General features: G+C 33.3%; 1 protein-coding gene and 1 long non-coding RNA gene across 12 annotated transcripts; one reads left to right on the plus strand and one right to left on the minus strand.

Annotated features, from left to right (window-relative positions):
* The first annotated feature begins 11,075 nt into the window (after positions 1–11,075).
* Positions 11,076–46,241, plus strand: LOC143247068 (carboxypeptidase A2-like). Of its 4 annotated transcripts, XR_013026339.1 has the most exons (8): positions 11,076–11,378; positions 13,444–13,630; positions 19,318–19,417; positions 20,406–20,602; positions 22,337–22,441; positions 23,570–23,680; positions 29,626–41,526; positions 43,860–46,241. XR_013026339.1 is itself a non-coding variant. In XM_076494465.1 (7 exons), exons 4-7 carry the CDS (start codon positions 20,546–20,548, stop codon positions 43,929–43,931), a joined length of 345 nt encoding a protein of 114 aa, XP_076350580.1. In that variant the 5' UTR covers positions 11,076–11,378; positions 13,444–13,630; positions 19,318–19,417; positions 20,406–20,545; the 3' UTR covers positions 43,932–46,241. The 4 variants fall into 4 exon arrangements, 2 of the variants coding, with proteins under 2 accessions (XP_076350580.1, XP_076350581.1); XR_013026340.1 differs by lacking the exon at positions 13,444–13,630; XM_076494465.1 differs by lacking the exon at positions 29,626–41,526.
* On the minus strand, positions 22,192–60,678 carry LOC143247069 (uncharacterized). 8 transcript variants are annotated; one of them, XR_013026347.1, is made up of 5 exons: positions 60,535–60,653; positions 59,772–59,816; positions 49,279–49,332; positions 41,661–41,716; positions 22,192–22,462 (listed from the first exon to the last, which is right to left on the minus strand). It is a non-coding gene; the product is annotated as an uncharacterized LOC143247069 (long non-coding RNA). The 8 variants fall into 8 exon arrangements; XR_013026344.1 differs by having other exon boundaries at positions 41,661–41,732; XR_013026346.1 differs by lacking the exon at positions 59,772–59,816.
* Between the last annotated feature and the right edge of the window lie 270 nt (positions 60,679–60,948).

The raw sequence follows: 60,948 nt of genomic DNA on the forward strand, positions 1-60,948 counted from the left end.
CAGTGTAAGATTAGAGGTAAGACACTTACCGTCAACTCTTGGGCTACTTTTCTGCCAACGAATAGTGGGATTGACCGTCACATTATAACGCCTCTAAGGCTGAAAGGGTTTGGAGCATGTTTGGTGCGACAGAGATTCGAACCCGCGATCCTCGAATTACGAGTCGAACGCCCTAACCCACCTGGCTATGCCGCGCCTCTAAACAGAGATGTTCCAAAGTTTGGTTTTAAGAGAAAGACTCCAAACACTATGAAGAAAACGTTTACTCAGAAATTCTATGTTTACATAATTGTATTAAGGTATACGACTGAATATTTCTTAGCGCCACTATTTTCATATTAAGATACCATTGAAATTTCAAATATATCTTAAAATGTCCACTTGGTGATTCTAGTATATAGTGAGGTATTAATCAATAGTTTGTTTAGCACTATCTTATAAATAATAATTTTATACAAATCGTTCTTTACTGGTAGAACGCTCGACTCCTAATCTGCAGGTCACGGGATCGAGCCCCGTCACACGAAACATGCTCGCTCTTTCAGTGATAGCGTTATAAAGTAACAGTCAATCCCTCTACTTCTTTGTAAAAGAGTATCCCAAATGTTGGCCTTTGGCGGTCATAACTAGTTGCATTCTCTCTGGTTTTACACTGCTAAATTAGGGATGGCTAGCGCATTTTGTCCTCGTGTAGCTTTCCTTTAAATTGAAAAACAAAGAAACAAACAAAGTTTACTAGTAGTGTTTTATGGGTTTCTCGTAAGAAGAAAAATAGTGGTACAAGTTAGGGATTTTATATACCGGTCAATCCCCTTACACGGGTTTAAGATGGGCTCAAACATTCAGACAAATAGTATTGAATAACTATGTTTCCTCAAGTATATGATTTCAAAATTAGGAACAGCAAGCGCTAAAAGCCATCTCGTAGCTTTCCGCGAAATTAAATAACAAACAAACATACTGGTATCTCTACCACACACCTGTGTGCTTCACGTCATTACTAAGAAGACCTAAAGATATTTAATTAAAACGCTCTGTCTATGAAAACAGCTTTCTGCGAGTACAGCTACACGAGGGCTATCTGCACTAGCCGGCCCTAATTTAGCAGTGTAAGACTATAGGGAAGGTAGCTAGTCATCACCATCCACCGCATTATTTGACCGTCAAATAATAGTGCTCCCTCAGCTGAAAGAGCAAGCATGTTTGGTGCGACGGAGATACGAACCCGCGACCCTCGCATTACGAGTCGTATGCATTAACCTTCCTGGCCATTCCGGACGCTGTTTAATATGAAAATACATTATAAATGCAAGAAATATTGTATTTCTATCTCACAACGACTGGTACGTGTATTAACGTTTTAAAACGTTATTTTCTGCTTATCAATAAAAGTGTTAATACCCATACCAGCCGTTCTGAGATACATTTTTATTTCAAGTGGATTTCTCGTCATGAAGAAATATCGTATTTATTGAATTAAAATTTTAAATATGTTAAATTAAGAATATTGTTGGGATTAAAGAATTATACGCATTACTATTATTGTTAACTAACATTTGAAGTTTTTTCTCTGTTTTACGAAATCGGTAAAGTAAACTGATTTTAGATACGACTCTCTGTCTTAAGATCCAACTGAAGTGGTTCCGAAGGCTACGCTCCCCTCGGTTTCAAAACCTACAGTTACAAGATACGCTTGGTGGACAGCACTCATTTCGATATGTCTTATTGCTTTGTGGTAAGTTACATGTTATCTTCAATTTCTTTATAATTAAAGTATGTGGAACTCAAGGAGTAATCATTTGAAGATATTGATTTCTGTACTCACACTGCTGTTAGAAACATCTACTTTCACGTGAGGTACTATATTTATGTATGTCTTCTTACGAGATACCATGTTGATAGATCTAATTTCAAGCAAGGTATTAATTTGTGATCTCCTCCTTTATATGACGTATTATTTTGGTTCATGTGGCTTCATGTGAAGTACTACGTTCCATGGGTCGAAACATTATAACTGAATACACTTGTCAAAGAATCCATACAATTATTTGTTGGTTAAGCATGAAACACATTTATAGTTATAACTGCAACGCATTATCCACAGCTTATTTAATAATATGTATTTTCATAGTCTTGAAACACATGATTCTTATTTATTTACTTTTTGTAATGATCGTGCAGCGTTCTTTGTTGTTTCTACAACTGGAAAGAAAAAAACTTGGGAAGAACGGAATGTTTTGAAAAACCGTGTTTTACACAAACAACTTGGTGCTGAAAAGATAACTACTGATGAATTGGATATATTAGAGGCTATGCCACTGATCCCTGAAAGTGAGAAGAAGGTAGCTACAAAGAACGTCAAGAAGACAAAAACTAATACACTAAGAAAGCAAAAAGTGACCAAACGAACAACACTGGAGACGATATATGAAAACGACCTAGAAGAAAGGAATACTTTGGTTCGAAATTCAATTAACTTCTCATTCATCTTACGTTATAGTTAATATTTGGTACAAGTAAATTTACATATTTACAGTTAGAAACAATCTATTTTAATACAATGTATACTACGTCAAACTACGTGTACAATATCAAACAGATGTTGCATGTTTAAAATCAATGTTGTTAATACCTTGGGTTATCCCCAGCTACTGAAAAAGATGCGTTCAGAGAATCTTTAATGTTCAGAGTCGTTTGAATGTGTGCGATTATTTTTTTCAAAATAGACCTACCTACACGTGTTCGATTCCACTGAGGTCTGATAAATCTGATTACCTTGTCCATAGCATTAATAACATGTGGAAAACATAAAGATCAGAATGCCCTTTCGTGATTTTTCATTCACATACGTATGTGAATACTACTACTGATAATGAATTATTGAATATTTTAAAGCACCATAGGGTGCGTGATTTACTCCAAAGTTGCAAAAAAAAAGACAGTTTGAATACTATTTCTCTCTGTAACATAAAGTAAATAACCAGTCATTTGTAGTTCAGATCACATAACTTTTCATGCTTAATTTATATAACAATAAATTGAGTAGAACACTTGATATTTAATTATAACCGTACTTTCATCTTGTCAAAGTACGTGTTATGTCTAGTTACATAACAATAAATTGAGTAGAACACTTAACATTTAATTATAACCGCACTTTCATCTTGTCTAGTTATATAACAATAAATTGAGTACAACACTTTACATTTAATTATAACCGTACATTCATCTTGTCTAGACAATAATATAAACAATCTAATTATCCTTTGTGAACGTGTAAAATATTTGTTTGTTTTGGAATTTCGCACAAAGCTACTCGAAGGCTGTCTGTGCTAGCCGTCCCTAATTTAGCAGTGTAAGACTAGACGGAAGGCAGCTAGTCATCACCACCCACCGCCAACTCTTGGGCTACTCTTTTACCAACGAATAGTGGGATTGACCGTCACATTATACGCCCCCACGGCTGGGAGGGCGAGCATGTTTAGCGCGACGCGGGCAGTGTAAAATATAAATGGAAAACAGTATTTAAGTTATTGTCTGCTGTATATCATTCTTTATTCACTACGTGAAACAATGTTTGAGTTAGTTTTCCTAGTTTCCAGAAAACATTTATGAGATAACTGAAACCAATTTCATAACTTATAATTTTCATAGAAACATTTATTTGGTTTTATGCATGTTATAGTAAAATTATTACTCAAATTTTGAGTGTTGCGCCACTAAACATAATTATATTCTACATCTTCAGAGAGGAACACCAACGTCAAAACAAACAAAAGTTATCGAAGAATATATCCAGCGACCTCTGTCTCATAGACTTGTGAACAATTATGATGAACTTATTATCGTTAAACCAAACACTAAACAAGGACATCACAAGGAAAACGTTGTTATTCTCATTGAAAATTCTGACAGCCAAAACACGTTTATCATTGGAAAAGCTCGGAAACCAACCTGATTTTTCTTCAAAACAGCGAAATAGAATTAATAAACGAATTTTTAAAAAAGGCCAATGTTAATAAGTTCTCTCCAGAGTTAAGAGAAATCAAGATGGTCTTAATCTCCATACCATACAGTTACACGAATGTGAGGGCCTGGCATGGCCAAGCGCGTAAGTGGCCCAGCAAACTGTCTGCGTGCTTCCAATGCTAGAAACCGGGTTTCGATATCCGTGATGGGCAGAGCATAGGGCCCGGCATGGCCAAGCGCGTAAGGCGCGCGACTCGTAATCCGAGGGTCGCGGGTTCGCGCCCGCGTCGCGCTAAACATACTCGCCCTCCCAGCCGTGGGGGCATTATAATGTTACGGTCAATCCCACTTTTCGTTGGTAAAAGAGTAGCCCAAGAGTTGGCGGTGGGTGGTGATGACTAGCTGCCTTCCCTCTAGTCTTACACTGCTAAATTAGGGACGGCTAGCACAGATAGCCCTCGAGTAGCTTTGTGCGAAATTCCAAAACAAACAAATACACGATTGTGATTGATATTTACAAAATTGCACAAAATTTTAAAATTCAGTATCACTGATATTATTGGTTTAGCAGAAACTTACGTAGTAATTTAGCTATTTACGTTTATGTACAAGTATATTAAATATAAACTTTGAAAACTTAAAGTTTTTATATTTTATCGGAACATTCACAACTATTATTTAAATTTAAGAGACAGTCGCTTTAGTTCAACAATTCACAAGCGTTTTTTTCATATTTTTTGTGATTTCCTTTTTTGCAGTATTTACTTATTACGTCATATAATGTTAAAACTTGTGTAAAATATTAAACCAAAAGTAATGAAATGTTTGTTTACATATTTTTCGCCCATTTAAATGTAACAGTTATTATACATTAAATGTTTATTTCGGTGATAATTAAGTGTCTGTTTATATTGTTTGTAATATAGCTCTAAGTATATTGACTGCCACAATATACGTCCAACAATTCACAGCTGCTATACTTCACAGTTGTTACACAAAGATTTGCATGCAACATTTTTTACTGAAATGCAGGATATACACGAACTTCTTCAATTTCTACGTTTAATGTGTTTCACATCGTTCATTACTACGTTTAAGTCACGTATTGGTTCTTCAATTATAACATTGTTATCAGCTTGTGACATTTATCATTTTCTCGTGCTTTGTCTACATGTTGAACTACGAATAAATTATACAACATTTTCAGTAGAATTGTTGTGATATGACTACAGTTTATTTTTATTGTTTTGAAATGGTACTCAGTGATTAAAATGTAGCACTGTTGAGAAATAATTGACATGCACCATTTTCGGTTATTAAAGTATTATTGACATGTGTCATCTTTCAGAGTGATGTGTAGCTGTTAGAGGTTGCGTCACACTGATTGTTACAGTTTATGCCTAAGTTCAATAAACTAAAAGTTGAAATAAATTTTTACTTCATATCCATCAGATGATCTAGAACTCTAAATAAAGATAGCTTAACTGACTATCACGTGCACGTACAGCGTGTCCTTTGCATAAAGAACAAGACTCTTTCAATCATCTGATAACATGGAGACATATTTTGTTTTCCAGAAAAGGACGACGGTCTTCTGTTGGGAGTTCGTGTTTTCAGAATCAAGGTTTCCTTTTGGTTATTGTAGATTGTGCGCATCTAGAAAGTCGATGAAAGTGCAAACAGGCAACTATGTTTTCAATCTGTTCTTGTACAACTACATACAACTTGATGCAGCATTTTACGACTGAGCAACATTCTTGGAGTGTAAGTTAATAATTAACTAGACCTTTCTTATCATCAGTTTTACTATCATCATATTCAATACACATGCTCTGCCTGTAACTTAGTTGTTGTTCTAGTGGCTGGAGTCGAAGATATTCTCTTTTTCGTGGTTGTTTGTTTTTAATTAATTCGTCTTGACAGAAAATGTAGGCCAAAAACTTAATACAATTCATTACACGATAAAACGAATATTTTATTAGTTTAAGAAAGAAATGTTAAAACAAAACCGTCCTTTTACTTTTAAATCCGATGTAAAATATCCACAATAACGAAAACTTCAGCTTTTTACTTTCTCATGAGCTACATTTTTCAGGAAAACAATTTTTAACTAATAGCAGTACTGATGCATAGTGCAGAATAATTCTAATATTTTAACTACCAATGATTGCCATCGTGCTGTTAAACAGAGGAGGATAGATTTAGAAAATCAGATGTTTCATTATAAAGTGGTTATTTCTAATAATTTTTATATTTGACTAAATATTAATTTCCCTATTTTTAAGAGAATTGTTAGGAATATTGGACAAATCTAATAACTGTAAAAGAGGGAGCTTTTATTTTATTGATCAACTGCCTGATCAGAAAATGTCAGTTGATAAATAATTTTTGTTTGAATTTCGCGCTAAGCTATACGAGGGCTATTTCCGCTAGCCGTCCTTAATATAGCAGTTAAAGACCCACCGACGATTGTAGGGCTACTATTTTAAGAATAAATAGTGGGATTTACCATGACTTTGTAAATCATTTCGCCCTACCGACGAAAGGGCGAGTATGTGTGACGTTGATTCGGCCATGCGACCTTCAAATTATGAGATGAGCGTCCTAACCACCTGGCCAATTAATGAATTGTGAAAATTTTGAAAAATATCGTCCAATTTGATAATACAAAAATATATTATTGTATTTACAACAAAAAATCATGTAATCCACTTTCTTAGAAACGTTTATCATTTATACTTAAATAATTAGGTTGCTCCCTTACCTTCAGTCAAAACATAATCATATTCAAATAATGACGTATTCCACTTACCTTGAACAAAATTATATTTCTATTATGCTTCAAAATTTGAATTGTATTTTATATTTTGTATTTTTGAGTTGTACCTTTAACAAAATTAAATTCTATAAAGCTTCTTTATTTTGTATTTCATAGGATTATTTTGCTTTTAGATTTTATTTTGCACGTCTAGTTATATTAAAGACTATTAACAAAGAATAATATTATTAAGTTTCAGATATTTAAAGTACTAATTTATTCTAATACTCGAGTCATCATTCAAAAGTATCATTTATACTATTCAGTACATGCTATAAATATATCTAGGTATTGATGTAAATTATACAATATATTGTAGAAAAAATCATTTTTCAGAGTGAAAAACTAATCAAACAACAAGAACTTAGAAATGAAGTTTTCCATTTTATTTTTTTTTACCTTAGATACTTTTTTCATTTCTCCACAAATGTATAATTCACACTAGACAAAAAATCAAGGCTAACAGAATGTTCTCGCGCTTTCGTGAAGTGCATTTTTTTTAGTTCACTTATTCAAAACCGGAGTTCGATTATTTAATTTATCGTTTCTTTCTTGACTGAGAAAGCACGTTCTGGTGTTAGAGTACCTGGAGGGTTCATTATTCGCGTCCCGCTGTCAAAAAATTTCTATCACACTTTAGGAAAATGGATCCGCTACAAGAGGATCAGTAAAATTCCTATACAGTTGGCAATGAATACCTTTTTCTAGCTGTCTTTTCTCTAGTTCAAAATAAAAGACTGCTGAGCTCACAAAGTCCTTGCTTAACTTCACGCTAAAATTATGGAACAAACAAAAATACCTTCACTACGTTTTTATGAGCCTTCAAACACACACCTAAGATTATTTATTATACTCTTTATGATGACACCTTTGTATTTTATGTTTCATTAGCCACTTCATTGTACCCTTGGCTTTACAAAAGGAAACATTCGAGGTTATTTCACTTCATTTATAAGAGAGCTTCTTTTTCATTAAGCACATTTTTCGTAAACTAAATTATGACGGAGATATATTATTAAGGAGTGTCTTTGAGGTCTTATGAACATGATAATCCATGTTAAAAACTGTGTCTAACAATCGATTCTGCACATTAAGCTCTAATCTGACAGTAATTAATATACTCATAAATGTAAATAACAATAAGTATCTATTTTCCTTAACTTCTTCGGCACCTTTATTTTGTACAATGTGTAACCAAAGCCCATCGTTTTTCTGTCTTCTTAATGACAAGAAAACCCATTTGTAGAGAAAAATATATACACTGCTGGCCAAAATCTTAAGGCTAATGAACATAAAGACAAAATATGCATTTTGCGTTGTTAGGCTCAACCACTTATTTGAGTAGAGCTTCGAAAGATGCAAATAAGAAAAGGAAAAAAAAAAAACATGTTTAGCACTTAATAGGGAAAATGTGAACACTGTGAAATCAGCCTGAACCTAAATACTAGCTCGTCAAGTGTTTAAGACCATACTAAAAAGAAGTCCTAAACAGGGTAGGAAATGCCCAACAAGAGGTCTCAGTAGTGAGTTGCATGGTCGTCATTGCGAATGACTGCAAACATTCGCTTTGGCATGTTCGATGTAAGCGTATGCAGAAGGTTGGCTTGAATGTTATTCTAAGTGGTGAAGATGGCTTCAAGAAGATCATGCACTGTTTGGAATTGACGTCCGTTTCTATAGACTTCCTATAGACTATAGTCTGTCCCCAAACATTTTCAATGGGGTTCAGTTCGGGCGAACACGCTGGATGTTCCAAAAGAATAAAGTTATTAGTCATGAAAAAGTCCTTTGTCCTGCGGACATTGTGGATTGCAACGTTGTCCTGCTGAAAGATCTAGTCATTTCCACACAAGCGAGGGCCTTCAGTCAATAAGGACACTCTCTCCAACATGCCAGTGTAGCCAGCTGCTGTTTTACACCTGTGTATAACCTGAAGCTCCATTGTTCCATGGAAGGAGAAAGAACCCCAGATCATGATGGAACGTCCTCCAATGTGTCGTGTAGAAAATGTCTCCGGTGGGATATTCTTATCGTGCCAGTAACGTTGGAAGCCATCTGGACCATCCAGGTTAAATTGTTTCTCATCAGAAAACAAAACCTTCTTCCACTTTTCTACATCCCATATTTGATGCTTCTCAGCAAAATTTAACTGAGCTGTTTCGTGGTGTGAAAGGAGGCGTGGCATTTGAAGACGTTCACGATTTTTAAAGCCTTTCTCTCGTACCTGCCATCTTATTGTTCTTAAGCTACATTCTGTGTCCGTAAGGGCGTTAATCTGGTTCGACGATCGGCTGGTGTCTTGCCGGATAACCTGTTGAATCCTTCTGCTGAAAGCCGGCGAAATTTTCTTGGGCCGACCACTTGAAATTCTCGTTCCTTAACCCTCAGGGTGTTTAAGAAATTTGCAACAGCAGTTTTACTACGCCCAATCTCACCAACGATGGCACGTTGAGAGAGATCTTGCTTTTGCAGCTCGACAATTTTGCCACGTTCAAACTCTGTCAACGTTTTAACCTTTATCATGTTTTTACCCAATGCAATACAGGAGATGTTGACAACGCTAATACTTGAACACAAATGACTAAATTTCGTTACATGTTTACTGATTAATGCTTCGTTTCAGTATGGTCTTAAACTTTTGACCAACTAGTATTTAAGCTAATTTCATAGTGTTCACATTTTCCCTGTTAAATGCTAAAAAGTTTTTTATTTTTATTTTCTCTTTTCTTATTTTCATCTTTCGAAGCTCTACTCAAATAAGTGGTTGAGCCTAACAACGCAAAATGCAAATTTTTTGTTTATGCTAATTGGCCTTAAGATTTTGGCCAGCAGTGTATATAATAAAACGTTTTTATTAGCTACATTTGCGCCATATTCCTTTCGTCAACTTAACTGTTAAAATTACAAAATTATTTAACTATAGCATAAAATTTTGCTCTTAACATTACCAAATGTGTTGAATTGGCATACAGGTCAAAGGTAAAACTGAAGAATTTTAAGAATTATCAATATTTCTTTGTTCAAAACATTTCAATTATACAGATGTATATTTATACCTAAACTGAAATTTTGTAAATGTTTTGAGGAATAAAAATATAATTCAAGACATAGTTTGTAATAGAAGCGAGTAAAATTATGTAAATAAAAATTACTTGCAGTTCATCATGAGCGCTTTTTTCTCAACTAGCTCGTCAAACATCAAAAGTAAAGTGTTCACTCATGGTTATGTTTGTACATGTGAGTGTGTCAAAGTTAAAATCACTCTGTCATCATTTTATGACAAAGAAGAATATATCTTTACACAGATAAGTTTTTGTACAGTTGTTCTGCATTTTGTTTGTGATATTTTTGGAAAATGAATGTACGAAAGTCATAAACGAGTCTTAATTCTCTAGCTGATTCTTTTTTAAACTTAAACTTACTGGATTTTGTTTCTATTTTTTGTGTCATGCCGTCCTGAAGTTAGAATGAATTACCTTTTGACTAGGAAGAGATAAATAGACAGAAACCTCAGAGTCAGAGGACGTTAGTGTTGTGTTAGTTCATGAAGAAATAATGACAAAGGACATCTCAATAAAAGACACTAGAAGTGAAGATAAGGGCCCCAGTGCCAAAGAATGATATATCAAATACTTCCCTAATGATACATGATTAGAACCTTGTATCATGCAGATACAACCTCATTTCACACAACCTCAAGAATGATGTGAATGAAAATGGTTAATATTGCTTCTAATAACATAACAAACAGTGTACCAGAAGCACTGGATAACATGATACTCTATTTATCAAGTTGTAATTACTTTAAGTAAGTTTGTTTGTTTTGAATTTTGCGCAAAGCTACACGAAAACGATCTACGCTAGCTGTTCCTAATCTAGCAGAGTAGGGCAAGAGGACAAGCAACTTCTGGGGTACTCTTTCCAACGAATAATGGGATTGACCATAATACCGCCCTATGAATGAAAGGGCGAACATGTTTAGTTTAACGGGAATTCGAACCCGTGACTCTCAGATTACGAATCGAGTGCCCTAAGCACTTGACCATGTCGGGGGCACGTAACGTAGAATGAGTCATATATGTATATAATTACATAAGTTTATATGTTTATCGAATAAATTATATAAAAGGCTGTTAAGTGTGGATGTTGTTAATTTATTTTAAGAATAAATACTTAATGATTGTTTAGCTTTGTTCGTAACATGAGAATAACGATGAATTAATTTAATGTAAACATTATGATAAGTTTAATTACGAAACTCGATAAGAGTCGTAGGTTATGTTTGTAACTCATTGCTGTCGAGAGTTTCGAGTGTGGCGTGAAATTTATTGATGTCCAGAATATAAAAAGCAGACGATTAGGTTGTAAAGATAAATAGTTTGGTTTGGTGTTTCATGGCGCAAAGCAAGTAGGCTATTCGTGCTAAAGATAAATAAATTGTTTTGAAATAAATAGTAAAAGATGAGAGACAACAAAAAGTAGGAGACGAGATGTTACGAAACGGAATTAGGCCAAAGAACAGTTAAAATGGAAAGTTAATCGTCGTGGAAGGCCTTACGCTTAATATAGGCGTAATAAGTGATATATTTCTGTGAGTATTGAAAAATATAACGAAAATAATTTATTTCGCCAAAGAGAGTACTGAGCATATATTTATATCTTTTTATATATATATTTATATATATAATGAACTTAATCCCCGCATCAGCTAATTGATGCTTATCCAGAAGACTTGGACAATAATCTCTCTTCCAAGCTTTAGTAGTTTCACTCGTATGTGCACCGTAAGTTCAGTCCAACAAAAACTGAAAAACAGATTCAGTCATGCTGAATTTTATAAAACAATTTCAGAACACAAAATTGAGTGTGTTTCCAAATGCATATATTTTGGGCTACTTTCTTTGATGTGTAGCCCCTCTTCAGATTTCCATGTGCCTTTGGCTCAGTAAGTTATTTTTTATTATTCTTTAATTTTTCAGGAGCCTTATTTACCTTTTGATGGTAATTACTTGTTATTAATGTTATTGCACCTTCTGAACTTGAAGTGTAGACAGTATGTTAGTTCCCATTAACATGAATTTTGGATGTAGTTGGTGTGATCTTGTGCCTTAGTCATTCTACTAGAAGCAGTTCCACTGTTTTCTCACACACCACTTGGACACTGTTTTCCATCCACATGTATCATAATTTTCTTCAATGGACAAAGAGTTCAGTTGTGATACAGTCTCTCACATCAGTTCTTTGCATCCTATTCTCTTCTTTCCAGATGTTTTCTTTCTATGCTTTCAAAGGATGCTTATTTTATTCTGTTGCTCTGGTCCTTTCAATCATGGAATATGGATTCTAGGTATTTATATAAACACAGGTATAATATAATTTTCCGATACTAAAATTGGATTTTTGACAGGTACTTGCATCCTTTCACACATCCCACTTTTCTTTCTTGTTTAAAGCAGAATCTTCCAATTTCTGGCAAAACTAGTAGTGTTAGTCTGGTACCATTAAACAGAGGAAATGACATAGGTAACCCTGAATATGAGGCAGTCTCACTGGTTGAGGGTTGTCCTGATAAATTGCAGGAGACACACATTAGAATAAGTCATTTCTAATGGAGGGGAAGCAGAAGGCTTGTGGCATCCACGTAAAAATGTTTTGCATATGGAGGGCAGCAATGCATGTGAATAGATGTTTATGTAAGAGAAGGTAAGTAGTGCATGGAAATGCATTTTCAGTAGAGAAAGTAATGACATTTATAACATTATTACACTATATGTGATGAAGAGGGGAAATGTATGTGCTGCCTAACCAGTCTATAGAATGATATTCCTGATGTATTGAAAGTGTGATTTAAATCATAAAATATAGAAATGTTCAATATAAGAACCACCTTGCCATTTTCTGTCCTACCAAGGAAATTAAAAAAAAAAAAAGCAGAATAACAAGTAGACAGTTTGATTTAACTCACACAAATACAGCTGTTTCATTTTACATCAACAAAAGTTTGTGTTAAAAAATAACTATTTAAGTCCCAGCAAAAATACTTGCATAGTTCATATAGTTAAAATTTGAAAGTGAATAACTGCACATTTTGATTAAAAGAGAGCATTTAGTAACTTCTGTAGAGTAAAATAACAGTGGATAAAGACATCACTACCTTGTGAAATTGTAAAGCATATTTGATCATATACAAATTTACAAGATTTATAGAGCAGAATAATCAATAGTGTCATTGATATTATTATACTTAAAAGCATACATTTACTTCAATGGATTAATTCACTTACAAATAATTAGCAGAAAAGATTCTAAAATCATCACGTTACTAGTACATCTCGATTGTAACACCAGAATCACTTCCAAAAAGTTATTAATGTTATTTTAACAAGTGGTGCTTACGTGTGTCAATTTCACCTACTGTTTCTTTTTTATTGATACTTTACGGTAGTTTTCATATAATGAGAGACAGTTATGTATGATATTGTTTCTTGTATAATGAGATATGAATACAGTTTCATTATTGTACAAATATTTTGAACAGGTGATTTTCCATTGTTCATTTGTTTTTTAAAGCATAATAATTTTATCACTAGAATCTGGTAATGTCTTTATAAACAAGTACATTACAGATTCTGATGATATTTCTTTAATTGTTTTAGTGGTTCAGATGGTGTATATGAAGCCATAGATAGAGGAACTGGTTTGGAAGTTGCTGTTAAGAAGATTTATCTGACTGAGCAACCTACTAAAAAAAGTTTAATTACTGAACTGTTAATATTGTGTGATGTGAAACATGTTAACCTTGTGAACTATTTGGATAGTTACCTTGTAAGAGATGAACTCAGGGCAAGTGTTCTTAGTGTTACATATTAGTTAATTCTCATGTAATTTTAATTTTACATTCTGTAGAGTGTACATTAAGGTAATACCTATTAAACTTAGTAGATCGATTTTGAGTAACCTTTGGTTTAAGAATAATTTTACATATCACTCTCACAGGTTTGCTTTTATGAAATTTTGGTTATAAATAATGCATGATAATTTTTTATGTGAGAAACTGTTGGTTACAGCCACAATTGCTTTCGATACACTGATATTTATTTCATTCTTTATATAGTATTACCCTAAGTTTTCAAACCATAAACAAAACACTTTCAAATTGAACTAAATATGCTGCAGGTTGCTGAGATTAAAAAAAATGTATCCTTGGTTTTGGAGGTGACAGATAAAGTAGGAACCATAATGCAGTGGGGAAACACAGTTTTTCAACCTCCAATTTGCTAGTCTTATATAAGAAGATTAGAAATCAGGAGAGTGAGATGTGGGTGTTCGAGCCCACAATATCTTAAATTTATTTGAAGAAAGTGTCCAGTCTCAACTGTTTCACTTTTTTTCAATAGGACAATTTTAATTGTCCTGCAATTAAAAGAGAACACAAATTCTACGACATCTTCATTTTTGCTTACAATTTTGTAGCGTTAATATAACTTAACATGTGCGATGAAATAGGAATTTATATTTCCTCATTATCTTTTCCATTTTGTTCATCTTCTGAATTTCTTGCACTGTTACCATCTTGTGATTCTATTATAGATTTTAAATCAATTTCATTAGTTTTTGTTAAAATATTCTTGGGAAGTTTCACAAAACTTTCCACGTTTACAGAATCATCTGCATCAGTCTTCTCAATTAAAGTTTGGATTTCACTAGAATCAACATAACAAATAACTTCTCCACAATCTCTGCCATTATCAAGAATAAATCCACAGTTTCCAAAGCACTTTATTATGCATTCATCTTTTACGTATTTGATTGAATGATTTAAAAATGCAATTGGATCTAACACGTGTCAGATTTCATGGTCATTTCATATGCTCCCTTACAGTCGTCCATACTTGTAACAATATGCTGAAAGATCAATATTCTGTATTTCAATTTTAATTCCATTATCCAGTGGCTGTAGAACTGATTTTGTACATAGAGATAGAAAGACTAAAGAAACGTTTGAAAGTTGAACTTTTGGGTGACAAACTGCATTATCTGGGAAAAGTATAATATTCCTGTTTTCTTGTTCCATTCTTTTGTTTAATTTGTTCAAAAATTCCTCGAATATAGCACTTGTCATCCATGCATTATTATTCCCTTTCCATTTCACAGAAAATTGATTCTTCCTTAAATTTTTGAAACAGTGCAGATTTTAACTTTTACCTGTTACCCATGGGTTCTCTAGTTTTCTGTCAGCAAATGCAACCAAAAGTACAGTCAATCATTGATTTGAATAGTGACCTTTGGAATAATGATGGCAGAAAAAATGAACAGAATGTATTTAACCAGTATTTACTGTAACAAAATGTCTGAGAATTTATTAATATTTAAAGAAATTATTAATCAAATAAGAAATTAATATTTAATCAAAAACACTTTTTTCTGCCTTACTCAGGTTCTAATTTTACTTGTTGATAGATGAGGTAGGTGAAGGATAAGATAGTTTTTTGCCCACGTTACGCAAGTTCCATCATGTAGAGGGCCTTTTATAAAAGAAATCTTTAGATAATGCTGCAAAATTTTGATATTTCCTGCTTGTGCAAGTTTCCACCTTATGCAGTTTCTGGCTTAAACAGGTGTTACTGCATTTATTTCAAAACATTGTTTTTCTCATCTCAAAATGACATTGTTATAACAAAGTTAAAATAACTTCGGAATTCATGCAATAACTAATAATAAATATAATTGGTTTAAAAATGAATCCCTGAAAATAAGTTTCTCAATGAAAAGAATGAAACTGTTTACAATCAGACAGCAGTAGAGAAATATTTGATTTGATGTAGCTTGTTTTAAGATTAAGATGAGGTTCTATATTGAAAATAAGATTCCTTTTTAAGTTTTGATGTTAGCCAGCACCAATAATCCCAACTCGCATGTGCATGCAGTCTAGTAGGAAATGATAAAAGATACTTAACTACTTTCTCTGACAAGGTTGGAAACTGTGCATTAACACACAAGTAAAATAATGTGACTTTTACTTCAAGACACCATGTGATCTCCAGAAGCTGTTGTTTGTTTGAAGGTGTCAAGTTACTTGGTAATGAATGCAAAGTGATGAAAAAGTAGTTCCTCGTCCATTTACAGCTACTATGACATTTGGAAAAATACTTATGAAGATCTTTCTTTATTATGTTCAAAATATTTTCGGCTAATGCTTCAGATGAGTTCATGGCCACATGAATGAAAAATAGAAAAGAATCCAGTTCGTCAAAATGTGTACCCTATAACTCCAGTTTTGTAATCATTGCATTAACTTTGTCTTGCATGCAGAATACAAATATAAGCTTGCCTTGGAATGATATATTAAGGTTATTGAAATGAGCATATATCTATTGTTTAGCTTGCATTGCTTCCCATCATCACTTCTTTGGCAACAGGTTTGATTAGTGTCTCTCCTATTACTTCAATAGCTTTGGCATTTACAGTTACATATGATACTATAAAAGAGGTTTCCACAGATTTCACATTATCATTCCCTGCCACACTGTGCAGTCTGGGAGACTGGAATGTCCTTTCTCTTTTCTTTGAAAAATTCAATAGCTTACACATTGTATTCCTCATGGTTTGTTTCAAAATGATGCTTGAGGTCTCCATATGTATGGCACATAATGGAATAGGCCTTCTCTCATTGCTTGCCCATCAACATCCAATTTATAAATAATTTTCATTATATTTACATGATATTTTTGGTTTCTCTGCAGCTGGTACTTTTACAACACTAACAAACAGTTTTGGTGATTCATTAAATTGGTTCTCACAGCTATCACCACTTTATCACATTTCCTTCACAATCTTTACCATTACACTTTAGAAATCCTGTTCTTAACCAGTAATCTATGATGGCTCAGAAACACCATCATTAAATGTAAAATCTTCCAGATACCACCTAAAATAATCTTGTGTGATACCAGAAGTACATGTGCCACACTTTTGTTAACACTGTTCTGGATAATAATAATAATAATTATTATTAAAAGAGTGCTAAAGAAGTATAGTTATTTTATTTTTTACTTCATGAAGAATTATTGGAAGAACTTTGGTGTGGGTATTTGTATTTTATGTATGATTAGTAGCAGAATATGTGACAATTAAAAAATAACATAAGTGTTTAGGTAATAATGGAATATTATTTGGTACTTGGCTCTTTGAATACTATTCTCACATAAACCTGTCTGTCTGAAAATGAAATATCAACAGTTGGTAAAGAAGCATGATATGTTGATTGTTTTTAGTAGAGAGGTTTTTGTTGTTTTTTTACAGATGTCTGATTATAGTAATTTTTCAAAATTTGTTCAATAACTATTGAAGTTCCTTTTTAAAACTTTCTAAACATGATAACAAAATTGGACACTTCTAAAAAGTTTAATATCTAGAGTGATAAAAATATTTCAAATAACATTTCAGCCAGTAATAGTGAATTTCCGTGTAAAATTGATGTGGTTATCACAGTATAAACTGTGTGGCTCTTTCTTCACTTCCCGTGCATTATAGGAAGGCACATCTTCAACAACTTTACAAATATTTTTGTTAACTTACTATTGGCAAGATATAACTGTGCTAAATATCAATGAAACCTTGTGCATTTGTTGTTAAATGTACAGCATATTTTAAATTTTCTATCATAAAATTTATTAATTTGAAAGAGAATAAGAAAGGGCTGATGGTTCAAATAAAATAAAACCTTAACAAATAGTTCAGTCTTAAAATAAACTAAAACTTTAGTCTTAGATTTTATAATACACTAAATGACAAAACTCATTCATGTTATAAAGAATACACATTTTAAAAACTATTTCAGGTGGTGGCCTAGTCTTTATGGATAAACTAAAAACATGAAAAATCTGTGTATATTATGTGAGCAGTATTATGCTAATAACATTGTTTACCTGTAACAATAGAAGTTTGTCTCTGCATGTGTATGAACACCATATCTTCAAAGGGTAGAGCTTAGAAACCTGAAAATTTGCACCAAGTGGACTCTCAGGTTGTGCATCTGGGTTTTATTACTTATTCACATGTATGTGCATCTTTTCAGAAAAAAAGCTAGGGAAAACATATGGGAAAGAATATGTGATAGCCATATCTTTAGATTTTAGAAACCTACAATTTTGCACCCATACCAAGTGACCTCTAAAGGTGTGCACCTAAGTACTATTTATCCATGTGCATATGCATTTGTCCAAGGTGGCGAAGTAGCAGAAAACAACAGAGAAAAGAATTGGTTCCTTGTATTAAAAATAGAAATCACAGACAGGCATGCGTGTGTGTGCGTATTTTCATGTACATCTTTTTAAGGAGGCAAAGTAGTAAACGAAACAACATAGAAAAGAGATTTTTCCCCATATAACAACTTTTAATATATAGAATAGTCTATGCAATTTGTTAATGACATGTTTCAACAAAAGCTTTTGTGTCATGTTGCTTCAGTAAAAATGTTCATAGGTATTACTTTTATGATAAAATGGGCTCAAGATATAATAACATAGTTATTATTCCAAAGTAAAGGTGGAATATTCTGCTTTTGGAGGCCTGGCATGTTGAGATGGTTAGGGTGATCAATTTTGTTATATTAAGGTTGTTGGTTTGAATCCCTGTGACATCAAACACGTTCGTCCTTTCACCCATGGAAGTATTTTCATGTGACTGTCAGTTCCACTATTCATTGTTCAAAGAGTAGCCCAAGCTGTGGTGATGACTAACTACCTTCCTTTTAGTCTCACATTGCTAAATTACGGAAAGAACCAAACCCTTTTTAGGAACCATGCCATCTTTTTATGAGATAAGGCATATACCATCCCACCATCATTGACAATTATGTGTTACTCATTCGTTTCTTTTGAGAGGGGCCCATGTGCCATAACGCATGGCTAGTCCATCTAACCTAATAATCTGAGCATAGCTGGTAGTTTCATTTATATAACAACATCTAATGTATATAAAATGCAGAATGATTTGCCAACAATCCTTTCCAGCAATGACTTTTATGTCATATTGATTAGCAATATGACATAATTTAATATTGCTCTTTATTTATGTACTGAAAATATAAAATGAAACATATAAGTAACAAAACTTGAAACCATTTGTTGATTTGTTTATAAAGTTTTGTTTTTAAAAATGTTAGTGGTATAACAAAGTACTGAAACAATTTAAGTTTAGTGTTGCACAGGGGCTGTCCTCCAAAGTTGTTGGTCTTGACCTGCAAAGCCAATGCTTTTCTCAGGGCCAGATTTATGGTGGGTGTTCCAGCAGATGGTAAAACAACTAATATATCAAGCAACAATGAGATCAAAGCTGGTTATTTTTGCTGTTTATGAATATAAACAAACATTAACATTCCCCTATTCCATCTCATATTTGAACTGTTTTCTCCAAATATATATAAATATATCCATGTATAAAGAAATAAAAGCAACAAACACACTGAATTGAAATTATAGTAATATTGAAAAATATTTATCTTTGAAATAAATTCATCTCTCATTCAGGTTCTTCAAGGAGTAGAATTTCTGCATCTCAACAGTGTAATCCATATGGATATTAAAAGTTTGAATATGTTAGTTTGAATGGATTAGAGCATAAAACTTGGTAAGTTTTGAAACATGTAATGACTTTGCAAACTTTTCAAATTTGGTTATCAAAAAACAAGTTAACTACAGATGATTTCTTTTTCCAGATTACTTTAATTTGTCCATTGAAAATCAGGACTGTCTAAAACAAATAATAATAAGTCTTTCTTTTATATACTTTTAATATTTAGCCACAGTGAAGAAATTAAGATGCTTCTGTGGTTAACATGTTTTACAATAATTTAGAACTTTTACAATATTTCAGCAGTTTACACCATTTAGGTTGTAATGATTAGTATATTTTATATTGTACGTAAAGATAATTTCATAGAAACTTGTTTCTAACTATCCAGTCAAACTGATCAGTTCTGTTTTTCAGTGAAATTGTATTTGGCTTTAATTAGTTGGAGACGAAGGATAATTTGAAATACTGTTTCTCGCACACCTGGATAAAACAACCATGTTAAAAAAAAAAAAAAAAATCTGCACTTACTCGTTCTCATAACCATTTTTAATCTGTTGGATTTGAATATTTTGTCAGCATTTGGTGTTTACACAAAGATTTTTGTTATTAAAATCATTTATTTCATTCATTAAAAATCATTTAATTTTACAATTAAACTTTGTAATAGGAGCAAATCAAAATTAGAGTTAACTATTTGAGAATGTTTTTTATTAAATTATTTGTAACAAATGGTAATAAAATTTTATTTTGTTACAAGTTGTAAGTCTGAATATTGAAAAGATAGTTTTGTTACATAGCTGATTTTACATGAGGAGAATGAACAAAAAGTATGTTATATAACTGGATAAAGTTAAAGTAGTTTTAACAGTCTTAAACTTTTGCTTCCTAAGTTGATACTAACAAACTGACTACAAAACTGTGACAATTATTAATATGCCTTAAGTTAATTTTGGAAGACTAACTTGAAATTCTCTTAGTCTTTTCTGTCTTCATTTTTTCTCACAAGAAAATGTTGTTACTCTTGATTCTTTCCATCATGTAGCTGATTTTGGATTATGTGCTGTAATAACACAAGAGTGAAGTAAACAAACAACAATGATTGGCACTTTTTGCTGGATGGCTTCAGAAATTGTAACAATGAAGTAATATGGGCCTGAGGTTGACATCTGGTCATTTGAAATTATGACTGTTGAGATGATTGAAGGTAGACCTCCTTATGTCAATACAGATCCTCTCATGGTAAGTGTTGCCAAGCAATATTTACAGCAAAGGAGAAAGAGAAGATTGAATTTTCAACTTTCTCCTTATTTGAATGTCTTCCCTTTTTCCATTTTTATACGTAAATACTTTGAGATGTTTATAGAAAATTTGATTTAATAAATCTGAGGGAGCCTTTCACTGGATAAAATAAAAGTATTTCAAAATCAATTTCAAGATCATTCCAAAATTTGTGTGAATTGATGCTTTGCTTTAGTTAAAAACAAAAACATTTCCTGCTAAAAAGAATGCATTCTACACCATTACACCACCTCTAACAGCTTAAATTATCAGAACAACAACAATAACTTCAATAATTTTAAAACCTTTTTTTTATTTGAACTTAAAATGTTTTTCATCAGACCAAGTCCCATGTTTTCATTCGTTCGGTTCAGACTCTAAGCACTACTGAAGTGCTGATGTCCCTGAAGTAATTGCTTTACTGACTGATTTTTGACTTCCAGATCTTTAATGTTCTTTACACTACGTGTATGAATTTTGGCTTATTTTGCAAAAGTCTGTCAAATGATACATAATCTGATGCTTGTTGTGCTCAGCAAACTTCTGTATTTTTACTTTCTCTGGAACAATTACCAATAAAAAATCGTCAATGCTAAGAAATTTGTCAGAACACATAATAAAAAAATCCATGTTGTAGAATAAATTCTGACACATAGTAAAATATTTTCATGCTAAGAAATGGATCACAACAGTCAGTGAAAGATGTCCGTGCTGGAGAATGTGTCACAACACACAGATTACAATGAGATCTCTTTTAACGCCTTGCCGAAAAATGGTGCTTAAAGACTTTACTTGCTAGACGTACATTTCTCTCCGAATTGTTTTATAACCATGATATTGTTACATCCGTATGAAAAGAATCGCCTGACATATTACATTGTCTGTCTAATCATAGGAAAACTGAATATCTTACAAATACATTTATGTATTTGGGTGTCATAATAAAATTGATGGTTAGTGTATATAAGTGAGAATATATTTTGAATATATAACTCCAAGAATGGGATATATGTTTTGTATGTAATTCATTATAATGCTTGATTTTAAACGTTTTGCCGTAATTTAAATATATTTAAAGTGAATTATATTTAAAATATTGAGGAGTGTTAATAAGAAGAGTTGCTTGTTACAAATGTTATGTATTTTAGGTTCAAATATAGAGTTAAATATTATTTTGGCCTATTTGACATACTTAAATCTGAAAAATTGAATAAATAGTAATTTTTAAAGTTTTCTTTGGATTTTAGGCCTAAGACAGTAAATAATAATACTGCTTGTATTTGCAATGAATTAACAGCATTTTTTGAATAAGATTGTTTATTATTCAGTATTGTACATGTATATATGTGTATAAATTTTAATTACGTTTCTCATATCTTAAATGTTATTCTTTGATTTTATCAAATAATTTCATAATTCTTCTATTCAATTTTTTTGTTTGATTCAGGAAATAGTGATTCAAAAATCCAATTCAAAATTATATGCACTAAAACATCATATTTTAAACTGATTTAAGCTGACGTTATCGACTGCAGAATGTCATATTTTTGCTGATTTTTATTTTTACAAGTAAAGTTTATTATTGTCTGAAAGAGTTCGTTTATTGATTTCTATCTGAAATTAAATAAGTGCATAAATGAGAAGCAATACACTGTTATTATTACATCAGCTTATTTGGTTGCATATTTACTATAGATCAGTGGAGGAACTTTGAAGGACAAACCAATCGTGTGGATAGATTCTGGAATCCATGCTCGGGAATGTATCTCTGTAACCACAGCTGTGTACATCGCTACGCAGGTAAAATTCAAGAATCCACAGCTACAAATAAAATACGTATAGTGAGCATAGATCACAACATATTAAACAAAACCATCCATAGTAAACAATGGATCACAACGCATAGTAAAAATGTTCATGTTAAGAAATGGATGAAACACATTAAAAAATCAGGAGAATAGCATATAACACAAAGTAAACAAATGTCAGTACTAGGACACGGGTCACAAAACACTTAAACATGTTGATGATAAAGGATGGGTAACAACATATAATGAAAATGTGCCCATGCCAGGAAATGGATTAAAATACATGCCTAGTAAAATCAAATATCAATACTGGCGAACAAATAGTTATTATCTATTTATGTCAAAAAAGGTATTACAACACACGGTAAAAAATATTCACGCTAGATAATGTATCACAATACATAATGCAAAATGTCCATGTTAGAGAATGGATCATAACATACGATAAAAAAAAAAAAATACTCTGGTATAGAATAGATCAGAACACTCAGAAAAACAAATGCCAGCTAGGTAATGGATCACAACATACAATAAAAAGTTTCCAGGTTTGTGATATATCAAAACACACAGAAAACATGTACATACTGGAAAGTGGGTACAATACATACTGAGCAAAAAAACACAAACTACCCAGTATAAAGAATGTGTTACAACACATGGTAAAACAAGTCGATGCTGGATCACTATGTACATGTGGTAAAAACCAGGAACCCACAGCTACAATGCTTAAGATGCTTATGCTTGTAGTAATGAAATATGAAATGTTGACATGGTTAAAGGTATATATGATCATTTAAGCCTAATTATTAATCATTAACTTTCTTATAAAGCTACACATATTAGAAGTAATGGTGAATCTATATTACATTTACAGCTGTATAATTAAATTAGTATTATGTTGTTTGTAATTTTAAACAACCTAAACTACTTTAGTTACATTGTTAAAAGATTCTCCATGGAAAAATACAATTGATGCGAGTTTGATTTGAAGTACATTCAATATCTTGTGTAGTAGTTATTTTTATTGTCAAATGTGTCATGATTTTGAAATAATTTCATACATAAGCTTTGTTTTGGAAATTATTTGATAACAAAGGTAATAAACTAATACACTTTTCAGCTTGTAGAAAAGTACAATAGTGAAAAAGATGTGAAGTTGCTGGTTGATAGTTATGAATGGTACATATTGCCGTGTGTGAATCCTGATGGTTACGAGTATAGCCATACTAAAGTAAGTATTTTATTTACTTATAGGTCATAAATAAATGTGTATAAGAATCTGTGCTTATGTTGGTTGGTACATCTGAATGATACCTAATGCCATGTGCGAATATGTTACCACTTGCAGATCCTGATGCTTACAGACTCATACTAAAGTATGTATTCTCTTAAAGTATAGCCCATTAAGACATATGTATAGTCCTATTTGTATCTAGGGTCAAACACACATTAAGTGATTTGTAAGAAACCCGTGTTGCTACCAGCAACATGTGAATACCTACAGTATGTTTCCTGATCCCAATAGAACAGACATCTGAAGACTCATTTGCTCCAGGCCTACTACAGCTAACATATAATTCCTCATCTAGGATCAATCCCACAACCAGTTCTCATGTAGCAAGTTTGGAAAATTTACAGATAGTTAGTTCACTATTTATTGACAAATTAACTTTGTTTTGGCGGCTTACCTACAATCAGGTTTATTGTTCAGTGGATCAAATCAATACTGTTTTTCAAAATGATCACGATTCTAACAATCTAGAAGTCGCATAAATATGAGAAATATTATATTTTAGACTAGAAATTGTAAACTGGAATGAAACATTTTGCCCACATATGTGAGCCAGTTTCTTATGATACTTTGACAGCTGTATTACAAAAGAAGGAAACGGTTTTGGATATGCCAAATTGAGTTGAAACTGTCTTCACGACACAGAGTTGTTCAACATGATAAGACATAGGATTCGAATAATGTGTGTATTCAGTGTACAAACATGTAGTCATCCATACCTCATGCCCTTGTGAACACTTACAGAACTGCATTATATCTCTGGTGATGACATAGCTAATTTCACAAACTCTTGTTACTTTTTACAAAACACATTAATTTATTAATTATTGAACAATGCAACCATCTAGAGATACTGCACAACATTGCTGAAATATATATAAGTTGCCACATCCAAATGGTTTATAAGATATATGTATATATAAATCTGGTATTAGCTACTTTAGTTATGATGAAAATAAAATACACTCATATCAGTGATTTTACTTCACACTAATGCTTAAGTCTTCAGGGAACCATATGCCTAGTTGGAAATATTGGTTAAATCACACTTTCTAACAAAATAAATAAAAAAAAAAATTGTGAATTAATAACCTACAAATATCAATCATAAAAATGTAAGATAACAAGGCTGGAGATGCTGTGAAAATTATATACTCAAATTGCATACTCTTATTTTGGTTCCATGCTGTTGCTCAGAGTTATATTTGGTGGAGTCCAAATAGGAATTTGTAGTCTGAGTAAATAATGTCTCCAGCTTTATTTTCTTACATTTTTATGTGGAGATTTGTAATTCCCTATTTTTCTTTATTTTATTTGTTATTTTTTATGCTAAACTATGAGTAAAGGATTATTTGATATGGTAGCTAGCTTTATAAATTCTAATGTTAATAATCATAACTAGTAGCTGGCTGATTGACTCGTGATGATTTACTGTAGGTATTAACTATTTGATCGTATCAGTTTGAAATTTAAAATGCTAAATTGCAGTGACAGATTGTCATGGAGATTTGTTTGAGAATATTTGTTTTAAATGTTTTCGCAAAGCTAGAGGTAAGGCAGGTAGTCATCACCACCCATCGCCAACTCTTGAGCTACTCTTTTATCAATAAATAGTGGGATTGACCATAACATTATAATGCCCCCACGGCTGAAAGGGCAGGCATGTTTGGTGCGACTGGAATTCGAACACGCGACCCTTACGAGTCGAACGCCTAAACCCACCTGCTGGATGTGCATACTATTCATTATGTATCACACAGATACCACCTTGTGGCAAAATATCTCGGAGACGAATTGTACGATACTCTTACAATAATCGATAAATAAAATTAAAGCACATGCACTTAATTCGCGACTGTTTGCTAGGCTATGTGAAAAAAAAATGAGTAACTGGTGAACAGTTGTTGTTGCATACTGAAGTGAGGTAACTGTCAAGAGTTGTTTGCTTGCAGAGGCTTTTCGAGTTATATGACTAAACTGTGGAGTTTCTTACAGATGTGGATTCCTTTCTATGTGATGAGTTGAAAAAGAATAATCGTTTTTATTTAGCAGACTCTATTCAAAAATTAATGACCTACAGACCTGTCTTCAAAGTAAAGATGTAATAATTATTCAAACCTGAACAATCCTCTAAGTGTTCCAAGTTAAAATAGATCTATTTAAATCCTCATTGTTACGAAGAGATTTGCAGTACTTTTGAAACTTACGGCAACTGGAAGATGAAGACCAAATTATTTCTGATGATGAATATTGTGCTTGTTTAAATATTCCTCCAATTCCTGATGATGAATAATGTGCTTGTTTAAATATTCCTCCAAGCACTAATGATGAATATCGTGCTTGTTTAAATATTCCTCCAAACATTGAAAAATCGTCACCCCTTTTGCATCACCTTTAAGATACCTTGCAAACAAAAATTCGTCAATAATTTGTTTTTAAATTTGACTAAAATACCTCACATAAGCCATGAGAATGTTTGAACTGTCATAAGAAGATTCATTAAGTTGGATGGGAAAACTTACAATACAAGCTCAGGTGCAAAGTTTTTCCACATCTTCAGCCATCTCATCAACACAGTCTTTGAACTGTACTTGTACTTAAAAATAAGCATTTTTAAAACAGGACCAGAGGCTTGTTTTCATAACAGTTTCAATCACTTCTTTAATTGATGGTATTATGATCTCCTCTACAATAGTATATGATGTCCTTAACCATCCTTCATTATTAACCTGAGCAGGTACTTTCATAAATGACATTATATTTGGTCGATTTTTATATTTTTCTTTCAACGTTCTAAAATAAAATCAAGAACCTTATCTTTCATATCAGGATGAATTCTTTAAAGGTGGTCTTTCATCCTTGCAGGTTTCTTTTTGCATAAAAGGTACATAGGCTTCGTTTCATTTGTAAGCGAAGATATGTATCCAACTTTCAAGTAATCTAGTGAATATTGTCAGCACTTCTTTTTAGGATCTCTGGCTGGCATTACGGTAAATTGGGTTGTGGCTACTTTTTGTAGATATGAAACACAAAATTTTCATTTACTTGTTTTAAGTACAGTACTTCGATATTTTTAAGCTTTTAAATACTGTTTTATTAATTACGATATCTAATGCCCTTTTCAAACTAAACAAACTCACTCCTCCACTTCCGTAAGCAGCAAACACCAAGAAAAACTATAAAACTATTATTGGTAGTCATCAGCAATGTGAGCTAAAACGAACATGAAACATATTGAAGAATACGTCACGCTCACAATGCTTCCTGATTGGCTCAATTACATCCGTCATTTGGGTGGGCGGAGAATAAACGAATCTCTTGTCCGGAATCGGCGCCCTGGCCGTGAAAGTGCGTTTTCTCGGTGTACTCCCGTTCCCCCCCCCCCATACCCCCACGGCAAAAGTTTCGTTTCATTGGATCTATAGATCTCAGCCCTGAAAAGAGGTCCGTCCTTTAAGTACCCAAATTTCTAGCGTTCAAATTCCAGTTAATCATTACCATGTGTTTTAATAATATCGGCCTACTGAGTTTGCATCTCTCTGCTCTTTTCACTTCGACCATATTTACGCCAAGGAATTCTTTAAGTGATTGTGAATGGTATGCTGAACTTCTCGCCTCATTCTTCGCTCTCTCTCTCCGGCTCGTAGGCTTGCTTCGCAGCTGGTTCCGACACTCCTCAAATAGATACACAAATCTTCAGTGATGTCGAGAAAACCCACTTGTAGAAAAAAATATATATGTAAAAACGGCTCGTTTGGGGTAGTTGATGATGATCGAAGAAAGTCGAAACGTTGTTCGCACCATCTACGTAATAGATTTTCTCAACCCAAACGTATTTACACAGATACACAAATCTATCAACTTCACAAGGTCATTTGAGACTATCACTTCCGTTTCAACAAATAATAACAAGTTTCGAAATCAGGTGACTAATTTACTCTCGTCGCGTGTGGGGTGAAGAAAAACAATAGTTTCTGACCGCCCCGGGTTATTTTAAGTTAACCCAAACACCTAACCAGAAACACACACTCGTAAATGACTCATGCATTTTTGTACAATTAATTCACAACTGGTATTTTTATTTCCTTGATTATACGACTCTTTCTTTCTGCACAATATATTATGTCGATTTGACCAACAGTATTTAATAAGACATGCAATGATGCTTCCGTATTAATTTCTAACCGACCCCTGAATGATTTTCACCCCTGGAAACGTCTTATCGATCCCTAGCGGTCGATATCGACCACTTTCGGGACCCTGGTTTAGAGCAATTCATTTTGATTCCTATTGTGAACCACTCCTGCGGTCATATTAATTGTGATTCACAAAGATTACATTAGTGCAGAGATATTTATACGTGTATATCAATGGAGCATAAGAAAAATGAACCTTTGGTAAACACTGCAAATGTTTTATTGATTGTTTCTAATTCGAAACAATGCCACATGGCCTAACCTGGCCATGCTGGGCCTTTAGAGCTATTGAAATAAACATGCACTAAAACCTCAGTTAAAAAACTCTCACTTCACAGCCGTCCTTAATTTCCAACTTCCAAGTCGTATAAAAGGTAATGAGAAGACGGCACTCGTTGCCTAAAGTTGCTCTCTTAATAAGCAAATAATTTATTTTTGGTTTGGTTTAATACATTATATACGTCTTGTTGCCCCTCCTCCAATTCCATTAAAAATAACTGGGTCTACGACATGTCTAACTATTGGACCATACTCTAGCCTAAAGTAGTGATAAAAATGTTTTTTATTAGAGCTTTTACTGTTGTTGTTTGTAGCACAAAGCTACACAAAGGGCTACGTGTGCTCCACCCACCACAGATATCGAAACTGCTTTTAGCGCTGAAAGGCCGCAGACATACCGCTGTGTAACTGCGAAGCTGTAACTTTTATAGTAAAGTAGATTATTGTTTAGAAAACGTATGTCATTTCGATCACAGATGGGAAGGATTACACCAATGATAACAACGTGATATCTACTTAAAAATAATCTTACTTACTGTAAAGGTTGTAACTTGTAATAAAACAATACTTATAATCATTATATAAACTCAAAACGAAACTATTAATACGATAAAATGAAATTTACAGTTACTTAGAAAATAAAAAAATTAAGACCGTGCAGGTGAGTGATAAGTTTAATGAATTATGTACTTCTACGTTTTAATATTAACCCATGCTTTTATTTGGTTAAAAAATTCAATTTCTAAGAACATGTTTAAGAAAACAAATATAATTACATTCTTTACTGACTAGTTGGTAGACTTAAAATATTTGGTGTTTAAACAGGAAAAAAAAAGAGTATACATTACTTTGTCATCGTCGATTCAAAGTGATAAAATATACAAGAGAAGAAACGAATAATAATGATTTTGTTCTCATATCTTTAATATGTTCTTAAACTTTGATGCCAGTTATATAGTAAACAGAGAAAAATAAGTGACCATACATAATTTCTTTTCAAGTTATCTATAATGAATAACCTAAAGAATTCACATTTTAATTTCTTTCATTTAGAATTCAAGGAGCATTCAAATTTTAATCAGAAATGTGTCTTTTGTTAACCCAAGAACTATTGTTTATTCCCAGTACAAACTTGCCAGCATGTCTATCCATGGAACTGATTTCGAAATAGGACCATCTACAAACCTTCTAAGTTGTGTAGCACTTCACTAACTGAAATAATATATCAAGCATTAACCGTCATTAAAGATTTAATTCAGCTAAGATCGTATATAATACCATACAATCTCTCACCGTAGTTATAATTTAACTTCGTTACAAACTTCAAATGGATGGGTAACTATTTATACTTTCCGAAGGCGAGTAAAAGATAACTTTGTTATTCAACCTGAACTTGTTCTCTCTTTGCAGACCTAGCATCGGGTGGAGCAGACGACTGGGCTTACGGAGTTGCGGGGGCTGTAGAACTGAGAGATACAGGGAAATACGGTTTTTTCATTCCTACTAAACAAATCATCCCAACGGGAGAGGAGACTTTTGTTGTTGTTAAAGCTATAGCAGTGGCCTTGAAAAGTGAACTGTACAACAACTAGGTTCAATGTCAGAATATTTTCGAACTTACACGAAAAACCTGCTGAATATTTAACCCAATTACCAATTTTAAGGGCGGATTTTCTTTTAATAGAGTTAGCATCTTTAAAATTGGTGGAATTAGTGTATTGATTACACTCTCGTTAATGGTTCGCATGTTGCACTCACTACAAAATTTTACATCACATTCATTGTTAGTAGTTCACACATTACATTCCCTCGATAAAGATTTACACATTCCACTCTTTACAAACTGAACTCATTGTTAATGATTCACATTGCATTATCTCAATAGTTTTACACACTGCATTCCCTCAAAGTTCTACGCAGAGTACTCCATCGTTAATGGTTTACAATAAAATTATAAAGGTAGAAATTTAAAACTTCCGTTAAAAGCTTGCTCAAATTTTAATTGGGAACGTGCTGAGAAGAATAATTAATTCAAAAATGCAAAATCTAACTTTTACAGAATTGGCGGTGGGTGGTGATGACTAGTTAGTTGCCTTCCCTCTAGTCTTACACTGCTAAATTATGGACGGCTAGCACAGATAGCTTTGCGCGAAATTAAAAAAAAACAGTCTCTTACTCAAAACACTCTTAACTCCAAAGAACAATGCACCGTTATTAAACGTGGTGATACGACTTAAGCGACATAAACTTATTCATAATGTTGTGTATATATAGTTCTTTTCACTTGTCTGAAGTTAATTGGTTACCTAAATTTTAAGACTTAAATTCTGAAACAAAATATTCTAATAGATGTGGTTGGAAGAACATCCAAAGGACAGCAAAGATTCATACGATCAATTATAACATTTAATTTCAGCAGTAAATTTAGTTTTATATTAGAATTTTTCAGTTTACTGGTAAACTAGGGGTTTATGATCCAATGAACGGCCTGTCATTCTACTTCCAAAGTTACATACCACAACTGAAACAATAGGAATGGGGTGTTTCAATAACTTAGTTGTGTTTTACAAACTTTAAACAACGGCACTCCTACCATATTCTCACTACATTAATTTTCACAAAAAATAGACATTTTATTTTCCTGCTTTGATCACTATTTTAAATGAAATACTTGTGAAGAGTGGGTAAATACAGTATACAACTTTCATGGTCGACGTGATAGTTTATCAAGATTTCAGTCTTACGACCTGCGTGCGTTCGTTCTACTCTTCCTCTACTGTGTTATACGGTTGCTGCAAAACATATGTTTAGACATAACCTGAGGGGCCGAGTAAACCCCACTTACTACGACACATTTTCAGGGGAATGTCCAGATAGGTACTGGTAGTTACATTCTTCTTTTGTATAGACGTTTCTCATGTTCGGTATTACACAGTCCTGTATTTCGCGAGTAGTTGAAAATGTATCACACACATTTCACCGGTTCTAATCCTAATGACAAAAACATTTTATATAAAAAAACTCTCTTAAATAACTTCGGTTTAATTTAAAACTAATGTAGATTGTTCAGACTAGCATGAGTTGGCCTAATTAAATATTTATTTCTAAGATATATATGTTAACCGGTGAGAGGTGCTTAGGTCTATTTACATCATGTATGTAGTAGTAGCGGTCAAACTCGCATAGTTTGTTGTTTTTATGTCAAATTTTCGTGAAGTAATTTAGGGAATTAAGCAAGGGTATATCGACGAAAGTTTCCATGTTTTTATAATTGTGCATGAATGTAGATGACGTGCTGCGTGATACTCTGTAGACTGCTCTAGTGTTCAGGTGCTATGTTTATCCATGCAATTCATGTTCTATGACTTGGACGTAAGTATGTGTCGCATATTTTGATATTATATTCCGGTGTGAGTCCATGTTTTTTGCCTGTTAAGATTACTTGCATAATTTATTCGTTTCCAGACTTTTGTCAATGTATTATTAATATGTTTAACCCACATTAATTTAGAATTGTAGGTTAGGCCTAAAATTTTTGCTGAAATTGTGGTCTGGAAAATTGTTCCATTTATATATAATGTTTTAGGGTTATTTCTGTGTCTTGTTTATTTTGAAAATACTACCAGTTGATTTTTGGGGACATTTATTTTAGTTCGATACTTTTGATACTATTTCGTAATATTGTTTGTTGTGTCAAAAGATTTATTTTGAACTTCGCATAAAGCTACGCGAGGGCTATCTGCGATAGCCGTCTTTAATTTAGCAGTGCAAGACTAGAGGCAAGGTAGCTAGTCCTTACTACCCACCGCCAACTCTGGGGCTGCTCTTTTACCAACGAATAGTGGGATTGATTGTCATTACAACGCCCCCACGGCTGAAAAGGCGAGCATGTTTGGGGCGACGGGGATTCGAATCCGCGACCCTCAGATTAGGAGCCGAGTGCCTTAACCACCGGGCCATATTTCTTACATACGTGGGGTATAGACTGAGGCTATCTACCCATCCTTGAAGAATGCCTGCCTCTGGTGTAATAAACTCAAAATAGGTTCCCCTAGTGTGTTATTTTATATTTTTCAAAAGGTTGTATAACCATCGAATAATTTCATATGGTAGGTCGATTTCAGTTATGCAGAACCTAAATCTATCGTACCAGAAAGTGGCGACATAAAAAAAACAAAAAAACATGCACTGATTTCTGTTGAAACTTTCAATAATGGGTTATGTTAATCTGACCACATGTTCAGCTGTTTGTCTACATTTTCGAAATCAGTTTTGGTTTCCGGTAATTTTGAGGTGTCTTCTAAATAATTTGATAATTTGTTGCCAATTGTTTGTTGTTGTTTTCATAATTTTCCCCACATAACTGGTCAGACTGATCGGGTGGTAATTGTTTGGTTTATTTACTGGTTTTCATTCTTTATGGAACGTTAGAACAATCGCTTGTTTCCAAGAAATTGGTTAGTAGCCCTCCAAGAGATAGGTTAAATAGTGTAGTTAGGTGTTCATACAACTAATAAGAGCTCTTTATGAGGAGAACAGCCTGTATGCCGTCTTCTTCTGCTGCTTTGTTTTTAGTATTATTTACTTCATTTATGACGTCTGTTTCTGTTATTGTTTTCTGTAAGTTGATATACTATCGGGTTTTCATCGTTGTTTTTTGATATATTTCAATGACATTCCTCTGTTTAGGTTCCTATTATTTGCTCTGTCTTTTCTTATTATTGAGTATCCTTTGAGTCCACATCTTTAGTTAGAATATAACCACGTTTTACTTATTACACATGTAATTGGTTTGACTATGACTAATTTCTTCAATTTCATGTTTCTTGGAAGCAAGTGCACCTTTGATATTGATATATAAGACTGTGAATTTAAGACATTGGACATCCATTGATCAATTGTACAGTTAATAAACTGTGATAATTATAATGTGCTGTGTTTTTTATAATTGTTTACCATCAATTCTATACAGTCTTTGGTATTTCTTGATTTTAAATATTCTGTAATGAAGTATTTTTCTTCCTCCGTTATTTTTTTTATTTTCCGCCAAAAGGCCGTCCCGCCCTCGCCATTGTCTGGAAAACGCTATCCTAAGAGGTTTATTCATCTTGTTGAATGTTTTCAGGAATATGATAGCACTTAAAACCGATAAATATAAGAGATGAACTTTTATATACATGTTAAAAACATATTAAATACATTTTTTTTTCATTTTTGAATTTTACACAATGTAAAATATTTACACCTTTTCGTGATGACGACAAACCCACTTGAAGTAAGAAATATATGTCAGGATGGCTGGTATGAGTATTAACACTAGTAAAGCAGAGAACAACGTTTCGACCTTCCCAGGTCATCTTCAAACTAACACCCGTCATGAAATATAATTTTACAGCTCTTTTGTAAATAATTTGTCAATGTAAACTTCATTTTATAAATTGGGCGAATTTTAAGTAAGGGATTTGTTAAATTTTTAAATTGTTTTTTCTACGCTGATAGGTTTTGATAAATAACATTCTCAGAGGAGTAAAGGCAAATTAAAAGTGGGGGCAAGGTTTATTTGACCAAGTAAAGTGAGGGAAAACACGTCAATGTCGTGCATACTGAGGCCAGAGTTTAGGGCACGCTTAAGAGCCCAAGAAGCTCTTTATTCGTGCTCCCACTTTTCCTGACAGTTTTCTGAATTTTTGTGCCGTTTAAATGGAACATATTGAAAAATAGGGATATCCTCCATATTTCCTGCACTGATAACAACTATATAAAAATAAATGTTACAATCAAAGAAAAAACAGCTTTAACAACTGTTCTCTAGACAGACAAACTTCTGGAAATATAATCTTAATAAGCAGTGTTTCTTCCTGTTACCTTCACAATGTTTCAGCAACAGCATAATCTTTATTTAAAATTTCTGACAAAAGGCAAGCTGACACACAATGTTGTTTTTCTCTTTGATTTTTTTCTGAAAGCAGTCAAATGAACTTCTGGTGTAATATGTTGATTACAACTCATTATTATTTGTTTATTTACACTAGTTTTTGTTATTTGTTTAATGCAATTTTAGAAGGAACTGAAAATTTATTTCGTAAAAATATGATTACAAAGGCTCCTGGTAAAAATTATGATTTATGCAAAATGAAAACAACGTAACATAATAGTGATTCTAAATATTCGTAATTATGTTGGCAACTTATACAACAACCATTTAGTGCAAATTTCGAAGACTAAGTTGACAGTTAATTTCAGATTATCTTAATTTGTTTCCTTCTTATTTTTAAACACAAAACTGCACAGTAGGTTATTTGTTAGCCAAGGGTATCGAAACCCGATTATTCACATTTCAGGCCCAAAGACCAGAGGAGCGATTATATTAAACAATTTCTCCAAACCTAGATTTTAAGCTGGGTACAGTTTTATCGAGCAAACAATTTAAAATAATCCTAACGCCCCCTCGAATTTCTGACATGTTACGAAATTCTCATCATCTACAAAGTTTGATATTCTTGAACTACTACTTGTGCTTTTTGTATATTTCCTATTACTTAGTGTAATCTGCTCTGTACACTTTATCAACATGATTAAAAAAAGCTAGCTCAGCAAGACGTCAACGTTCGTAAATAATTGTTACTAAACTGTAAAACGTGTTGAATATAGAAATTATAAGTTTTATTTTCATTATACTTCACAAGCATTTGTTTTGAATTTCACAAAAAGTTACACGAGGGCTATGTGCGCTAGCCGTCCTTAACTCAGCAGAGTAAGACGAGAGGGAAGGCAGCTAGTCATCATCACCCACCGCCAACTCTTGGGCTTCACAAGAAGTCATACATTTCAACTCTAATTTTGAAATACTTCTAAGTTAGACTATACACTATTACCATAACAAAGTGTGGTAGACGTACGTTCATCTTTCCAGCAATTAATATTTCTAAAAATTATGTAAAATTAAATCAATATACTTGTAATAGTTAACCATTTCATTCAATTTCTAACTAGAAATAAACTTCTATCATCTTAACTATCTTTTCATGCCCGGCGGTTAAGGTACTTGACTTGTAGTCTGAAGGTCGCGGGTTCGAATCCCCGTCATACCAAACATGCTCGCCCTTTCAGCCCTGGGGGCGTTATAATTTAACGGTCAATCCCACTATTCGTTGGTAAGAGTAAAACAAGAGTTGACGGTTGGTAGTGATGACTACTAGCTGCCTTTCCTCTGATCTTATACTGCTAAATTAGGGACGGCAATCGCAGATAGTCCTCGTGTAGCTTTGCGCGAACTTCAAAAACAAACAAACACTGCCTTTTAACTTGCTCAACTCTTCAACATTACCTTTTTAATATGCTAGAACATAACTTTGATATCAAATTAGAATTAAATTTGCCCTTCAGCTAACAAAATATTACATCATTAAAAATATAGGTTATTATAATATGTTACGCAATAGTCTTCGACAAGATGAAAGAAAATTTCATTGTACGGTTACTTACGAATGACACCACTTCGAAGGGATACACCATTTTTGTTAAGGAAGGTTAACTGTTTGGAACACAAACTTGTGCTATTCAAGTCAGAAAAACGATTAGCCTTGACGTGAAGATAACTCATTTTGAATAAATAAACTTCTAAAGTAAGTTTTCTCTATGCATACAATTAGAAAATATTATCACTATACGAACAGTTATTTCGAAATATAATTACATATTTCATAATAACTTTCGAAAGCAAGATAATTTATATTTTATCAAATTTTCTCAAATAAAAACTAAACATTTTATAATAAGGAAACAAACTTTTCTTAAAAACTAATTAAATAAATGAGCAAACTAATTGTTTCCCAAATTAATATAATTAAAAAAGATTCTCGTAATATTAAGTTTGTTTTGAATTTCGCACAAAGCTACTCGAGGGCTATCTGTGCTAGCCGTCCCTAATTTAGTGGTGTAAGACTATAGGGAAGGCAGCTAGTCATCACCACCCGCCGCCAACTCTTGGGCTACTCTTTTACCAACGAATAGGGGGATTGATCATCACATTATAACGCCCGAAAGGGCGAGCATATTTGGCGCGACGGGAATGCGAACCCGCGACCCTGAGATTACGAGTCGCACGCTTGGCCATGCCGGGCGCCGTGATATTAAATGCTGTAGTGCAGAATATACTTTTTCAAAAGTACTGGAGGCTGAATAATTATTATTACTGGAATTACATTTTTATGAAATATTTGTGTTACTCAGATACTGTCGAGTTTACTGTATTGTTTTTTAGATTAATTTAATAACTTCTCTTTTTATATCGCAGTTTTATATTATGCAGAGAATTACATAATGAACTATTTCAAAAACACAATTTTTAGTGTTACAAACGCTTAGACTTACTGCTGAGCCTCCAGGAAGGGCTTAACTTTCAAAAGTTCTATTCAACATCTAATATAAACCCAATACTGGAATGAGTAGTGTTGCAGGTCCAGAAACAGGAGAATGAAGAGATGGAGTTTATATAAATTACTGTGATAAATAGTTGTAGTATTCTACCTGCATGAATGAAGCAGTGTTTCTGTTGTGGAAGTGATTATGTCATGCAGAATGGAATCTATTTTGTGTGTATGTGTGTGTGGTTGTTTTCGCTTTGCTTAACAACTCCCTCTATTACTTGTATCGTTTCGGTTCTGACTGCAAACATACATTCTTCTGAAAGGTTTGTGAATGGAAGGAGCAGAATATCCTCAACTCTATCATCGTTAGATGTATAATTTTTTCATTTTACGAAAATACCCAGCACCTGTTTCTCAGATTTGTACAGAAAGAAATTTAATGTGTCCTTCTCAGTTTCTTTTTCTTTTAAAGTTGTTTGCCGCTAAGACTTTCCTCACAAACGTATTTCACCAGTGTCCGAGTTGTTTGCTTTGTCATAACCCACAAGTGCCACGTAACTCGATATCCCAGAATAGGGTAAATCATTTATTGTGACAGTGTAACTATTGTGTTATGTTTTGAAGAGAGAACTTTGAAGATAATCAACGATTCTTTTGTTGTTGTTGCTTGTTTGACAGAAACATTATAAATATTCAAATAGCGCCTACTTTCGTGTGGTAATAAAAATAACAGCTCATCATATAAAGTGTATTTTCTGTCTTTCTTTACGGGTGTTCCTGAAATGTTTTCCTTTAGAGATTTCACTGACCTCCTGAAAGTGTTTGTAAGCCCATTCTCTTCTTCTGAAGTATTCTTCCCAACGTAGAAAAGTAGAACATATTTATTGCAATAATGTTTTCTGTAAAAATACACTAGACCATCAAATGTACTTCAGCACGTTTTTGTTTTCCTAATATCGTGCAATTGGTAATGTATTTGAGTTTTTGTATTTTGATTTTCACACTGAAGAAGAAACAATTAATATTATCACGATGGACACTTTTTCTGTGAAAACATGTGAAGGACAGTGATAAGGTGGAACTTACCGCAGAAATTGTTTACAAATACCAGACGATTTTTTATAAGTACAGGTAAACATCGATATAAAACGCATCGATAAAGCGCGATAATCAGTTGGGCGCGATGGGGTTTTAGGCCCCAAATTTTTTGGGGTTTCTACAGAGGCCGCCGCTTAATATTACCACTGCTTAATGTAATCAGCCGGTTAATGTGATCAAAAATCAAAAACCAAATCCACTTCAATCTTTTTGTATGGTTTTCACGCCGCATATTGTAATGAATTCGATAAATTTCTTTTTACATTTAATTTCAGTCTTAAAATTGAGTTTAATAAATAAAAATAAATAAAAAAAATGCTATATCATTGGTGTAAGTAGTTTTGTTTGTTTTTCTTTATTTCACTACAAAACGCGTAAATTTTGCATTATCGCTCACCCCGAGGGTCAAAAAAATATGTAATCAAATCGGTATAAGGCGCAATCAGATACAACGCGGTCGAATTTTTTGGACCCCAACTAGCGCCTTATATCGATGTTTGACTGTATATCAATTTTCTGTACTGCACAGAAACTGCCGCCGGAAAGAATATAAAAATAAAAATACTTGCTCGTAATGGATCTCTATTTTGGAATTACAATAATTTTTTTTTCTCGATTTTTCTTCATTATTCTCATGTCTTTATGCGTGAGTTTAACATGTAACCAAGGCTCATTGTTCATTCTGTGCGCAAGCAAGCTATACTTTTCATGTGTTGCTCACAGTTTGACACAATCTGCGTCCAGTTACGTAAAAAATTAGTTGCGAGAAAACACACAGCCTCATCTAATTTAATATAACTATTAAACTGAAATGTAGTTGGACGAATTCTTTGCGATTGAAAATCACCAAGAAAAATTTGTTCATTATTCTCATTGCCTGTAACTTTTACTTTTTCTTGTTCCTGAGTAGAAAGCGTTATTTCCCAATCGCTTATGCCTAAAGTAAATGGAAAAGACCTATTTTTCTCTTCAAACTTTGCTTTTGTGGCTTGGGTAATGAAATTTTCCAATTTACCCATTTTCCAGAACATTCCAAGTAGATTCAGTGCTGAGTAGCTGATAGAGAATTTTCACGAACTTTCTAGAATGTTGTAGAAGCCTCAAAGCTGTGCTGCTCCATAACGGGAATAATAATCTATCTCTTTTCCTGGCTTATTCGGTGCACCTCAAAGAGGAATACAACAGCGTCAAGACCTTGCTAGAAGCTTTGAAGTTTGATGAGTATGGATGGGAGGTTATCGGGGACTTCATAATGGTGGCATTCCTGATTGGTCTCCAAGGAGGCTTTACCAAGTATTCCTGTTATCTTTGCTTCTGGGACAGCTAGGACATTGCAGCACACTTCAACAGGAAGCACTGGCCACAACGGACTGAATTCTCTGTGGGGAGGTGCAATATCAAGTGTGAGCCACTAGTGGACCTCCAGAAGGTGTTGTTTCCACCATTGCACATAAAATTGGATTTTATGAAACAATTTTTCACAGCTCTTGATAAGGAGTCTGCAGCCTTCAAGTACTTTCGAGACTTCTTCCCTAAGCTGTCTCAGGCAAAGGTCAAAGCTGGTGTTTTGTTGGACCACAAATAAAGATCCAGAATTCCTCAAGAAGCCCAGTAGGAAGGAAATAAAACCTGGAGCAGATTTGTCGCAGTGATTCAAGGTTTCTTGGGCAATCACAAGGTTCAAAATCGTGTAGAACTGGTTGAGACTCTGGTGAAGAACTACGGCAAAATGGGCTACAGGATGTCCCTGAAAGTCCATATCCTTAACGCTCACCGTGATAAATTCAAGGAGAACATGGGAGCATACTTAGAGGAGGAAGGCGAGCGCTTCCACCAAGATATACTGGACTTTGAACGCCGCTACCAAGAAGCGTATAACGAAAACATGATGGAAGACTATATTTTGAGGCTGATACGTGAAAGTGATTTACATTACAGTTGCAAATCTCGAAAAACTACTCACTTCTAAACATTTTTGTATAACTTTGGCATAAATACATGGAAATCTTGATTCATATGTTATTTTATTCAGACCTTGTGTAGATGAACACGTGCAAATATGCCTGTTTTTGCATAGGAAATAGGTTAATTTCTAAATTTCATTATCCAGGTCACAAAAGCAAAGTTTGAAGGGAATAATGGCCATTTTCTATACTTTTACAACATAAGCAATTAAAAAATAATACTCATTATCCAGGAACAAAATTTATGTTACACAGTGTAATTGTTTTGAAAAACCATCAGGACATATGGACTTTAAACCTATAAAAATATTAAACAATAAAGTGTAAGGGATTTTTGTTTGATTGTAATTAAACACAAAGCTATATAACGGGCTACTTATACTCTACCCACCACAGGTATTGAAATCCGGATTGTGACGTTAAAAGTCCGCAGACATGCCTCTGTGCCACGGGGAGAGGCTTGTAAGTAAGTGAGAATTTCTTATACAGAATACCTGGAAAACATTTTGTAGAGAAAATCAATGATAATTAAGAAATTTTAACATGAAACTTACCCAAAGTCATTTTTAATCTAGGAATTTTCCATTTGACAGAATTGTTTTTCATAAAATGATGGATATATTAATATAGGAAAACAGTCTTTTGAATGTGAAGTGAAATGCATTCTAATTTAATATCAACATTAGGAGATTACACAGCGAGCATTTAAGACCTCGCTTAAATGCTGATTTCTCCAAGCCCGTTCCCTTGGCTGAGGTTTTGCTAGATAATAGATAGGGACAGTGGGAATTTCGTTAATCCATTCATGCGCGTCACTAATTAGATGATGAATTTAACACTGTGTTATATTCGTTATAACTTTTTGAAACATTATCTGGATTTATTGACCTCAAACGTGATTTTTTGAATCAAGGTTTTCTAAAACGTAAATAGACTATTCATGTTTACCCATAAATAAAATATCAAGGGTAAATGCGAAAGCTTAAGAAATTCTAATTGGCAGATAAACCGGGAGTTTTGCAAAGCTATAGAAAAGCGGAAGACTTAGTTAAAATAAAATTAGAAATCCCACAAGGGGTTATGGGTGACATATGGCTGATAATGTTAAAACGCTAATAATCTTGCAACAGCGCCAAAATTTCACTTTACTTACTTCTCTGTTGCATTTTCTGACTCGCAGATTTCACTTAAAGCAAACAGTATGGGTCCACTTACTGGGGTAATATAGATACGAAGTTGTGAAGTATGTGTCTATTTATCTCTCTGCTCTCTTGCTGATTCGTCTGAAATAAAAGTCGAATTATGGAAGGAACAGGAGAGCTATTTTCACCCACAAGCCAAGCGGTGAGTGTCTAAGTGCTTTTACTGTTAAAAATCAGGTTTCGATACTCAAGGTGGGCAGATAATGCATTGTGAATCTTTGTATTTAACAACAAAACAAACAAGATTATTTTTACTTTAAAATGTCAGCAAAAATACAGTCCCAAACAAAACAATCAAGCGAGTGTTTTATATGAAGCATTGTTTTGTCAATTTTTTTTTTTTCGAGTGTGTCAGTTTTTAAAGGACAGATGGCGAAGTATACAAATAGCGCGAATTACAGTGTTACTGTTAGAAGCTGATATTAGGATGTTATTATACATGTGATTGATTAAGTAGGACTTGATTTATTATAAATCTTAGAAAAACTTACATTTCAGAAACAAAAGTGTGCTATGTTGCTAATAACGATACTTTTGCTTCTGTTTGTTATGAAGCTCTAAGATATATCTACTAGTAGTAGAACTGATTAAATCTAATATAAATTTACTGGAAGGAAACCTAACGTTCTGTACAACTACAAATGCTACAATGGATACACATATTTTGATACTGTAAAGGTAAGAAAGTAAAAGTTAATTATCTTATTATTTAATTAGATTAGATGAATTAAATAGATTCGAAGACGTAAGAGGAAAAACCTGAAACTTAAAGGTACAGAACTGTATTTTAATTAAAGTTTTACTACCCATACCAGCCGTCTTGAGAATACATTTTCACTTCAGGTGGATTTCTCGTCATCATGAAAAGCTGAGAAAGATAATTCCTATAAGAAAATAAGTTCATTAAACTCGAAGTACAAGTTAAACAGCGATTAAGCCTAACGTAATGTTTTCAATATACCAATGTTATATATTTAGTGTTTAGTATTAGTACTGTCATTGACAGTGTCAGCAGCAAGCATACTAATTGTAATGCGTATTTAATTATAATAGCGCATTATAGCCGACATGGTTCTGCAAATAGAAAACACGGCCTTAATACCCCTTCTGACAGCACTGCTGTTTGTACTTGTAACAGCATTATTAATGTTATTCATTTATTGTTGCTGTAGAAATTAAATTTGGTAGTGAAATATTCTAGAAATATGTAACTACCTGTAAAGGTTAAATGGTTCAAATTGCTTACTGTGTTATTACTATTGTCTGCATGTTTTCTGTTTAAGATGATACATAGTGTTATTTTAGTTAGTTTAGTTTGAAATTTCATACAAAGCCACACAAGGCCACTTGTAATAATCGTCCATAATTTTTAAGTAATAGACTAGAGAGAATGTAGTTTGTCGAGACTACCAACTCTTTAGCTACTGTTTACAAATGAGTAGTGGGATTAAGTGTTGCATATAATGTTCCATGGTTGTAAGAGTGAGCATGTTTAAGGACGAGAAATGGCACCTCAACTCTCAGTTGCAAACTGAGTGACCTAATTACTGGACCAATTATTGTAGAAATGACCATACTGTAATACAGGTATAGCAGTAGCTCCCATTGTTTGCTAAGATGAAGTTCATACTATGGAGCATTTATCAGTTCATAATTGGAAAACAACAACAAAGTCTTTAAAATTATACTATAGGAAATATATAATCAATTTGCAAGTTTCTATTATATGTGTGTTATTTTATTTGATTTATGTATTTTAATGAAGAAATAGTATTGTTTTGGGTAAATATTTTTATAGCACATAATTTGATTTAAATTTTTCCTCCTCTAAATTTTAGCATTGTTGATGAGCACTACTTTTAACAAATAGTAACAGACTATAAAAATAATAGCACCATCAATAACCTTCAGACATTTTCAGATCAACTGATACCCAGATTTTGACAAGATATTTAAGTTACCAAACACTAAGTGTAAGTAATCAAATCATGGTATACCATCAGATGGTGCATTCTTTATAAACATTCTTCATAGCCATCTTTACACTGACAGTTGATTGATAAAATGTGCTAATCTTTGACCAATGACTTAACATCACAGGGTAGTAAATCAACCAATTACAAATTATCCTCATAACTGTGAATACTTTATAAGGTGATAATAGACATAACATTCTAAACAAATAATCAAATCAAAACAAACACTGTTGAGAATGTTTCTTTGAGAAATAACCACAGAAATAAATGAATTTGTTATTGAAATAAAAATTTTATTTTCTACAGCACAGTTGGTATCAACAGAAAATAGGTTGATTCACACAACAGTCTCTTTACAGCAATTACAGTTTACACATTTTTTGGTGTTATTTTTATTATGTGTGAAAAACATAATGATTAATGTCTATTGCTTGTCTTTTGCAAAATGAATTATAACTTGCTTTCAAAATTATTTTAAATTTATCATTTATGCTTTAACAACAATTTCATTATTTGCTTTGAATAGTTTACAAAATACAGCTTTTTTGATGAATAAAATATTTTATTAAACAAGTTACGTTTCATATTTCTTGCTCAAAAAGGATCTCAGTTTAAGTTGTTTTCAGAGTGTATTTCATAAGCATTTAACTAAAAAAAATCCTCACTGAAATATATTGACTTCAAATTCTTAATGAGTTACAGCTTTTTAATATTGTGCATTTTTTCTTCATAATTCTTGACTTAATAGGATTCCATTCTTAAGATATTACTTAATGTGCTTGTAATATATAACAATAGTATGACAACAGAGGACCATTTGGTTGGTTTTACTAAGCTCTCTTTACATATCCACTTGTGAGAAATAAGACTGTAAACCCATCAATAAACTCTTGTAAAGTGCCAACCTTCACTATTGCCAGTAGTAACACACTCCTTGAGTCAGTCATCCCGTTATGTAAATAAAAATGTATTAACTGAAGCCAAGTCTGTTTTTCCAAATCCTAAACTTGTGTCCTCTATTTGTATTGTCTTCAGATGCTGTTATCCCATCGATCCACCAGATCAGAGATTTCCAACAGGTGGCATGCAGGCTGCATGGTTTTATGAGGCCTGTGAAAGTCTATTGAAACATAACCTACTTTTATAATATTTTTCTTTGTAATGAAGAAATGAAAAATTCTGACTTGCGAGGTAAAAATGCATGAAAGCTCCAACTGGTATTCACGAATGAATTTTAATTTATTTTGTCTGAACCTATATGTTTATTAATTATGCCTCTATAATTTTACAGCAATAACTTGATAGTAAGAGCTTTTAAATTATGTCACATACACCTCGGCATAGTATACCATCATTCCCCCTGCTAGACAAAGTGGATTCACCGAGTTATATACTCCCTCCCTTCTGCTAGACAAAGTGAACTTGCCCAGGTGGTGGCTGTTGCCAGTCTATCTGTTTGCTGTTGTGGTGGTTGATATGTTGTAAATTATCACTGTTCAATTCCATGTTAAATATAAATATGAACAAAATTTTTAAGAACTGTAAGATTAACAGTGAAAATAGAGTGTACCAGGAATGTTGGGAACTTGATTATTTAATTACAAACAATATTGGCAAGTTGTAGTGTTTGATTTGTATGCAAATTATATCAGTGCCCAAAAAATTTAATGTGAAAAAGCATTATTCAACTATGCACGAATAAAAGTATAAAAATTATGAAGGAGAAACTCAAAGTTCAGATTGTGGATTTCAGCAAGAAATTAAAACAACAAACGAATATGTTTAGCAAGTTGTCAGAAAGCCAGACATCTACTTCATATGCTTCATACATCATTTCTCTTGACCTTGCAAGGGCAAAGAAACCTTTTATTGATAGCAGTTTAATGAAGAAATGTGCTGTTGAAATGGCAAAGGTGTTTTGGGATGCCAAAACTGCTTAGAAATTTTAATCAGTGCCACTTTCCAACCCAAACCATGCAAAGAAGGGTCACTGATATGGGAGAACAATTAGAAAACTCGCTTGTTGGACTGGGAAAAAAAAAAGTACTTATTTCTCTCTGTCTTGACAAAAGTACTGATCAAGCAGATGTTAGTCAGCTGTTAATATTTGTATGTGTTGTTGAAGATATTTGAAAGAGGTATTATTGAATGTATGAGCTCTTCATGCGGCCGCAAAAGGAAAAGATATCTTCAAGGCAGTGAAAAATTCAGTTGATAAAATTGGAGGTTTCAATAAGTGTTCAGGAATAGTGACAGATGGCGCACCTGCAAAGATTGGAAAAAAATTAGGCTTTGTTGGTTTTCTTAAGGAAAGTTAAGTAACTTGCCCAACATTTCATTGTGTTATTCATCAAGGAGCTTTGTGGTGGAAATCAGTGAATCAAAACAAAGTTTTTAAATTTGTCAAAGTTATTAACTTGATAAGAGGAGGAAACAAAGCTCTTTTACATTGGCAGCTAAAGCAATTCTTGGAGGATATGGAAGCAGCATATACTTACTTTAAAACCAAGTAAGGTGACTCAGTGCCCGAAAGTGTTTTGAACAATATTTTGGAATAAGGAAAGAAATTCCTGTATTCCTCAATCAATTTGTTTCATCAGATACAACACAATTGGAAGAAGAGCTCAAAAGTAAGGATTTTCTGATACAACTGGCTTTTCTCACAGACATCACCACTCACCTTAACGATCTCAACCTAAAACTCCAGGGGGCGGAACTAGATGATATCAGATGTAATGGGAAACGTAAATGGGTTTCAAAAGAAGTTAAGAATTTTCAAAGTTTACTTAGAAAACAATGACTTGGCCCACTTTCTGAGTTGTCAGTAATTAATAGAACAGTTCAAAGATGACGAGTCACTTGATTTTTCAGAATTTTGTGTAAATTTTGAAGATATTATTGATGTGTTTAATGCAAGATTCAAAGAATTTGAAATTATAAAAAGCAGGATAGAGCTGTTCAATAATCCTCTTTGTGTTAACATAGAAAATCGACAAGCTGATGTTCAACTTGAATTATGTGATTTGCAAGCTGATCCCTTTCTGCAAACTAGACAAGAAGAAGGACCAGATTTCTTTAAACTACTTTCAAAAAATTAATTTTCAAATCTGTGTGCTTTGGACAGAAAATGACATCAATGTTTGGTAGCACATATATATGTGAAAGTGTGTTCTCCACTATGAAATTCATTAAGAACCACAACAGATGTCGCCTCACAGATTTTTCTCTACTTCACCTCCTAAGACTAGCAATGACAGAACTCCATGTCAACATACTTGCTTTGGTCAGTGTTGCTGAGCGACCTCATAGTTCACATTGAAAATTTTATGTACTTGTATATTAAATATCATAGATATGTTTGCTATTCTAATTTCTTTTATATGCAGCATTTTTTCAATAAATTTATTCATTACATAATTGAACATGTTTAAGTTATATTTTCCTTTTATTTTCACAATGAAATACATCTTTTTTTGCAAATATGTCCATCCAAATATCATGTAACATAAAGTAAGTCCCATTCAGATTAACTCCTTCCCCAATCATAACACATTTTACCATGTTGAAAGGACATAAATTAACCCTACCATGGATCTATTACTCTTTATTTTGCATTATGTAATACACTAACAAGCCCTAATTTGACAAAAATATAATGCCGCCCACCATTAGACTCGTGACTGTAGTTGTGGCCCTCGGGCACTCTTACGTTGGAAACCCCCTGCACTAGGTAATTTTGCTCATTTTAGTACTATTATCTCTTAACTCCCAACCTTTCTTATAAAACTTAATTATTAAATCCACCTCCAAATGTTCAACAGCTCTTTTTCTTAAACTTCTGTAGAATTGCATTATAGATGACAGATTCTTCCCCACATTCACCACCCTATTGAAAGAGAAAATCCTCAACTGGAAATGAGTTTGACCTTTCCAGATCTTAAATTTGTGAACTCTTGTTTGACCTACCATCCTTAGAATTTAACACACAAAAAAGGTTGATCTATTTACTTGATAGTTTTGAATTTTTCAAATCATTTTTGGGCCTTCTCTTTATGTGAGAAAAGTAATTAAGAAATAACAATCTGTTATCATAGTTCAACCTATCTATCCAAGAAATAATATCCTTGTGACCTTTCTCTGAATTATATCTATCAACTCAATGTACTTACTACAATATGGAGACCAAAACTGCATGCAGTACTCCAGATGATGCCTGAATAGTGACTAATGATACTGTAGCCATCTGAGACTGATAGTCAGTATATTCAACCCAAAATTACTGCTTTACCATATGTAATAGAACACTGTCACGAAGGCTTAAGAATTCAGCCAGTGTCCTGAATCATTAATTTCATCAACATAATTAAAAGCATTCCAATCTGAATGTTTATCATTAACTTGTAGTGATAATCCCAGTGCATGACATTATACTTGTTATAATTATATACCATTTGTCATGTATTTGCCTAACAATCAACTAATCTAAGTTTGTGCAAAATCAAATCATCTCCTGACTGAAGATGTTTGTATCTTCTGTAAACTTAATTAACAGTGTTTCAGTAATGTAAATGAGGAAAGCAGTGATCCTATCACAGGTCACACTATTTGTAACATTAGTTTGTCTGAACTGTGTTAACTTTTCCCATCCTTCCACATAGCCTGTCGTCAATCCATTTAAATAACTTATCCAGCTGTCTGACTGAGGTAGTTTTTCTGCACTGGTACTCTATGTGACACCTTAAAAAAGCTTTCTGATTATTATGTTAAAACTAAATCTTTTCTTTCATCCTCACTTAGATAATAAATTGTCAATCAACAGGTTAGTAAGGTAGGGGCTCTTTCTTTTTAAACCTGTTTTGTCATGTTTTGATTTTACTTTATTAAATAAGAGGGAATATGGTTGTCTTGATTAAAAGGAATAATTAAATTGATGGTCAGTAGTGTTTTCTTGAAGTTCTAAGGCAGGGATAGCATATTAAAAGCATTTACATCTTAAGTTTAAAATGTCTTCTGTAATGAATATGATATATGCCAATAATCTTAGGATCCAGGACAATTTCTTATTTTCATGATCACTGACTTGTGCTCTAAAACAAAATAACTTATGATGTAACATTCCTGTTCATAAGTACAGTATTACAAAAATGTGGGATTACTTTAATAAAATATAAGATGCATACTTTATGAAAAATTAGAACAAGACTTGAATGCAGTAATCAAATGAAGTCGACCACCAAAATTTCTGCAGTTTTTATAAATATTTAAGAAATGTTTTTGAACAATGTTTCAGTTGTGGGTGGTTGCTCTGTGTTTTTCTTTACATGAAGTAAACCATCATTTTTTGTTCTATGTTCAGACAAATTTTTTTCATATAAATGTCTTGCATTTTCCAATAATAAACTTTTTAGTCTCTTGTATCCAACTGAAAAATGTGTTTGACAAATGTTTTATTGCAATAGAACCATTTTTTTCTAATGAGATTCTAATTTTATGCAACAATGTTTAATATCTTATCCTGAAAAATACAAATTATAATTACCAAATTACCTACCTAAATTCTCATTTGGAAACAAACATTCTTTTGAAGTAATTTTCCTCACATAGTCAAATTCTTGCTTTAAAACAAGTAAACAAACTTTCAAAATGCTTCAAAAAAGTAATAACAAACAGATAAAAACACAGATCATATAAAAATATTTGGGTGAGACATTGTCCTTTATTTTCAAAACCTGATGAGACATTACCAGTATCCCCACAATCTCAAGTTCTTTGAAAGAGAGGCAGAAATAGTTAAATGTAACACATGATTATTGAACGACTCTCAGTTGGGTAAAGACTGGTTAGGGTAGCTATGATAGGTCAAGAGTTTAGGTTTCAAAATAAGGTGTAAGCTGGTAAAATTTATAGACAACTACACACTAACTCTTTTTCAGAATTGTGAAGCTCATTGTTGTGCTGTTTTTGATAATGGACTTCAGTAAAACATCATTAACCATTGATTTAATCATTCATTTTAATTTATACTGCCATATTTTGACTTAATAATAAAAGTAAAACCAGACAAAATTGTTTTACAAAGGAAAAATTTTGCCTGTCAAGTTTTGTTTAAGACTTTTTTCTTATCTGAATAATGATGAAAAGTAGATTTAAGTTGACTTTTCAGAAAGCTTTTGTAAGGAGCTGCATATAATATTAATGAAGTTAAATGTGATTTACAAAACCAAAAAATGATTGCCATGACAACTCTTTTTCATCTAGCAACTTCTTACTCTCTCTGGCAAAACTTGAAATTATGTACATGAATCATACCTTTATTATGGAAGAATTTCTGAACTTATGTTATGGTGCTTGTCCTACTAGAGAGGACAAGTTTAAGGAAATGCCACATACCATTTTGTAAAATATTTCTTGTGATAGTTACTGCCATATTTCTTTCTAACAAAGCAAAACTTACCAGAATTGTTTTGCTTGTTTTCAATATTTTTTAGTTGGTGACTTCATTTCTTATCTGAATCAGGATAAAAAAAGTGGATTTATTTTGTAGGACTCATGGTCATGTTTATCACAAATTCTGCTATCATAACTCTGTAAATAAAATAATAGAGATTAAAGATTGGTAACTGACATCAAATGTGCCTGATACAACCCTAAAATTATCAGGGGGAAGGTTTTGTCTGAAAAACAGTTACAGGTAACTTGGATCATTATTCTACAGTAGCAAAAATTTCTGTTGCAGCACAATAATGACACCACTTGTAAAACTTTGCACTATTTTTTGAAGTAATTTGCAACAGTATTTCCATTGGATTATCTCCAAAAGTTAGTATGAACATTTTTGGTGAAAGAAGTATTATAAACATGGTAAATCAAGTAGTGCTAGAATTTTTGAAGTATATATAGATACTAACTTTGTATTCTCATCAGGCTAAAACTTTAAAATATTCATAGTCTGTATGTTTGGGACAAATATATAGCCAATAGCCCAGTTTAATAGACAATGGAATGTTCATGGGATAAGCTCCAGAGGTAGGTCTCGTACAAAACAACCATTCTGAAACATTGGGCTGCTTGTCTCTGCAACAGTGGAACAGGATGTCTTTTGTTATCTCACCCACAAACTTTTTGTGATTTGCATTAAGAGAATGGGGTTGTACAACACTTAACTTGGTCATGTTATTGGTAAGATGGAGTTGTATATCACTCAGTTTGATCATGTGCTTACAAGACATTGATGATCCATGCAGGCATGAAGAAGCTAATGTGAATGTTGTTGCATTTGCGAGGTCCAAGTTGCACAACCTACACGTTTTGGAACTCTGGCTAACATTTAGTGTTGGTAGACACTACTATTTTATTACTGCTTGCATCATTGCCTCAAATGTGTACCCATAAAAGGTTGTGATATTACCTCAGCTTCTGTTGGAAAAGGAGAAGAGAACAAGATGTTTGAACAGTGTTTTTTGACATATCTGCATTTGAATTTATTTCAACATGTCTTCCATGTGCAGCATGTTAGGTGAGCCACTATCCAGGCTTGCTATGTCTAGAGCCAAATTTTGTGTCCACAGCCAGACTTTCATTTTTCTGGTGACTGGAGTTGGAAACAAACTGAACATAGATGAAGGCCCAAAGTGGATACTCTTTCCTAAATCCCACAATTGGGATAATGCAGCACATAATAGAACTAGTATTTTGAATACATTTGAGATGTCTTGATAATTAAACAATGTTAATGATGTAAATTGAGTTAAAATCTGTTGTCTCACTAAAAGTTTTAGAAGAATATATATATGTTCTTACCTCATTACACTAACCTTGAAGCCATTTCACCAATTATTTCATAAACATGCTATTTACTTTTCCCCCATCTGTACTTCCCTCAGGTCAATTTTTCATGGCTCATATTCCTAAATGAACTGCCATTCCTCACCTCTATAATTGATTGGATTCTGATCATTTGTTATATCCAGTGAGGCCTTTGAAGTGTTATGTTGCCTCTCAGAATGCTTTTAGATGTGATATGACTTTTTATTCTTTGTGATCCTTCAGTTCCTATGATTAATCCATGGCTACTTTGTTGAGGTGAGTACAAAAATTGATTCATATCACTTATTCTGGGCTCTCTTTAGAGTTGAGGAAACGTCTGTAAGTCATGCTTCACCAGATTTATCATATCTTTATCTCCTTTACAGCTTGAATTGAATTGCTATGGCTCTAAACCTTAAAACAGATCACCTTTCTTGACCAGACTGGATTCTACCTACAGAGTGGTCACTCTCATTTTCTCATTGGGCATGCTCCTAATACCTTTGCCACTGCTATCAACACCAAACTTCCATTTATCTGATTTTCAGTTCCTTCTTAATCTCTGATGGTTGATGCTTTCAGCCAAGACTTTTCTTACCTTTTTCTGAATGTCTATTCCATTCTTCATCTTGTTCCTTTTGTCACGGCCTTTATATATAACACTCCTCATTGGGTCCTGTTGCTGGTTCCTCTTTGGCTTCCTCTTCTCTTCATTTAGCTTTGAAATCCCCTTATCCTCTGCCCTTTCCCCCTTTCTTGCTCCAATATTATGTGATGTCACCCTTTCTTCTTGTGTGGAATTTCTTTACTCCACTTCCTGGTGGGCTGGACTTTTGAATTGTTTAGCCTTCTTATCCCGTTCCTGTCATCTTTGAACTTTGTCAATGGAAGTTGCAAGTTCTTTATAGTTGTTCCATCTGCCATTTGCAACTCCCAGGTTGTCTTGACATTGTCCATATTTTGGTCTTTTTCACATAATTGTTCAATTATGGATTTTCAGTCTCTGCCATAACTGATTAGTGGACAAATTTGTCAGCTACACATATCCTTTCTTGTTACCATCAGGTGTTTCTTTCCTCTGTTTTTTCCACTTTGTTTGGTCCTTCCTTCTTCACTAATCTCTTTGCCTGACTGAGACTTTCATGTAGTTTTACATGCTCTCACACATGTCCTATTTGAAACATTGGCTTCTTGATATCTGTACCATCTTTCTCTAAAGACATTTTTTTTTCTCCTTTTCAACTGTGGTATCTTTCATTTGGATGTATATGTTGTCAATTCTTTCCACACTCCTTTTCACCATGCTTATTTATTTCTCCTCCCAGATCAAAGTTTTCTTTTCAATACTTCAGCTTATCAGGAAAGTGATCATTCTTTATCTCCTATCTCCTTCCCTTCTATCTTTCACCTCTATTCTTATTTGGATCTGGACAATCTGCTGTATCTGGTTTATGTATTATCAGATGGCATGAATGTCTTTTTTTTTTGTGGTTTCCATCACTGTTTTTAATCTTTATCTGGAGACCTATTGCTTCCTACACTTACTAGATAGGTCTGCCAGCTCCTTATGTTGATGTATTCTTACCTGGATACTGATGCTTGCAGACTTTATCTCAAATTTGTCATCTATCTTACTTTCTTGTGTCTCATTTGCACCTTCAGGTTGACTTATGAATTAATCTAAACACATTCATCTTCATGAACAGTCTTCATGATTTGATAGTTTCATCTCCTTGTTCTTGATATTCTTCAATCTACAGTTTTTGAGAAAGATAAGTACACTGTTTTTTCATTATATTCTTTCACCAGCTGTTGATTTTGCCTCCCATGGTATGAATATTTCCTAAGATTCACACTAGGCTGTAGGTTAAGGAAAATGCCCACACCCCATTTGTCCTGGTTCGAACAGTGCCTACTCTTGAGGAAGGGAGTTCTGGAAGACCACCTTAATTATCTTCATGGTATTAAACTTACTCATTTGCCCGACCATGCCTGTACCATTCCATGGACTATCACGGAAAAAGTCAGCACCAAAGAAGTAACTGACCACTTCTTTGGCTTGCATTTGCCAGCTTTTCAAAATAGTGTTTCACAGTCATCTCTTGCACTGTCTATAGGAAAAAATCTTTCTGGCAGATGTTTAATGGGGATCTGGGCATTTATTTGCATTTCCCAGATGTTAATTTCCACCCTCTCCCCATTCAAGTAGAATAAGGATGTCCTTGCCACTTACCAGTTCCTGACTGCTTAGATGGTGTATCTTGTAGAGTTCTTCAGTGATTATGTACAGCACAATACAATATGGTGAAAAGTAGAGCAATGGTGGCACTGTGCAGTGCGAGTCACCCACAATACAGCTAGTGTGCCCTACTCTTGTACGAGGGATGGATCATATTCCTTGTCAATGTTTATTCAGTTGAGTTAAGTGAAAGAGACACATGCATTTTAAATTCTGATCATGCTCTAATCAAACTTCATCCTTCACTGTCATTTCGTGTGTTTGCTTAGTTTGTGATGTTAAAATTCCACCCATCAAATTTCCTCTTTTTCATTTGTATCTCTTTTGTGAGTGGTAGTAGCATCATGAGGAAACATTTTATAGTTAGTACTCAAATTCTTTGAAGCCTGGTCATTTTATACATATGCAATTTAAGCCTAATCTTAGACTCTGTGTGATCATTTATTGTTGGACTCTCTTACAGTTTGGTTGGTGAGGTGTTCATTTTTGTCTGATTAAAACAAATATCCCTGATGTTAGTCATTTGCAAGATGGAGACAATATTGAACAATGTTATCATATCAGTTCTGAAATTGTTAAGAAATAACTGGAAGATTAAAGAGTAATAAAGTTCCTCAACTAGATAATATTTCCATAAGGAGTTTGAAGGATGTTAAAATGGGAATATGTAAGCCACTTGATAATATTTTTTGTTAGTTCTTGAATAGTGGGCAGGTATCAGCAGGTTGGAAGTTGGATAATGATACCACACTTTTGAAGGGAAGTGATAAAAATTGTCCAGGTGATTACAAGCCTATTAGCCTTATATCAGTAGCATAAACATATTTTTGAAAGTATGATAAAATGTGTTTTCTAAGTTCAAGTAACAAAATTTTAGATTCAGGTAGCCAACATTGTTTCAGCAAAGGACATATTGCTTAACAAATCTTATGACATTCTTTGAAGACGCTACTGCTTAAGTAGATAAGGGTAAGAATGTACATTTAGTGTTTATGGATTTACTAAACATGTAACATCAGCTGGATCCTTTTTCAACGACTCTTCAATTTTAAATATATTCATAATCAACTGAATCATAAAGCCTTAATGGCCAGTTTTGATGTAATCTCCATCTTCACAAAGTCCCAACAACTGAAACCCACAAGATAGCCTTAGAACTTTATATCCAAGATCTCAACCCATTGACACACATCCCCCAGCAACCAATTAGTAACCCTTATAGAATTCACTACTACCAAAACTATCTACAAATAAATGGCATAAGTATGGGGAATCCCATGTCAACATTTTTGTGACACAGATTGAATCACAAGTGATCAATTCAGCCTTCTATCCACCACTATACTGGTACAGGTATGTTGATGAAACAATTGCTAGATTCGCATCTACAGAACACATAGTTTTCTCAATCACGTTAACTTGATACACTCCAACATTAAGTTGGCCTGTGAACAGGAAAAAACTAACCAAATAGGATTTCTTAACCTCAAAACCACTAGAACTGATACACGATTCAAAACAGAAATCCACAGAATAATCACCCATACTGGATTATACGTTCCTGGGACTCAGCACATGAAACACAACAAGAACTCAACATATTAAGAAACCAAATAAACACAGCCACAAAACTATGGTCGCCAGATAAAATTAACGATGAATTAGACAAAATAAAATGACACTTTTCCTCAAAAACCATGGAACAAATTATATATACACACACACCTAGACTAACAACAAACAACAATAAATCCCAAGATACAACAAACTACAAAACCTTATACTGCTGCATACCATATGTCCCCGACATCAGTGATAAAATAACCAACATTTCAAAAAAATTTAAAATGCAACGTTCCAGTAAACATCAAATTTATTCAAAAACCAGGTACAAAACTAAAGTCCATACTATGTAAAAACTACACTGACAAATACAACACTAACATAATTTATAAAATACAATACAACAACTGCCATGACTTCTATTCCGGGGAAATAAGCAGAAACAATGGAAACTAGATTCATAAACACAAAAACACACTTTCACATGTTTTTGAACACTGCAAATCAAATAAACAACACAACCATAGAAAACACCCAGATATCAAGTAGAAAAACAAATATAAACAAACACAAATTCAAATAAACCCTACTTATACAACAACGAAAACCAAAATTAAACGAATATAAAGGAACACCTTTCTACGTATACTAATTAATAACTTAACATCCACTTGCAACACCCCTACAGTCCTGTACCTGTTTATACTCTTGTCCATAAGAAATATCCATCAACAGTCACACTAAAGCTCTCTTTTTTAATCTAAAGATGACCTAGGAAAGTTGAAACATTGTTCTCTCCTTATCAATAAAAGTGTTAATACCCATACCAGCCATTCTGAGATCAAATTTGCTCTTTGAATAGAAAGATGGCTGGATGGAAGAAGGTAGAGGTTTTTTTTTTGGTTTTTTTTAATGGAGTTCAATTAAATTTGATTGATGTCACAAGTAGGCATACCTCAGTGTTTGGATGTATGCTGTTATTGATTTACACAATAATATGGATAAAGTAATGATTAAATGATGCTTAAAATTGCTGATGGTGTTAATCCTAACTATACATTAACCTATTTTGCATATGTTGCAACCTTTCTACATAATTACATTCAAAATCCAATTAATCTACTTTGATATTAATATATTGCATTAAACCTAATGTCAAAACATTATTAATAAATATAAATTTTAATATTATACCATATTTAAGTTCCTAATTTTATGTGGAAGTATCTTTAAAATATTCTCAATCTTCCTTAGTTATAGAATTGATAATTTACTTTCTAAGTCTCTCTTTGTATTTAATTTATTGACCCTTCCTTTCAGAAATACACAATTTAATATAAGCTGCTTATTATAATATAATTATTATTTCAACAGAGTGAAATGTTTATAGTCTTCAATCTTTGTGTACAAGGCCATAAACTAGAAAATTGCTCACTTGACATGCCAATCTGCCACATCCTCTATTTCACAAATTGCTGATAGTCCTTTGTAACATTTAATACTACATTATATATAACCAATAAAAAGTTAAAGTTTAAATTACATGTATTGTTTCCAAAACATACTTCCTCTCACACTACAGCTATTACTTGACTGCCAGTATTTCTTCATTTGTCTTGCTTGTTCCATTCTTTTATATCACACTTAATTGCCCTAAGTGATATTTGTCTTGTTACACTCTCCATCTACATCAGTTGGTATCCTGGTTCTATATGTAAACATCATAATCAGATAAAGTTACCACTTTTGCTTGACAGTATCACTATTGGGTTTTCCAGTGCTGTGAATTTTCAGAGATACTTTGAGCATTCTTCATGTCACTTGGTTGATCTTTTTAAAAAGAAAAATTGATTATCAAACCAATTTTCAGTGATTTTGTTTATTGTGATATTGAAAAATATATTTGGTTTGGTGTTTTTTGGAAGATGAGGCCCTGAGGCTGCAATTATGGGTGCTTCATGACATTCCGGAAAGAACTTAGAATAGTTTTTTCCTGCACCTTCCTTTGGCCTGTTAGCTTTTCAGTCTCTTCATGGGACAGTGGTAAGTTTATATGCAAAAACGCCTCGTTTGGGTTGAGAAAATATTTTACATAGAAGAGCGAACAACGTTTCGACCTTCTTCGGTCATCGTCAGGTTCACGTAGGGGTTTTAAGGTGGAGTTTGTAGTTAACCTGAATAGGTCAATGGCCTCTGGTGGGATAGTGGAAAGTTTATGGACTTACAACTCTTAAAATCCAATGTGTTTTTTTTCCTGACAACAAACTGTTGGAAGGTTCTCAGGATCATCAACTTCACTGAAGACAAGTTGAACTCATTGTAAGCATGCACACATGCTGTTACATTCACCTTTGTCATTGTTGATGTATCATGTTTCATTGCACTTACAAAAGATTATACATCTGTGCCTATTCAAGGGTCCTGACCACCTGGCATTAGCCTCTTCTTACATTGGTACCAAAATAGATTCTTTTCATATCCAAGGCTTCTGCTGCTTGGTCTGAATGCTGCCAGCAGCATCAGTGATCATTTTCTACCTTCAGGGTCTGTGGCAACTTAGCCCTAAGAATTTTTGGACATGTAGTAACCTTAACCAAGAACCTGTGGGAACTACATATCCTTAAATCAGGGTTAGCCACTTACTTTACACCTTCCTTGTCATTATCAATCAAACCTGTAGCATATCCATTACTTGCAGATCTTCAGACTTTAGAACTTATGGCTATCAGAGTTTGGTTGGTGTTGGGGTAAGAAGAGTACTAGTTCTTTCAGGGCTTTATTTCCATCAATTATTGGTCATAAGAAGACAAGAAATTGGTGTCCAGTTGTTAATCTTTCTCATCTGTATCAATGCTTAGATTTTCTAAGGTACACAAGTTGCTCATTCCTCATTCTGAGTTTCCATTTATTTTACTGGAATTGTGGATGTCCAAGTTTTTTGTAGTTGGTTCCCTTTTGCACATTACCACAGTGGTGGTACACCAACACTATCAGCATTTTTTGTGCACAAGGGTCAGGTGCTGCAGTTTGAGGTTTTTACCATCAGACTAGCATCAGTATCACATTGGTTTTATTGAATCATACAAGCTTTTTTCATCACCTTCATTGCCTCGCACTGCGCACCATTGGATCGAAAGTGAAACAGTTTGTAAGTACGTCAAATGCACGTGTGATGCTGAGATCTAGCGTTGAAGCTCAGTATTATTGGGAACAAATTAACTTGTCCATGGCACTGTGTTACTGATCGGTTTGAACGAGTTATCTCATCTATGGCACTGAACAGGTTAAACCAAGACAGATTGTTCTAACAAAGTAGTTGATTGGTTGTGCCTGGTTTTGGCAAAGGATGCATTCCATTAGGGTATGACAGATTTACAATTCTTGGCATTCTCTTCAATTGTCATGTTACTCAAGGTATTAGCAATGATTTGTTCCATTCCATTATTGGGTCCTGTTGATAGCACTAGATTTGCATCCTGTTCCTGTTTCTGCAGTACATTCATAAGTGGCTACTTCTTCTATTTCATCTTTAGTCACCTCTGTGGAGGCAGCATGATTTGACGTGGCACACCCAGCTATCCAGAAGTTAAGCTACAGGTATGGAGGTTATGCAGTTCTTTGCATAGTACAAGCATTTAATTTTTAAGGTTACTATGTGTCTTCCTCGGTTTTTGCTTTGTTCTGTGATGGATATTTATCTACAAAAATGAAACACATTGACAATGGTGGATTGAGAAGAGGTTGAATCCACTTCAGTCTTAAGTGCCAATCATAACATGTATTTCGATCTGGCTATTTGGGAAATATTTTTGCATCTTCCCTGTAAAAGATGGCCATATTGACTACCATCTGATACAAGAAAATATTTTTTCAGTTCCTTTACTTTCCAAATTCCTCAAGCTGATTTGGGGTCTTTGGGTATTGGTATGTTAAGGTTGCATAACATGCCATTTTTCGACACTTGGTTGTGATCTGAGTCTCGTATGTGATGTCTCACCTTTACCTGAAAGTTTATTTTTTGTGCTGACTGTTCACAGGATGTTGTATCATTTAACCTACATTCTTGGACTGGTCCTTTTTACCCAAGACACAGTCAGGATTGGGGATAAATTATTTTTCCTGTTTTATGCCATCACTATTTTTCACTTCTGTGACTGATAAGACTTTGGTTCAAATGAAAGTGTTTTGTTTTCTTTATGTTGTGTTATTTAATTGACTAAGGTATTCTCAATAGAAATACTACATTTGATGGTTTAAGTTAAAATATCGCTAATAATTCCTGAAAGAGTAACTGACATAACACAAGAACTATCAACACGAAAAAATACTGCATTGTAGAAGATAAGTTACATAAATATCTCTCTCCTTCAGGGAAACCTTGGTTGCATCTTTTATAGTCAGAACATCTGACAAAAAAAGCACATTGAAAGATGTTAAGTAATCAGATCTGTAATTTTCGTAAAATGGTGAATAAATCATGCCTCATACAGATACCAATAATATAGATACACTTGGCAAAATACATAGAACAAACAACTGAATTGAATCAATGTAAATATCCAGTTACTGTAAAAATTAACACAAAAGATCTGCTTCATTAATCACTTATTCCACATCATGTTTAAAGTGATATTACAGCTGTCTGCACAAATATAAGGAGCTGATGTTTGGAGTAGCATGATTTGGTTAGTCTGAAATATGTTACAGTTAACATTACTGCCATGCAACATGTAAAAAGTAGATATAACCATGAGTGGTAGTGTGTTTCCCATCCATCGAGAATGAATAAAAATAATCTGGCTTATATAATACATGTTATGATATTTATATATATGCAATCACACACACTGCTCCCTGTATTTATATATATGCATCAATAACTTTTTTAAAATTTTGCTTCCCTTAGTCTTACTACAAACTACTATTTGATATTTGTTGTAGCTTCAAAAATATAGGTAGGAAATTGGAGAACACATGGGTACAAGTGATCACTGTTGTATTAAGTTTGATATTTTTCCTGGATATTGAATTCAGAATATTTTGATTCCAAATTTTAAAAATCAAATTTTGAAGGAAAGCAACAAGAATTATCCATTGTGAATTGGGCAGCTGTGTTATGCTGAGACACAAAGCAAATATGGAAATTTTTTAAAGAAAAATTTTTCAATATTCAAGGTAAATATTTTCCTTACATAAAGAACAGGGTAGCAGCAAGTAAAAACAATGTTGGCTCATGAAGAGTATTGGAAATAAAATTAATGAGAAACAAAATAAATTGAAAATTAACTAATGTAACTTCTCTTATCAACAGGGGTGATGAAAATTGTTCCAGTACTTACAGACCCATTAGTCTTACATCAGTTGTAGATCACATTTTGGAGAGTCTGATAAAAAAAAACAACAACAAAAAACTTCAAAAAGTTATTTAACCAAGTTTAGAATTTTATCAAACAGCTAACGTGGTTTCACTGATGGAAAACCTTGCCTTACAAAATCTTCTGATATTCTTTCAAAAGGTTACTATTGTGTTGATGAGAGTAAGAGTAGATCAGGAAGAAAGGATTGTCACAAATGTAGTTCAACCAAACTAGATTAATGTCACAAATGAGGTACCTCAGGGTTCAAGTCTTAGGATCTTTGCTCTTTTTGATATGCATCCATGACACAGATGAAAGAATGGTCAATAAATAATTAAATTACATTAAGACATAGGGTGTTACTACCTGTGAAAAGAATGCTACTGATTTACAGAAAGATTTATATCATTCAGTGAATTGGGCAAATAAATGGCAGATGGGATTTAATTGTAATAAATGCAAAATAATGCTACTGGGTTATTATATGAATAATAATTTGGATGGGAATAATCTAAACAATAGAGAAAAGGGAATCTTGATGTAATAGCTGATCAGTCTCAGAAGCTATCGAAGCATTGTGTTATTGCTGGTGGTAGAGCAAATATTGTTCTAAAATGTTCTATTCTAACACCTATCTTTGTTTTGTTGGTTCCGATATGATTCTGTTTCGGTTCATCTGTCCATTTGATTACACACATATCTTCAAGAAAGTTTGGCAACCATAAAGTAAAACATTTTAACTCACCATTTACACGAAAGTTATTTGCTTTATGATAACCGAAAGCTGTAAATTCCCTTTCGAACATCCTCAACTTTCAGAATGAATTAGTAAACTATGGACAACAGAAAACCTCTGCGCCACATACTGGTTACATTTTGTATAACTCTATATTTACATATTTTTAAATTATAAATAACAATTAATTATAGATTATGAAAAATAAAATAACTCTTCATTGTTTTGTTTGTTGGTACTTACAAAACAACACAATAGCCTATCTGCGTACTCTCCTACACGGATATCAAAATGTGTAAGTACTACACATTCAGCTTCAATTGTTTCTTTTAGACTTGCTTCTAATTTTTCGGTTTGATGAGATCGCGACCCTAATGGTGACATTATTATTTGAAAGATATATGAGAGTTATACCAAGAATTA

This window comes from Tachypleus tridentatus, chromosome 3 (assembly GCF_004210375.1).
Source record: "Tachypleus tridentatus isolate NWPU-2018 chromosome 3, ASM421037v1, whole genome shotgun sequence".
NCBI lineage: Eukaryota > Metazoa > Arthropoda > Merostomata > Xiphosura > Limulidae > Tachypleus > Tachypleus tridentatus.

Excerpts from the sequence above, each read along its gene's own strand:
- LOC143247068 (XM_076494465.1), top strand. The coding sequence starts at position 20,546 with ATGACTGTTGAGATGATTGAAGGTAGACCTCCTTATGTCAATACAGAT. Across the intron at positions 20,603-22,336 it reads TCAATACAGATCCTCTCATG|ATCAGTGGAGGAACTTTGAA; the intron begins GTAAGTGTTGCC and ends TATTTACTATAG. Across the intron at positions 23,681-43,859 it reads ACGAGTATAGCCATACTAAA|ATGCTGTTATCCCATCGATC; the intron begins GTAAGTATTTTA and ends TATTGTCTTCAG.